This window comes from Crinia signifera, chromosome 3 (genome assembly GCF_055691185.1).
Source record: "Crinia signifera chromosome 3, ASM5569118v1, whole genome shotgun sequence".
In the NCBI taxonomy this organism is placed as follows: Eukaryota; Metazoa; Chordata; class Amphibia; order Anura; family Myobatrachidae; genus Crinia; species Crinia signifera.
Window position 1 is genome coordinate 74,081,686 of NC_139219.1, and position 72,089 is coordinate 74,153,774.

Here is a 72,089-nt window from a genome sequence, read left to right on the forward strand (position 1 = left end):
AGGCTTGTACGAAAATAAAGAAAACACCATTCCCTTCTTATGTTGTAGATGGTAGAATAGGAAGCATGTATTTTTTCTGTGATTCTCTTCATATCACTAAATACAGGTGCACCACATACTCCTGTAATTTATGCAATAAACATTTAGCAGTAGTGATATTGTAAGTATTGAAACAGCTTTAGAATGTGAAAATAGGTACAGAATGCCATGTTTTTTTAGACAAAATTGCAGACAGCTGGTAGTCATTTGATTTGTTTTTAAAACAAAAAAAAAAAATTCCATAAGGCAGAAAAATAAAACTATATTTCATATATCTTTATTATGTAGTGATGACACTTCTACAAAGTTTGGCTGAGTGATAAGATAAAGAAGCAGATCTATGCCCGGCATACAATTATATCCCCCCTCTATGCACACTGGGATGGTAAAGTATAGACAAGTCGGTTGTGAAAAAAAAAATCATGTCAACCTTTTCGCATGTCGACCTTTTGACCTCGTCAACCTTTTTCAAGTATCGACCCTTGACCTGTTAACTGTCGACCTTTACACTCTTGGCCTATCAACCGCATACGATGTGTATTCATCATTCCAAATATGCAGAGTTGTTTTTCAAGATTTACTAAGCTGTGAATATAAAGAATACTGTAGGTGTTCTGGTTCTCTGCTCAGTAGCGAGCATGATACCAATGAATAACATGGATTTTATAGGTACTCCTAGCTTTTGGAATAATGTACCAACTACCAAGCAATACAAAATGGTCAGAGATGCACTGATGTCCATGCAGCACAATCACTTGTCATTCAACACTGAAGTCAAGAAGAATTGTGTGCTTTTGCAACACAATCCCTTTTTCAAATTCAGAAGATGAAGATGAAGAAATGGGGGTACTTATGTAATATCTGGGCTCCCGTTTTTCTTATGAGACCGCGTCCGCTCGCCACGCTTCGGGCACGGTGGCTCGCTGCGCTCGCCACACTATATAAAATCAACTCCATGCGTAGTTGGATAGTAGGGGTATGAAAAAATGGGGGGGAGTATTTAACATGGGAGCCCAGATAATACATAAGTACCGAAATAGGTAATGGTAGACAAGGGCGGATTGGCCATAGACTTTACAGGGAAGATTCCCAGGATACCGAAGCACCTATGAGGCCACCTGTCAAACAGGGATTTATTTATTTTAAGATGTGGCCCTGTCCCCTTCCTGACTCCCACACAAGCAAACTGTGCCTGTTCACAGAACAGGATACCTGACCATCTATATCCATTGTGACTTCTATTAAAGGGACAGGAGTGGGTGCTATCTGGGGGTGTAACAATATCTGTAGTGTTTGGGGGCTCAACTGGGTAAGAGGTGGGGATATTAGTGAAATTTGGGTTAATGTTATTAGATGTTGGCATGATGAAGGGTTAAGGGGCTGTAGTGAGTCTTAGTGGGGGTATTTGGGGTATTATGTTAATTTGGAGATTTGTGGTTTGTGACAGCAGCTTAAAGGTCTGGGGGCCACTAGACTGCTTCTACCCAAGTGTAGTGATGTATGAATCCTGCCTCTTTTAGTGTAGGTCCTTCCTGCATTTGATTTGGTACGCCCAGGGGAAGGCAATTCTAGAAATTTCCTGATGATAGTCAAGGTTGTCAGCGGTGAACTGTTTTAAAATTATTATAAGTGACTAATACTGGTTTCACATTGCAAACCTGCTTTCAACCCATTTTTGTAAACATGTCTTAGAACAGGTCAAAAGCCAGTTAAACCCCTTTCATATTGCATGTAGTAAACGGTATATTGCAGTTTCAATACCGTTTTTGTACCTTTCAGATTCAACCCGTTTCACCCATAGAAAGCCATACAATGTCATTTTAAATGTTTTTTTCCTGCTTGTGGGTGGGGATCATGCAGGGAGATAACCTATCACCCTTGTGTGGCTATCATTTGTAGCAAATACCGCTTCTTAGCTGTTCAGACTGCAGGGAAAATGGCTCAGAACATGTAGGATCCAGCTTTTAACACGTAACCGGTAAAATGACAATGGAGCTTTCACACTGCAGCTGTTCCCGTTTTAAAACTGTAAAAAAACGGCAATATACCGTGTTAAAGCTGCAATGTGAAAGGGGTATAAGAGGTCTACGTAGTAAGTGTTCGAGAGAGGTACAAACCAACAAGCTCCTGTCATTTTTTAAACACAGCCTGTACATGACAGTTAGGAGCTGATTGGCTGGTACTTTATCTCTTTTGACTTTTTTATTTCCAAGCCCTAGGACACAGACCCTTAATTCATCTGTCAGGATTCCATCTTTCACTGTCTCTTACCACTCCAAATATACCACCTCAACAGTAGCTGAAATTGCTACTGCCTTATAGTAGCCAAATTGATTTCCAACACCAATGAATAATGTTCTAATTGTTTGCCGTATTCAATTGTTGCTGCCCATTATGCATGCTTGCTAGCAGTATTTATATGTTTCTGCTGGCGGTAACATCCTTTCAGCTCACTACCCCTGTGGGTGGCATGCTGAAGTGTGCAAAAAAGTCACCTGTTTGAGCGCTCAAACAAGACTTTTCATGCTGCACCCATTATTTTGGTAATAAGCGCTACATGCATGAGTAAAATCATTAATTGAATATTGCCCCGACTGGAGATTGGGTGCGATTAAACAGCTGAATAAGGCCCATAGACTAAAGATTTAGTGGCCCTAGGGACACTTAGTAGCGCTAATCGGGCTAGATCCTAATTCTCCAAATATTCATTACTCATTAAAAAGAATAAATTCATGAACACTTATTTCCCCCACTTTGATCAAACATAAGGGGTAATCCACTAATCTGATGTAATATAGATTTTTAACTGTGCAGGATTTTTGCTGCTTCCTAATTAGGGAGTGTTAATCCCTTAGGGTGCAGAAAATGGAAAGATAGTGTCAGATACCTAAGTATCTGGCACTTTAAGAAGCGCAATCCTGCTCAGAAAAAATTAGAATGTCCTTACAGTTTTATGAATATATAAATCAATTTATTAAAAAAGCATATAAAGTGGAATCAATCCACACAAAAATTCATATGACAATACAATTGTGCACAATTTAACAGACAAACAGGACAGACAACATATAACATATATTTGCAATAAAAAAAGCTGAAGTTTGCTGGGATTGCCGTTTTTCTTGTATATATTACAGTCACTTGAGTCAGGAATGAAATATGAGGCTTAATAAAGGCAGTGATAAATTCTCATAGTTACCAGTCCTGCATGAACTTTCTGTGGTGGATATCAAGGTCAGTCTCTCCAACTGGTATATTACCAGAGATGTACTCCGGAAGAAGCTTTGTTGGTACCTTCTCCTGCTGGACCAGCCAGCTGGGTGATATTTGTAATCCACAGGTTAGAAGTGCGCTTGCAGAATAGATACAGGACCGGCAAAGATAGGGCTCAAAAACGCGTTTCTCCGCCTGCTCGTGAAGTCGGCGGCTTCCTCAGTCATTAAGCCTCATATTTCATTCCTGACTCAAGTGACTGTAATATATACAAGAAAAACGGCAATCCCAGCAAACTTCAGCTTTTTTTATTGCAAATATATGTTATATGTTGTCTGTCCTGTTTGTCTGTTAAATTGTGCACAATTGTATTGTCATATGAATTTTTGTGTGGATTGATTCCACTTTATATGCTTTTTTAATAAATTGATTTATATATTCATAAAACTGTAAGGACATTCTAATTTTTTCTGAGCAGGATTGCGCTTCTTAAAGTGCCAGATACTTAGGTATCTGACACTATCTTTCCATAGACTAAAGGATTGGGGCCATATACTGTATACCTTTAGTTTTATGTGATTTTAAGCAAATCTCCAAACCCAGTAAATTTAGTTACAATGACCCTTTGAAGAGCCAAAAACAATATACTTTATGGAGCCCATATGGTTTGTTTAGAACTTGTACAATAATTCAATCCAAATGGACATATTTGTTTTATGATTTTGTGATATACTGTAATAAGTAGAGACAAGATTATATGCATTTGCGTATTTGCATATGCATTTGCATATTTTGTCCATTCTCACTGGTTATTGCATATTTTACCTAAAATCTAGTGATGGTGCATATTTTAGGCCCTGCCCCCTTTCCACCCGCGAGTCACAGCACTGCTTTGCTCTGCTACTGGCCAGGTAGTGGTAGAGTGTGCAGGCTGGGGCAATATGTGCGCAGTGTGGGGAACCTTGGATGTACGCTATGTCTGACACTCTAGGCTGCCAATCCATGTTGATAAAAGTCAGTCGGGGCGGATGCCATTATGAAGCTCCTGAACCTTTGCCTGCCCCTGGCCTGGGACTTTACACCAAGAGACAGACTTCTGCAGCAGAGGAGGCGGGCAGAAGGGTTGTGACATCACACGGCGTGGAGGAAATGCCGTGTCACAGTGAGTATGCGGCGCAGGGAGTAAGCCTTCCACATGCTATGCTGACATTTGATCCATCAGCGCTGGAGATGAGGGTCCGTGTAGTTGATGCAAGAAGAGCTTTGGACGCTGCAGTCTGCTGTAGCAGCCAGGGAGAAAGCAAATCCTGGGCCTATTTTTGAGGTTTATTTGCAACTAATTGTATGCTGATTTTTAAATAAATAAGTTAAATATTTCTTTTTTATTATTTAATGTAGCATATTTTAACACTTTTCATGCATATTTAAAGATTTTTTCATGCATATTTGCATGCATATTTTAAGCTTTTCTGTTGCATATAATCCTGTCTCTAGTAATAAGGCAATAAAGAGATTATAGGGGTATTTAATCCCAGGTCACGACTGTCGATCTGTCCCGATAGCCGTGACCATGGCCAGTTTTCGTTTTGCTCGACAGCATATCACCAGGCGGAATTCAATGTTCCGCCTGCCATTCAGTGAAAAGGGGGCATGTCCGTGTAACTGGCCGTGGATTGTCGAGTATTGTCCGTGATCGCTACAATTCATGGCCGTTATCAGTAAAAGGGGCCTGACAGCTTTTAAGGTTGGGCCCGTTCAGTCGATCTGCCTCTTCAATGCTGTCGGGAAAGACAGCATCAAATAGGCACCCGCCACTATTTCCCCCCGTCGAAAATAGCGGTGGGGATTGAATACCCCCCTATGAATGAAACAGTGGTTTCTAATTATTTTCATTATGTGACACATCTGCTAGCCCACCTATCACAATATTAATTTTTATAACACGCAGTGTTAAACACTAATAAGGCAAAGTGAAATCATGGAACTATTATTATGTTTAAAGTAATCAGTAATAGTCCTAATTATTTCATGTGAAAATAACAAAAAGCGCTGCAAAAAGTTATATCTACTGTAGATTATGATATGAATTACACTGAATCAAATAGAATTTTTGAATGGTTGACATATATTACTTTATAAATTGGCTGAATTTATCTTCTGCCGTCAACATGACTTGGAAATGACAAAAAATAAAAACATAATAAAACAATGTCTTATCATCAAAAGGGGAAACATTAGTTTTTCTTTAAGAGGTGCTCATAGAACAATTTAGGTTAGGGAAGATTTGCTAGCCTACTGCAATGATTAATTAATTGAATAATTTCTGCATAAGAATAAAATGTTTCCTACTGCTGCAACATGCCACTTACAATCAGTATATGAGATGAAAATGTCCACTAATTAATTAAAATGTCAGCTGCTAACTTTGCCTGTGTCGCATTTTCACAAATCAACAAACATTAATTTTAATCTCTTTCCTTGATGGTAAGCCTTAATTTACCTATGTCACATTTTCACAAATTAACAAATATTACTTTCAATCTCTATACTTGACTGTGAGCCAGATATAAAATCTCGCTGAGACTGGTCCAAAATAAAACTTTTCAATTTAATAGTAACTGCATGTAACTCATTGTAGTCTCTAAGTAATATGAAAGTCCTGTAAAACAGTATGAAAATCATGTTCCATTATTTGTAATTTAGCTCCCTCCATGATATAGTTCCAGGATATATAAAAGATGAATACCATCTAAAGGTCATACATCAATATATCAAAAAACTGTGCTTGATATCTACCATGGATTTAGGCCATTCCACAAACCCCCAGTGTTTGTATACCTAGACTGCACTCCATCTCCATCTGTTTCTTAGGATCCTTGATATTGCCTATGCTTCTATGTCCTCAATGGACAAGATAGCTAAATGGATTGTCTGCAAAGCTGCACTTTAACTCCTATAAAACAACACACACACACACACACACACACACACACACACACACACAAAATTGCCCCATTTGGTACAATGGAAGTTCCCATTACAACTTCTATTAAATAAATTGTTAATAAGTATGTATAAGAGCAAACTCTACACATAATAAAGCACATATCTGACAATGATATCGAGAGGCATGAAGGGTTCACAGTGGACTGTGAAGATATCGACCCATGGAAAAGTGTGTGCACAACGCCACACAGTCAGCCACCGGTGCTGTGGCCAGTTAACAGAATAAAGTTTATCATTATATTTGGGTACTCCGTGTGTGCCAATATATCCGACAGTCAAAAATATTGGCACACACCTATTCAGTGCGGCCGTTGTAGTTCATGCAGATTCAAATTTGCTCTGGACAATGTTCTGCTGGGAAACCTTTGGCCATGCTATTCATGTAGAAGCTACGTTGAAATGTACCACCTACCTAAACATTGTTGCAGACCAAGTACATTCCTTTTATGGTGCCCTTCCCAACTGCAAAATTTGTACAGGAATTATTTGAGGAACATGAAAGAAAGTGCAAGGTGTTGATTTGTCCACCGAAATCTCCAATTTCTACTAAATCGAGCATCTTTGGAATTTGCAGGTTTAACAAGTTTTAGCCATGACAGTCCCACCTCACAACTTACAAAACTTAAAGGATCTGCTGCTTATTCCTCTGAGTCTTGTGGAATGCATGTGTCAATGAGTTAAAGCTGTGGTTACTATGGTGCCCTCAAATTTGTAATTCCATCCCTGTGCAAATGTTATCATCAACTTGACAATTTGTTAGCTGTAATGTGTGCAGTTTCCTTCACTGGAGCATAAACTGAGATGTCGCTTAATGCATGCCCGGGATACAGTGCAATTGTCTTAGTATTAGAAAAGCCACTTAACATGTTCCAAAATAAATTACATAAACTGTTTTTGTCACATCCTAATTATCCTAACCAGTGACAGAAACCTAAAACAAAGCTGTTAGCGCTGTGCAGTGACATTGTGATATGTACAATAGATGCAGAGAGATGCACAAGCAACATCAGCTCAGAGACAGTTTTAATTATTTCCATGTTAAAGTGAAAAAACAAGAAGAGACATTTGGAATTTGCATGTTAAAGTAGCATAGAGACAATTGTTAAAATGCACCATGAAATCAAAGTAAAGTGACCCTATTAAGCAAATCATTCACATATGTTTCTGGTGAATCGAGAAAGCATTCATTTCCGTGAGATAGGTACGGTGATCGGCAGTCGGGGTACTGGCGGTCAGGATACCTTCTATCCCAAATGTCACATTTTAAAGATCTTTTAAGGGATGGGGTTTACGGGAAGTTTGCGCCGTGGACAATTAGGGGTTTCCTTGCTGCAGAAGTGTAAGGTACACTACCAGTACCTATTGTAGTAGAAGGGGGGGGGGGGGTTACACCTTGCGGTGTCACTCTGCGCTGGGAGACCTTTGTGGATGTTACCTGTATTCTTGGGCCGTAATTACAGCCAGCATAAAGGGATATCAGACGTTTGGTTTCAAATTTTATATGACATTTATTTAATGATGTAGAAAAGCACAAACAATACAGTAAAAATAGTAATGATAAAATGCAAATTCATACACTGAGTAACTAAAATAACTATAAAATCTATGTTCAATACGTGCCCTAATACCGGTACACACAAAACATAGGGAGGGTTGGGTAGGGGTAACACACTGGGGGTGGATCTTTAAGTGGGGTGCCTGTGGTCCTCCGACTGTACAGGCTGATGTGGTTAAAGATTTTTAGTGTATGTGGTGCCTCTGTGGGCTACGGTACCTCTTTCAGTTGAAGGAAAAAAGAACAAGGAAATGTCTGCCGGCAGACTCCTGTCGACTACCCTCCTTTTGCTCAGAGGGATGATCAGCGGGTCCAGGTGCTTGCGATGCCTCGACAGTAGGGTGATATACGATTGCAGCAGCAGGGGTAGGACGCCAAACACATCTGACTGTGGCGCCCGGCACCTCCTCACTGCAGCAGACAGCAAGGTAAAGGCGCGCTCGCCGGGGCCCCACCTTTAGTGTCCTGTGCTTCCCACATCTGATGCTCTGCCCGCTTCCAGCTGGAGGCTGTGGGCCTCTTGAAATGACAGCACGGGCCGCAATTGGCCTGACTTTGGACATGCCTGCTTTACGTACAATGATTAGGCTGAGACATGCCCCCAAACGGTTCAACACTTTAGCTTGATTCCCTCATGTATCCTACAGTTGTACACTGATTGTCAATCATTTTGCGATAAATCCTCACTGTTACTGCTGCCACCAATCACTCTCCATGCATGAGCAGTGTGACTGTGATGCATGCACAGTCCACAAAATCCCTGCTCCGTTCTGTAGGTATTGGCATTGGATCTACTTGGGATTCATGCCCTATTTGTGCACTCTATAGGCCCTTATTCTGGTTGACTCGCTAGGCTGCAAATTTTGCAGCCTAGTGAGTTGCCCAGACGCAACTGGGGCTATGTATCACTGAACGTTTGTGGCATAGTCTCAGAAAACAGCTGTGTACAGATACTTGAAAATATTAAGGATTCCCTGAATGTATGAAGAAATGACCACAGCATATCCCTGTATGGTGGAAGGACCACAGCATATCCCTGTATGGAGAAAGGACCACAGCATATCCCTGTATGAAGTAAGGACCACAGCATACAGTATCCCTATATGAAGGAGGGACCGCAGCATATCCCTGTATGAAGGAGGGATCGCAGCATATCCCTGTATGAAAAAGGGACTGCAGCATATCCCTGTATCAGGGCAGGCGACAGGGGGGGTCAAGGGGGACAAGTGTGATGGGCCCCAGCAATCTCAAGGGCCCCAGAGCTTCCATGCCCCATAATAGGCTGCTGGCACTGTAGCCTCAGTCTCTGGCTCCTGTACTTTATAGCACATGCACAGGTCATCTGTTCCGTGCCTGCTTGTAGTGCTCGCGTTCTTTTGTGAAAGTGACAGGCCAGCAGAAGACAGCAGCCAGCAGCCAGGCCAACAGGACTGAGAACGAGAGAAGTCCACACCTGAAAGCAGGTTCTGGAGCAGCGAAAGGTTAAATGAGGCTAGTACAGAAGAGGGTTATGTGGATTTGGGATTAGGTGGGGGCCCCAGAAATATAATTGTACAGGGCCCCAAGATTTCTATTGCCAGCCCTGCCCTGTATACAGGAGGGACCACAGCATATCCCTGTATGATGAAGGGACTGCAGCATATCCATGTATAGGAAGGCCCACAACATATCCCTCTATGTAGAAAGGAACCAGAGGCTCCCTGGCATAAGCTGAGCCACTGTCACCCTTTGGATATACTATACACAGAGCCTTCTGGATGCTGTGTATAGAAAGGGGTGTGCAGGGGCTGAGCTTTTGGCTGTTGTGTATAGAATGGGCATGCAGGGGCTGAACTGAGCCACTGCTGCCCATTGGATATATTATATACACAGCCTATTGGTCACACGCCTAATTGGGCGGATAAAATGTTGTGCTTAGGGGCAGGCTGGCCCCTAAATCCAGTCCTGGAAGGCACATAGCATATCTGTGTATGAAGGAAGGGACACAGCATGTCCCTGTATCAAAGAGGGGCCACAGCATATCCCTGTATGAAGGAAGGGACACAGCATATTTATGTATAAAGGAAGGGACACAGTATATTTGTGTATGAAGGAGGGGCCGCAGCATATCCCTGTATGAAAGAGGGACCACAGCATATCTCTGTATGAAGGAGGGACCACTGATATCTGATGTGTCCCTCCATTTCATACAGCAGCCACAAACCCAATATGTTTCTATGGGTACCAAGAAGCTGTCAGATTCAACAAACTTAGCCCTTTAGCTGGCACTGTGTCACTGTAGCCTGTGAGATAGTCCAGTGGTCCCCAAAAACAGTACTGCACCATCCCAGTGGACCTGGACGGGAAATATAAAAGTGTGCCGAGCGCAGCGAGGCACTGCACCTGACGCATGGGGAGTGCAGCGATATGCGGTACACTTAGTCAGTCGGTCAGTTAAATATGTTGGTATATTGACCGTGTCGGTATTTTGGGTGTTGGCCAATGGGTGTTGGTATAATGATCATCGGTCAAATGTCAGTCTGTAAATCATACTGATCCCTCCCTCCCTACCATTACAGAAAAAGTTGACATAGCCCTGAACATCACGGTGAGTACCATCGGGGCTACTAATATGCTAGGTTGATAAATACTGCAAGAGAGCTATTAATAAAATATACTGTATATGTACTAAAGTTTAAAGCTAATAAGACATGAAGACATTATCCCTGAGGATTGTTCCCATATGTTGTTGCATTTCCTTTTTAAATTTTACTACAGTCAACTACTGTGATACTAAAAATAGACCAATGGCTTATATTTAGCATCTTTAACTATAATGGGAGGTATGCAACAAATAATGCATCCAAAACCCCAAAATGCGATACCTGGAGGTTTGGTTACTTACTGTGAATAAATCAACCCCAAGGATGCAAACCACTGAATTTCAACAAGATATTTATGAGCTATTGGGAGGAATCCCATATTTGGAGTGAACACTGTGCGAATCTCGTAGCTTATTATCGCTATATTGATGAGGTCATTCTGATTTTGAGTGAAACAAAAGAAAGTTAGATGTGTTCTGTAATGGTTTAAATCTAAATGATTTGGGAATTAATCTATCTTTTGATGTTAGTGATTTAGATTTGAATCCATACATAGAAAAAAATGTTTTTCTACACAACAAATTAGTCAAAAACCAACTGATACCAATTCTCTTAAAGAATGGACACCAATTGCCTTCCGAATTCCATACAAGGCAGCCAATTGCAAAGGATCAATAGAAATTGTTCAAAAGAAACTGTATACAATAAGCAAGACGGTACTCTTTACCTAGAAGGGCGCCCACAATTTTGATCTTGGGCATCGCAAGGTAAAAAATCGCGTCGGTCGCATCGCATGCGACCGACGCGATTACCGCGATTTCCCATAGGGAACAATGTTAAATGTCCCAATTGACCCGATTTTCCATAGGGAACAATGTTAAATGGCCCACAGAGGCCAAATAGGCACCCTGAAGTGTAAAATGTCCCCCCCAATTGTTAACACCACCCCACGATCAACGTCAACCCGAAGCGTGGCAAGCGCAGCGAGCCCGCGAGGAGCGGCTGTACGCATCCTACGACCTTTTCATACCCCCACTATCCACGTCGGCGTGGAGTTGAGAATAGAAAGTGTGACGAGCGCAGCGGGCCACCGAGCCCGAAGCGTGGCGAGCGCAGCGAGCCCCGTGAGGGGACGCGGACACCTGTGAAGCCTGCGAGGGGACGCGGATACCTGTGAAGGTATCCGCTGCGCTCGCCACGCTTCGGGCTCAGTGGCTCGCTGCGCTCGCCACACTTTCTATTCTCAACTCCACACCGACGTGGATAGTGGGGGTATGAAAAGGTCGTAGGACGCGTACCACCGCCCCTCGCGGGCTCGCTGCGCTCGCCACGCTTCGGGTTGACGTTTATCGTGGGGTGGCGTTAACAATTGGGGGGGCCATTTCACACTTCAGGGTGCCTATTTGGCCTCTGTGGGCCATTTAACATTGTTCCCTATGGAAAATCGGGTCAATTGGGACATTTAACATTGTTCCCTATGGGAAATCGCGGTAATCGTGTCATTCGCATCGCATGCGATTTTTTGGTCGCATGCGATGCGACCGACGCGATTTACATTTTTACATGTATTTCTATGTAATTATAATGGCATGCGATGTACATGCGATGCCCGCGATAGGCGCCCTTCTAGGTAAAGAGTACCAGCAAGACAAATTCGTTAATGAAGGTTACAAAGAAAAAGATCAATCTACTGTATCTTTTTGGATAAAATAAAAACATAGAGTGAGGTGTGAGGAGCTTTATTAAAAGGCAGGAAAAAAGAGAAAATAGAAAATAAGGATATATCTTGTCCTTTTGTAGTTACTTATAATAATAAATACAAAAGGTATAGACTATAGCATTACAAAACATTGGAAAGTATTGAGAACCGAGCCAGTGTTAAAACAGATATTGCCAGGGACCAGTTGTGATTTATAAAAGTGCTCACAATCTCAGCCAACAGTTAGTTACAGTAGGAGCGCTATACTGTAACTCCAAAATCATTAGAAGGCACCGTAATAACATAAACATTCTGCTGCAGTTTATGCATAGCATGTAGCAAGTGCAAAAGCAAGGAAGGCAACAAAATAGAGACATTCATCCCATGTGTAATGAAAAAAAAAAGAGTATAAAATTTAACATTTCATTACATGCAATAGAAAGAATGTTATCTATATCCTTAAAAGCAAATGCAGTAGGCAGAAGGGCGTTCAAGATCAGGATGTGTGTAGTAGTAAAAAAAATGGTACAGTATGTTAATAATTGCATGTCATCTCTTTTTAAACAACAGTGTTCTACTAGTGATTTGATCAGTTTTAAAAACAATAAAACATGTAAAAGGCAAATTGTGTAAGAAAAATACAGAAACATCCTTAGCCCAGGCAGCAACACAGCGGATATATGAACTAAGGGGGAGATTCTGAATGACTCGCTAAACAGCAAAAATTTGCTACTTAGCAAGCCGTCTAACGCCGCCCGCCCAGATACCCACACCACTGCCCGCCTCTGCGAGCGCCACAGGGACTATGCAAGTCGCTGAACCCATCTGCACAGAAGCCCTGCACATGCGCATATGCTATTATGCACATGCGCAGTACTTAAACATCGGTCCCTGTTGCGAATTCGACGGGGACCGTAAGTATTAGAATCACTCCCTAAAAGCCTTATGTTCCCATGGATTAAATGGCGATTTTGAGTTGCGGTTTGTTTAAAAGGAAACTTTGTTCCCTATGTATAATGCAATATATATTTTATTAGCTGCGCATTTTGAACAGTACCATGTTTTCTGATTCTTTTTTCTGCATGTTTCAATTAAGAGAACCAGGAAATAAGTATTGTTTATATAAGGACAGGAATGAGCGTATCTGAATTAAAGGTGACCAGGTGACCGCCTCCACCTGTGCCTTGATAAAGATCCCGCAGAGGGTTCAAAGCATTGGGTAGAAGCAGGTAGTTGTGGTCACCAGTTCTTTTAAATGAGTGCTACATTTTGGATACTACTTCCTTTCTTGGTGCCCGGACAACCAACAGTGAGAGCTAGACGGAGAAAGACATTAAAACAAGATGGAGGCATAGCGGTGACTTCTACCAATCCCTGCTTCCCAGTGGCAGGAAGTAGCGAGACGAACTAGCGCTGAGCGGAGGTAACTACCATAGAGCCATGCTCTCATGTTATAACACTGCACGATATCCCAGTCTATACGAGTAATCAATAAGCTGCACACGCTGATCCAGCAGACTCCTGTTATTTCCTGATATTACACATTATGATACTGCATTTTCTGGCTGATAAGTTCTATAAGCACTGGGGATATTGTTGTTTTATGATATTGTCAATTTCTATTGTTTTTCATGATATTAGAACAGTAACCATGTTTTATTTAAGTATACAAAACTTTTACTCACTTTTGTATGGAATAATGAAGGGAAATCCTTTATTTTGTATTTTTTTTTTATCTGTGGACTCTATAAATCTCAAACAAATGGGAGAGAGCGAATTGCTGAAAAAATCATATAGAAGAGATAAAACTGGAACATTGATCCCAGTGCTGTGTTTACTCATTCATATTGTTTCTTACTGTCTATTTGGAACTGGAAGTTGGACCATTTGTTTTATGAGTCGCAGCTGCAGGGAGGCAGGAAGCGCATGTAAGAGTTTTTGCACAAAGTGATTTAAAGCCTACAAATCTTTAAAACCTCAGAAAATGCCATTCCTGGTGGATTGTCTGCTTAATTTGTATGCACCAAGCCCCAGAATGCATCAGATTCCAGGTATTTGGTGAGATGGACAACCATCTTCATGGGCTTTTATAGCACCTCCCTGCTGTCAAGGAACCAATCAGATCCCTCCTAACACCCCCTGCAGTGCGCAAGTCATCCAATGCATATACAGATAGGACAGCGGATCATAAAGTCCAATCATCACAAAGTAACTCCCTGAGGCAATGGAGTTGCATGCTTCCAGGCTCCAATACCTGAAAAGGCACCTGAATGTACAGCAGCACCTGTGGGGTTCACTGCAGGATCCAAGTGTGACCAGAGTTCTTCCAACAGAGGTCTATCCCAGAAGCCCTGTTAAAACTCGCAATAGGTAACAGATAGCTCCTGCTTGGAACCACTCAGCCTGTGCTGCAGTAAGGGATGGTGCATCTATAGCTGCTGCTTGACTGTAAAACTGGACCCACGGGTGAATGCAGACCCTGACTCACTGCCTGTTGTCACACAACATAGCTTGAGCCAGTGGCGTAACTACAGTGGGTGCAGGGGATGCAGTTGCTATGGGGCCCGGCAGCTTGGGGGGCCCCAAGGTTCAGCATGCTATCCCCTGCACCCTTCAAGACTGAGCTATTTAAAAATTGCATGCGCTATGCAGCCGCGGGTTCAGGTGAGTGTGGGAGGAAGTGAGGGAGGCGTAGCGCTGCCCGGAAGACGGTTGTGGCGTTAGGGGGAAAGAGGAGACCTCAGGAGCAGCGGCGAAGAGGTTCCGCTGCTGCTGCCAGAAGTCGTTCTGGGGGGTATGTTTAGCTGCTGCTGTATGGAGCTGCGCCGTGCTGGTGGCCGCAGGGAGGGAGGGAGCGAGGATCCGATCCGTGGCAGGAGGGAGGATAGGACCCACTGCTGCCCATAGCCGCTCTGTGGAGGAGGATTAGCGGACCCTCTGTTGATGGCCGGAGCTGGTGGAGGGAGATCAGGGGGAAAGGACCCGCAATGTACCGTGTCCTGCCACATCTCATGCAGCACTGAGTCCCGGTCCCACTGACTCATCTAGGAACACCTGCAGGTATGAGGGGGGGGGGGATCTTTTGTTTATGTGTGCGCCCCTTGTACATGTACCCTATATGTACCAGATCCATGTACAACAAGTGTGTGTCAGCATGCCCTACCCTGGTCCCTGTACTATGTATGTATGTATGTATGTATGTATGTGTTTGTGTATATCAGTGTGACTGCCTGTACAACATGTGTGTGTGTGTGTGTAAGTGTTCCCCCTGGTCCATGTGTAACGTGTGTGTGTTTGCCCGTGTACCCCTGGTTCATGTTTAACATGTATGTGTGTGTGCCCCTGGTCACTCTACAACATTTGTGTGTGACGCAGTGTGGTGTATTCAATGCCTCGGCGAGCAGCCAGCGAGGGGGTTAAACAGCGAGGATTGCAGAAAACCAGCGATCCTCGCTGTTTAACCCCCGCGCCAGCCGCTCGCTCTATTCAATGTTCTGGGGAAATCCTCGCCGTCACAGGACGGCGAGAATTCCCCAAAACAGCGAGACCCGCGGCGAATGCAGAAAACGCGCTGTATTTAGCCGCGAGTCTAGCTGGTTCAGGAGCCGCATACGCCAATTCCCCCTCGCTCAAAAAATGGAGCGAGGGGGGAATTGGCGTATGAGGGCGCTGCGTTGAATACTGTCAGGGTGAGTAGTGACAGCGAGCAGGAAGCTCTGCTCGCTGTCACCACTCGCCCACAGCATTGAATACCCCTATGTGTGGGAGGATGTAGCGGACCCTTCACACTGTGTCAGTTTGCCCCAGCCTGGCCAGCTCCCAGCGGTGACACTATTTACCTGTTTTAGGGAACGGGGCCAAATGAAGTGTCCGCCACATCAGAGATGTAGGTGCTTTAGCCAGGTAGTGCTCCCTCTGCCCCCTCCTCTCTTTGTTTCTCTCTCTTGCATTATTCTCTCTCACTGACACTGTCTCTCTCCCCCGATAACACAATCTCTATCTGTCACTGTCTCTCGCTCCCTCTGACACTTTCTCCCCAAACCCGTTCTACATATCTCTCTCTGTCACAATGGGTGGGGGGCCCTTTCAAGATTTTGCTATGGGGCCCACAAGCCTCTAGTTACGCCTCTGGCTTGAGCCCCACTAATTCTGAGAGGGCTTCAGTAAGTTGTTGTTTTATTGTTTTGCTCATTTGTTTAAGTATTCTTTTAGGCCCTGCAGACTCTTATGGCACTATATAAACAGCAATAAGAATAAAATATATGCAAACACCCATTAACACTGATTTGCTTTTGCTGTATTTGTTTTCCCTTCCTTCTTGAGATGGGGGCAGCAAACTTTAATTTGTAAGGTGTAGGAAAGCTGGTAAGAGCTTTGCCTGTAGTGACTTGTCAGTGTTCCCAGCTTCCTACACAGCCCACAGCAGCCCAATGAGCCGCTGATAGCAGTTCCCACATGCAGCACCTCTAGCAGAACTTAATTTTTTTTTTTTTGTAAGCAAATATAGATTTTGGTGCCCTTTGCTTGGACAAACTGGAAGGGGCATGGCCACACAGGGAGTGGGAGATAGTGGATGACAGGGAGATAGTTAAAGACAAGGAGGGTCAGGGTGCCAAGGTTTTGGATAACAGTAGAACGATGAAAGTGCAATAAGGAAGGAAACAATTTTGCAGTGGGTCAGAGCAGCACAGCACCGATCCCCAATCCCTCAGGCAGAGAGAGGCAACAGTAGCTGCAAACTTCAAAGCAACAAACAGCGAGCAGTCGACCTATGGTACCAGCGAGTCTATGAAGGAGACAGCTGAAATACACAACAGCATAGATTGGTGCCGCCAGACTCAGTGTTGAAGAAGACTGAACACAGCGGATGGCTACAACAGGCTACCCGCAGCTAAAATAATGATCATGCCACACTTCCAGAGCCCCATTTTAATGCCATTGGTGCTGTCTGGCTAACCGTGCCCTCCTCTCTATGGCGCCTCACTCAGTTGTGCACCCGGCATAACGGTTAGGATGGTTCTGCCTTCAATACAGCTATAAGTAGTGCTGGCTGATTTCCTAATATTTCGGCCAAGTACTTTGGTACTTATGTATTATCTGGGCTCCCATGTTAAATTCACCCCATTTTTTCATACCCCTACTATCCAACTACGCATGGAGTTGATTTTATATAGTGTGGCGAGTGCAGCGAGCCACTGTGCCCGAAGCGTGGCGAGGGGACATGGTCTCATAAGAAAAACAGGAGCTCAGATATTACATAAGTACCAGTACTTGTTCCACAATAATCGTTCGTAGACAAATCCCTGTTGCTAAGTTAAACCTTCAACAATGCATCAGAAGATGCACCAGGCAGATGGGTGCGAGGAGGATGGTTGAAAAAGCTTGAAAATGCTCTAAAAAGGTGATAGATTAATGACAACCTGATTATTACTATGGGCAACATCTCTTACTTCTACAAACTCACACTTTATTAAATCTACACTCTGTTTCTTAAATAGCTCTCAGATCTCAAAATGTCAAACCAGCTAAACCATAATCCAGGACATAGAGTAGAGAATATTGTAATATTATGTGTCTTTCACCTCCTTCATGTATATTCATTACTGGCAAGACTGTACAATTCGATGATATGTCGCTGCCTTCTAGAATTATAATGTACATTGGGATAGCACTGAATGTATAAATATGAAAATATTGCATTGTTTTCCAAGAATATCTTGTATAGTGGATTCATTTTTTAATAAAAATAGAATTGTATCCTGACATATACATTATGGAAATATTCACCCAAATGCGTTCCAAGGGATAAAAACACCTATAGTTTTAAAAAAAAACATAGTTTTTAAGTTTCATGAAAATATTGAAATAAAATATACCATTCCGAATTCAGTGAATGAAGATGGAATACATAAAATATACAAATAATGGTCACATTTTCTCTCAACTGTGTTTTTTTTTTAAAGGAAATAAACTTTCACATAGTCAATGCAATGTGAACCTACAGTATCATATTCTTATTAAATAATTATATGTTACTTATTATTTTTATGCGGTCCATAGTTTCCTTTCTGGATTCTTTTTCTCTTCTTTCAATGTGATTGTTTTCCACATCCTTACATCATTCTTCATTTCCTTCTGGCGCTATTCTTAGCTCCATCCTTCTCACACCCTCGCTGTCCAATCCCAATGCACTGATTATGAAATGATCAGGTTAGAGCTGAGCTCACTGGAAGAACAGGATTGGCACACACGATAAACTGTGCAGCTATGTAATGATCACCAGAAGGGATTCATGAATCCTGGCAAAAACTTCTTGGGAAACATCCAGCAAGGAGGAACACTGAGAGGAGAGCGGAGTATCCAAGCAGGATAGGCTGTGTAGAATCCCAGCCGACGGACCTCTGGACATCTTCTGGGTAGCCACCTAGGACCCCCAGACCTAAGCCCACAGAGCACACCAGCGAGCCTTTGTGCCTATAACAGCCCTTTTCCCATAAGACTTTATGAGTCTACCAGTACTAGTATGCCGCCAGGACTTATGTCGACAAGTGGCAGTGTAAACTTAACCCCAAGGGACCCAAGCAACTACCGGTAGGAGAGGGACCTACACTGCCTACAGCAACCTAGCCTTACCCAAAATGACTAACTAAAAGATGGCACAGAAAGCATGCAAGCACAAAACACAGACTCAGGTGGAGATAGATGGATCCTGTTAAGCATAAGCTAAAAGGACCCTAGTGTCTAACTGGGACAGAAAAGACAGGACAAGAGCAGGAAGTTTTTATTAAATGTTTGTCCAACTTTGCCTTGAACGCATTTAATGAGCCAGCCATTACCACCTCTCTGGGAAGAGAGTTCCAGAGTTTGACTGTTCTGACCATAAAGAAATTCTTTCTACTAGCTGAATGAAATTGTTTTTCTTCTAATCTATACTCATGCCCTCGTGTCCTAGATTCCTTTCTAGTAGAAAAGAGGGGGTGTGACAGTTACTTATATTGGCCCTTGATATACTTGTACATGTTGAGCATGTCCCCCCTTAAACGTCTCTTTTCCAATGTAAATAGTCCCAAATTGCTTAATCTCTCATTGTCGCTTAAATTCTCCATTCCCCTAATAAGCTTTGTTGCTCGCCTTTGGATTTTTTCTAATTCTATGATGTCCTTTTTATAGTGTGGGGCCCAGAACTGCACTCCGTACTCGAGGTGAGGTCTCACCAATGCTTTATACAGTGGCATAATTACCCTTGAGTCCCTAGTTTCCATTCCCCTCTTAATACATGCCAGAATTTTGTTGGCCTTTTTTGTAGCTACATTACAATGGGCACTACATCCCAGTTTGCTGTCTATTTGGACTCCTAGATCCTTTTCAAGTATGGAATTACCCAGTTCCTCTCCACTAAGGTTGTAACTTGCACACTGGTTGTGTCTCCCAAGGTGCATAACCTTACATTTATCTACATTGAACCTCATCTTCCATTTTTTTGCCCACTCATCTAGAATTGCAAGATCATTTTGAAGCATGGTGACATCTTCTGATGATTTGATGACTTTGCTAAGTTTACCCTATCCCAATATCATTAATAAAAATGTTAAACAGAATGGGCCCCAAAACCGAACCCTGGGGCACTCCACTTAGTACCGGTATTGTATCTGATAGGGCACCATTCACAACCACTCTTTGTTCTCTATTACATAGCCAATTCCCTACCCATCTGCAGATATTTTCACCCAATCCTAGGTTCTCCATTTTATTAATCAATCTCTTGTGTGGGACAGTATCAAATGCTTTAGCGAAATCTAGGAAAATCACATCTACAGCATTTCCCTTATCGAGGTTTTTGCTAATAGTGTATAGGAAAATATCCTTATTCAGGGGCAAACGCAGGATTTCTGAAGGGGGGTTTCCAGATACAGTATGTGCGTGATCCCCCCCCCCCCCCCAATAACCACCACAGGTGAAAAAACAATGTGCCCCACAGGAAAAAAGCTATAGACTATAATTAGTGTGCGAGGTCACACTTGAACTGAGCGCGAAGGGGAATTGACCCTGTGCAGGGCTGGCAACAGAAATTCTGAGGCCCGGTAACCTAATATATCTGGGGCCCCCCCATCAACCCTTCACATACAGTACATACATACATATATTTTATATATATACACTAGGGATGTTGGTTTGTTACACTTTGATAAAGGGGCCAGAGAGCTCTGAAACGTAAGTGAAAGAAGTGGTCTTCAGTCTCTTCATTTGCGAGTGCCGCCGTCCCCCCACCCGTTATACACTAGGGATGGCCATCGACCATCGATGATTCAAAATCATCGATGGTTTTTGGCCGATGTCTAATACTTTTGCCATCGATGGGGTAGATCTAGATGGTTTCCCTACATCGATGGCATAGTAGAAACAATGTTTCTTTTTTGTTTCAAGCTGCCGGGACACGGTGCAGAGCTCCACCCCCTATAACCGGAAGCCCTGCCCCCCACATTTTGATAGGTCCTTGGGCCATTCAGTCAAAGATAATGGATAACCATCAATAGTTAAAGCTATCGATGGTTATCCAACACATAGTTTAAGACTATCGATGGCTGGGTGCAGAAACACCATTGATGGCAACCATTGATGGCGACTGCACCGATGGCCATCCCTAATATACACAAACACACACATATACACAATGAGGGTGCCAGGATGCAGAAAGGCAGAGAAGGGTTAAACGATGCAGCCCCACCAGTAGTGAATGCAGGGACTTTGTTGAGGCTTATGGTACAATATTCTCCTGTGGTGGCTGAAGGGGGAATCCCTATCTGGACAGGCTTAATTAACAGGGCTGCTCTGGGGAGTGGACTGCAGGCCACATGAAGAGAAAGCCTGCCGGAGAGGGGAACTGCACTGCCTGGGATGGAGAGCCGGGCTATGACATGGGCAGCTGCAATCTGAGCAGTGCTTGCACGGGAGCCGGCACTGGTGGGAACCCTGAGGCTGAAGGAGCGGTGAGGCTCAGTGGGAGATATCGTGAGTACTCACCAGCGTGGGAGCTCATGCCGGGATTCTGCAATCCCTGTATGTAATACCCCTTTCACACCAGAAATGCAGGGAAAAACCCGGGAATTACATTCCCGGGTTGGGACCCTTTCACACCAGAAAAATCCCTGCATTTTCTGGTATGTGAAGGGGGCGGGAAGAAGGCCGTCAGGAGGAGGGGAGGAGGCGCACAGTCGGCGGGATGGCGTCGGCGGGATGGTGGCGGAGTTGGGCTGGAGGTGGTAAGAATACTCACCCCGGTTGCTGGTCCTCCGCGCAGGCCAGGGATCCACACAGGAGGCGGCGCAAATGATGGGACAGGCTGCGGATGATGATGACGCAGCTCTCTGGTGCCCTCACTGCCGCCGGAGAGCTGCGTCATCATCATCCACCACCTGTCTCGTCATTTGCACCCGCTGAGTGCGTGGATTCCCGGCCAAACAGCACACCGAGGACCCGCAACCCGAGTAAGTATACCCTACCCCATTCACACCAGCCAGGTCCCCAGGTTGAACCCAGGAACAACCCTGCTACCAACAGGGTTGGATTGCCGGCAAATTAGCCAGGTAATTTGTCCCGGGTACCTTTCACACCAGCAGTAGTACCGGGTTGTTCCCGGACTCAACCCGGGAATTTAGGCTGGTGTGAAAGGGGTATTAGTCGGGTGACTGCAGAGTGAGCAGTGGTGACTCACTACCTTCAGTAGTCCTCTCCCCTGGCTGGCCTCTAGCCACCCTCCCTATGCCACTGCTCCTATAACATCTGATTTTCGGTCTTCCCCAAGTGCCTGCCACTGCCACAATTGCCGATGTACCGCCGTTGCTGATTCCAAGTGCCGCTGGTCAGTGCCTGAGGCTCCTCTTTGCAGTCTACTTTGCAAAGCACAGAGAGTTCTTCAGCGCTAAGGAGCAGCTGGGCACTTGAAAGCAGCAGCGTTAGGTAGGCAGCCGACGGGAAAAAAACTTGGCCTGTCAGGGGGGTTTCTGTGCAACCAGAACCCCCCTCCCCCCCCCCATCCCCGCCGCGTGCGCCACTGTTATTTGCATTAAGTCTGAAATATTTTCTTTAATACCTGTAAATTAAATGGTTGAAGGCTAAACTCAGCATGTTGTGCCTGGTCGAATAATTGGTCTTCATTTGTCTCATTTTTACGCATGTTAAACTCATCAAATTGATTAAATTAATGATTACATTACAACTGGCGCCACCCACAGAGTGATAATAAATAATAATTTGAAAGGAGTGATCTCTTTTAGCATGTGGCAACAAGAGGTGAGCAAACATTCTGCGGTCTTCCCTGTTTCTTTCTCCTGTGCATAGTTTATGTAACCAGTCTACCATTACCAGTATGCCATATTTAATGGGTCTATGCTTCTTTAATGAGTAGCTGCTTAAATTCAATAGTACTCTAGCGAAAGCAGGCATATTAGCATTTTCAGTGAAGTGTATTTATCTTCTTTATGTGGTTGTTTAGCAAATAATAAATGCAATTAGGGTTTTGATGCTAATGTGAAATGTGCATTAAAGAGATAGCTGTAATATATATAAAACAAGAAATGCAATGTAGACAGGCAAATGAAAATGCACTTAATTATGTGAAACTAGGGATGAAATAATGATATTTTCTGGTCTGGCACAGCAACTTTTTGTACGAGCAGCAATAAAATAAATAAAATAAATTCAAATGAATTCCATAACACTACTAACAATTAGCCGTTTTGATAACTGCAGTACAGAAACATAATATGCATGCTACATATTGAAGGAGAAAATGCAAAGAAAATCAAAATAATTTTTACAAGTATAACTAGAAGTATAGTAGTAACTTTACTAATATATATATGGCTACATTTACATCAACATATTATATTTCAGCTACCTGATGCATTTAATAAACCTGACCATGAGAATAATAATTAGTTCGCTCGTGAATATTACCAATTGATGTGCGTCACATCTTCACAGGATGCAAGTAATGAATGTAGGTGTGTCTAACATGTACAAAATATGAATGAAACAGCAAATAAACCATTGGATTTATATTTGTTTTCGCATACGGTTTGTAGTATTGTTTTTGTTACAAACATTACAACAGTGAGTGATCTGTGTATCAGCCTTGTACTGAAAACAAATAATATATTTCATTGATGAACACATGACATAAAGCCCCTCTTCCTAGGGATGGCCATCATTGCCATTAACATCGATGGTTGCCTTCGATGGAAATTCTGCAACTGGCCATTGATAGTGCTAAACTATGCAATGTATGACCATCGATATTTTTACTTATCGATGGTCATCCATTGTGTTTGATTGATTGTGTCCCGGCACTTTTGCTGTTCCATCGATGGAGGGAAACAATCTGGTTCTCCCCCATCGATGGCAAATGTATTCGACATCGGCCATGAACAATCGATGATTTCGAATCATTGATGATCGATGGCCATCCCTACCTCTTCCCACGTCATTACTAAAATAATTAACTCCACTAGCATAAGTGGTAACAGGCTTTTTGTAGTAAATAATTGCTGTGCATGTTCTTGGATTTTAAGATATTTGAATGTGGGTAATTTACTAAGATGTGAGTTCCATTGAATATGGGATGTTGCCCATAGCAACTAATGAGATTCTGGGTGGGATGTACTAAGGTAAAAATGCGGTAAACCCCCATTTACTTGGGGAGGAGGAGGCGCCAAGGACAGCTGCTGAGCCTTGGATGTGATGGAGACCCTTGCACACCACATCACAGGTATTGCAGGGGGGCCTCCGTCACAGCTTGGCGATGCCAGGTACATATGTTAATACATATGCACTAGCATCGCTGTAGCGGCACGGCGATGTATTTTAATACATCCCGCCCTCTATCTGTTATCTTCTAGAAATAAATAAGAAGCACATTTCTGATTGGTTGCTATGGGCAATAATGGTGTATTTGCAATGGGTGCAGTGTGTGCGGTGCACACGGACCTTGGGGATATAGGGGTGCCAACACACCCTGCAACCCTATTTTTCAATATCTAACCTCTGGAGTCCCACGTTAGCAGCAGCAGCAGCACTGCAAAATATGCAGCCGCCCTTTTCCCAGCATTTCATTCATACGCAGTAATAAAATCACTGGGTAAATATCAGCTGTGCCATTTTTTCGGAGACTTGCTTATGCACAGTAGACTCTGGGAGAGCACTAGGGTCCCCTAGTGACCTTAGTCTACAGTGCTGCCAGCTGGAGAGGAGGGTGCCCAGAGGGAGGCTGTACAAGGGCTCCCTCCACTCTAGAAGAGCCTCTGGCACTGAGAATACCTAAATCCAAATTATGGAAGGAAGATCTGGATAATAACAGTTCAATGCATACAAGAGAAAAGATTGCATGACATTTTACGCCTGTGTATGTGACCCTACGCTTTAAATGGTATTAAGGGGGTGTAAAATTCTGTTTGCTTTTTTACTTGTAAAAGAAATGTAATGTAGTAAGTAAAAAATAGAATGGTGTGAAGCTAGAATCAAATGTTCACATATGAAGTTTTACTTAAGCCTGATTCAGAGCTAGACCAGGGCTGGATTGAGTCTTTGTGGGTCAATTTATACAGGGGGGCCCTCTCCCTTTTGTCATTACTGGCCGCAAACCTGCATGGGAGAATATTACCCTGTCAAAACACAGAGTAAAGGCAGTATAAACATAAAGACCATAGAGTCACTGAAATATCAGATAAAAGCAAGTGGCAATATTAGCAGCAAAGCCTAGCACGTAGATCATACAAATGTATAATGTCACTGACTAGTTAAATAAACTAGGAGACAAGTTTAAATTTAAGGACATGTTATATATATTGCACTAAGAGAGTAAATGTAAACTCCAAAGTTATTGGGAGAGTACATGTAAACTCCGTGGGCAAGCGTGCTCGTCAAAACATCTGGATTATCAGAGAGTTGTAACCATAATATATGTGGTCTTCAACTTGACCCCCTGAGTCCTTAATCTGGATCTGAGCTACAGTAGACACAAGTGCCGCCGTGCCTTCATATGTAGCAGGCTGTATGAAAATATACAAATGCTGCAAGATAATTCTTGTGTAAAAGGACACCCCCTGCTGGCTTCTCTGACCCGCTGCTTGCGCCTAACAACGCAACATGTGATCATCATCGCAATTATAGGGTGCAGCATCGGAATGGGCGACATCAGGGTTACTCAAAATAGGCTACAAAACTAGGCTGCTGAAGTCAGAGCAGCTGTATCAGAACTTGAAGATGCAGCCACTGGCTAAATCACACCCCAAAATTGGAGGCTCCTGCAGCACGTCAATCATGCTGCCGTGGGCAAGTCCAGAAAACATTGATCAATCATAACCGAATCTGGTCTGAATCATGCCCTTACTTATTATGGACCAGATGCACTAAGCTTCAAATGTGATAAAATGGAGAGTGACAAACAGCCAACCAATCAGCTCCTGACTGACATTTTTCAAACACAGCCTGTGACATGGCAGGCAGGAGCTGATTGGCTGGCTGTTTATCACTCTCCATTTTATCACTTTTGAAGATTAGTGCATCTGGCCCTATATCTGGCATTTTGTGCATAGTGGAAATTCATGGCAACTTTTACATATAAAGACATTTTTATTTTAAATATAATATTCCTTCAAGCAGAAAGCTGGTGCAAATAAGGATACACAGGGGGGAAACAGTCGTAATTTCATTTGTTTACTGCTGCCAATTATTTGTTGATGTCTGGCTATGTATTATGCTTATGGAAACCCCTTAAGCACTAAATGTTCAATGCAGCACCAGCTATGTCTAATTCTCTGTTCTAAGCAATTGCAAACTGTGCTTACTCATCTAGACGTTTTCATCTTATTATAAAACTTTTCTGCACAACCTTTAATGACGACCAAGGACACACTGTGGCATACAACCGGAGTGGTAGCATTTTGTTCTTCATGCTGTATGTATAATCCATGACAGAATGATCATTGTATATGGTCAGGAATGGTGTAAGAGAGGAGAGGCGCCATGTGTAGAGCCTGTGCAGGTCCCTTCCTCTTTCCGGTGCATTGGTTTATGGCATTGTACCAAAGTCCACCCTGCATGATTGGCAGGTCTTCAGTAACATGGTGCCTGAGCCATGTTTCCAGTGACTTATCTACTATGCATGTACATTTCAACAGGTAAATGGCCACATTTTGAATGCACTGGGGCTGATATGTGTATGCAAGTAACAACTTTTAGCATACGGTATATGTGTAGATGCAATTTGCAGAGTTTTATGTATCTCAGTCCTGTTCTGATTCTGGGGGAACTTGGCCAGTTCTGTCTTTCCTGTTTTAGACTGAGAACTGATTGGCAACAATGTGATAATAATGAAGTATTAAAGCTGGCCATACATCAGGACAACCTGCATATGACAGGTGGTATGCAGGTGATCCTGCCGTCAAACAAGTGATTGTATGTGCTTAAAAGCACATACGATTGCTTGTTTGACCGTAGTGAGAGCCGGTGGATGAGATGGGAAACACATCTTATCTAAGGGCTGACCACACCACGACCTGCAGGAGTGTGCATCGTGCGATCGTGTGCACACAATGAGCACACAATCCATCGCACGACCAGTGGAGATTGGACGGTTGGGTTCTGGTGTATGGGGCCTTTAGACTTGTGGCAGTGTAGTTACAGTAAAGTTCTGTGGTATTCTGAGTAGTGAGTACAGAGAATGGAAGATGGATGGATCTCTTGCACCTAACATGGGGCTTGTCCAAGGGACAATACTGTTGGTGGTTTTAAGTAAAATCAGTGAGCAGGACACAGCTTCCTACGTGCAGACACACAAATTCTAGAATCAGCTGTATGGATTATTGCATTACCATAGTGTGGGCTTCAGTGCCTACCTGCAAATGTAGACGCTTTAGCTTAGACCTAGAATCAGCACCACTGAGGGCCTGAGTCATAGTTGTGCTGCATCAAAAAACTGCAAGGAAGTGGCTATGTTATACCGAGCAGCTTATGTGTTAACATAGTAGGAGGTGGGACCTTCGGACATCTGGGTCACCTGCAGATCTATCACTCATTGTGCAATGCTTTATGGCAAATGATAAAAAGCAAGATCTAGAAAACAGGCTTCTTTATCCTAACTATTCTGTATTCCACAACACTGCTATACCTCATTTGTGAATAACACTACTACATATGACCTGGAAGCAGTGCTCGAAGTGGGCCGGTATACGCTGGTATGACATACAGTACCGGCACTTCCTTCAATCACTGTTTTTTGTTTTTTTTATTCCAGCTCCTCTGCTCTCTAACCAAGGGGAGCTGTCACTAGCTTGTAATTTATTCAGCCAAGTGTGGCACCCCAGCCTGGGGTAACCCCGTTTGCTCAAAGGCACCCTGAAGGCAGCCAGCATTAGGTGGTTGCTAAGCAACCAACTCAAAAAGAGGAGCACCCGGCAGCCATGGTGGGACACGCAGGAGGCGCAAGATTGGCGCCATTAAGTGCAGCAGTGCACTCCAGCTGACCCCTTGTTGATGGACAGGCGGAGATCTGACGTGAGGCGGGCAGTGGGCGCTGAGAGAGAAAGCCGGTGGGGAGGAAGTGAGGTTGGCCGCGTGGAGCCGGGAAGGTGAGCACGGAGAGAGAGAGGGGCCTGGCAGCGGCGAGGTGTGTGTCGCAAAGGGAGTCCCAAAACCACAGCGCAGGAAGAGACAGCCGGCGGGAGCACAGCCGGCGGCAGGAACCAAACACCCCCCCTTCATCCAGCCAGCGGCAGCAAAGACCCGGGGAGGCCACTGAGTGCGGCAACGCTGAGGCGCCCGCACTAGTGTGCCCCTGGCAGAGAGAGAGGACCAGACAGACGGGCCACGTGGGAAGGCAGCAGTCGTCACGGCAGGGAACAGCAGCCAGCCGCGGGATCCGCAGTAGGAGCACACGACCGGCAGGAGCCTGCAACGTGATCCAGCTTACAGGTACACTGCTCACCTGACACCCCCAGGCCTATACCCTCATTGCCAGATCCCACCCGGGCGCACACTCCCTATCAAGGGTGCAGATACTTGGCCCCTGCGCTGAATGTGAGAGAGCAACCTCCCCAGTTACCCACTATTTCTCCTCTCCAGGCTCCCACTATTCCTCCTCCTCCTCTCCAATCTCCAAATATTCCTCCTCTCTCCCATCTCCGACTATTCTTCCTTCTCTCCCGTCTCCCAATATTCCTCCTCTCTCCCGTCTCTTACTATTCCTCCTCCCATCTCCCATTATTCCTCCTCCTCTCCCACCTCTCCCGTATCCTGCTATTCCTACTCTCTCCTGCTCTCCCGTCTCCCACTATTTTTCCTCTTTCCTGTCTCCCGCTATCCCTCCTATCCTGTCTCCCACTATCCCTCCTATCCTGTCTCCCACTATTCCTCCTCTCCAGTCTCCTGCTATTCCTACTCTCTCCTGCTCTCCCATCTCCCATTATTCCTCCTCTCCTGTCTCCCACTATTCCTCCTCTCTCCCATCTCCCACTATTCCTCCTCCTCTCCCATCTCCCACTATTCCTCCTCCCATTATTCCTCCTCTTCTCCCATCTCCTGCTATTCCTTCTCTCTCCTGCTCTCATGTCTCCCACTATCCCTCCTCTCCAGTCTCCCACTATCCTTCCTCTCCAGTCCCCCACTATTCCTCCTCTTCAGTCTCCTGCTATTCCTCCTCTCTCCTCTCCCATTATTCCTCCTATTCCTCCTCTTCTCCTATCTCCCACTATTCCAGCTCTCCCGTCTCCCTCTATTCCTCCTCTCCCATCTCCCTTTATTCCTCCTCCTCTCCCTTCTCCCGTTATTCCTACTCTCTTTCCTGTACAAGCTGTAATGTAAATGTAGTGTAGTGTAGCATTTAGAGGGACTTAATGTAGTGATGTCTTGCAGTGTATTGTGGTGATCAGGGCTCGAAGTGGGCTGGTATGCAACGATATGACATACCGGCACTTCAAGCATTGAAGGATTTTTCTTTTCTTTTTTTACAGTGCTGGCCTATTATGCCAGCGTCCGAAGTGGCTGGCTTCTCCCACAGATTGCTGCTCATCCCTTGGCTCTGTAATGCCCAGTCTCCAAGAGGATAAATGCTGGGTGCCGTACTCTGGCACACCTTCCCCTATGCAGGCAGGACTGGCAGTTCAGTGCTGCAGCAGCAGTCAGCACAACTGTTGCAGGCCGGGCTATGAGTATGCAAGCTGATGCCGCAAGTGACCCCGCCGCCAGCAGCCCATCACTTGGCGTTATGACAGGAACTGCCTCCAGTTCACTTCATGTCAGGACTTCACTCAGGAGCCTGCGGATTGTAGTGGAGGACACCCGTAAGAGAATGGACTATCCTCCCGCTCCTCCACTCCTCAGTAGCCACCACTCACCCGCACAGACCAGCTCAGCGCAGCAGAGAGAACGGCACACAACAGTGAGTTATTTCCTAGGGCTGGTAGCCCCTTTCTTTTCCTTTATTGCTGCTTCTCTTCCCTCCCTCAGACTGCTCAAAACTACCCCCACAGCTCTGGCCCTTCATTACTCCAAATCCTCTCATCCACAGCCAGTGAGGGCAACCTTTTAAAGATGGAGGGAGGGTGCTATCTCCATCTTTAAATGGCCACCCTCACAGGTCCACCCCCCTCTCTGTGGCCCCATTCAAGAACCCCTCTATTCCTCCTACCCCCCAACACCATCAAAGAAGGTTCCCCCCACAACTCCAACCCTCTCCTCCCCTTAGCACCATCCAAGACCCACTAGTTCTCCTCCAGCAGGTTCCCCATACAACCTCAACACCCCCCGTGTCACCCACCCCCCTCATCCTCAATCCTCAAAGGTTCACCTCACAGCTCCAAAGACCCCCACCCCACACACACACACAAACTCCCGTGGGACCTTTGAGCCCCCACTAATTCCCCACTCCAGCTCACTCCCCACAATCCCCAACCCCCTCCTCCACAGAGCTTCTGCAAACTTTCTCTTCTCTTCACAGTTCAAAACTCCTCAACCATATCTGTGGCACAACCTTCCTCCCTGTAATGGCCAGTGTGTATGCACCTTTAGGGAAGGGATGGCAGATTATTGTCAGGTAATTTCCCCCCCCCCCCCCCTTTGTGAGACCACACCCCCTTTTCTGGGGCGCGCGCCATGATAATACTTAACTTTTCATACCCCCACTTCAAAATTTCCACTTCGAGCACTGCCGGAAGAAACACAACAGAAGAAAATACTCCTTCTGGAGTGGCACAGTCAGTGTGCTGACCTCAACCCAGGTAAGAGGCGATTCACACCAGACATCCCAAGAACAATGCTGAACTGTAACAGTTCCAAAATTCCTCCTGACCATTGTGCAGGTCTAATATGCAACTATAGGAAACGTTTGGTTTGTGTCAACCAGTTATTAAATCCCAGGGTTCACATACTTTGTCCACCCTTCACTGTGAATGTTTACATGGTGTGTTCAATAAAAACATGAGAACATACAGTATAATTGTTTGTGTGGTATTAGTTTAAGCAGACTGTGTTTGTGTATTGTTGTGACTTAGATGAAGACCAGAACACATTTTATGACCAATTTATGCAGAATCTAGGTAATTCCAAAGGGTTCACATACTTTTCCTTGCAACTGTATACACACTGTGACCTGTAAGTGTCCCGTAAACAACCGATAACATGCAAAGTGTGCTAAGATCAATTCCATTGACATTACTCCAAGAATAGACACCCTGGTCATCACTGACAGTGCCTGTGACAGGTCATATCACCAAGTCTCATTTCAGTATACATACAGTATCTCCCCTTCTTACTATCATTGCCTCAATTGTTGATAATATGTAATGCCAAATAACATTTAATAAGTTGAAATGCATATAACTTACGACAATGAACCCTAAATTGATCATTTTCATGCTGCAGTTCATTTATTCAAATAATGGACCATATCACTAATTTTATTCTTAATTTGCACTGTCATATTTAATCAGTTAATTCAGAGGCATAACTCTGGGAGGCAATGGAGTCATCTGCGGCCGGGCTCCTGCTCCCGAGGGGGCGCCTCTCCTCCCCTGTGAGTTTGAATCAGTTAATTAAAAGCTGTTGATATCGCTTCTGTGGCTGTCTTCCACTCCTTATATCATTATTATTATTATCATTTTGGTGTCACACCCTGAATTAGAACCCATGACTTGTATTACTGGAGACAGACACCTTACTGATTGAGCAAGTTGGGGGGCACCAATATTTATCTTGCTTCCGGGCAACTTGGACAAACTTACGCCAATGAATATATTGCTACATGACATTCTGAAAGTGATGAGCTTGCTATAGTCCAGGGGTTCCCAAACTTTTTTGAATCACGGTGCCCTAGAGCATCAAAATATTTTCAAGGCACCCCTAGGCCAAATACTTCTTATCGAGAAATTCAGAAAAAAATATTAAATTAAGTGCATTGTGTTTATATGTCACAGTTATCTGGTGAGGGACAGGATTTGCTTCTGTTTGTCCACATATATTATTATTGGCAGCCACCAGCACTAGTTTTGCCTGTTACATTGACCATAAATAATATGAATTGATCCTGGTCCACCAACCCAAGGCACCCCTGCAAGTGTACGGAGGCACCCCAGGGTGCCTAGGCACACAGTTTGGGAACCACTGCTATAGTCTTTAGCTGGAAGAACCACTAAGCACTTGCTAATGCAGAGGATTCTGCCATGAATTCCTCCTGCAGAAGATACTATTTCCATTTTGGGTTGCAACTATTGCTTTTACCAATTTTACACATTACAGGGATTTGAAAGCAATCAGTGTTTACTGATAGGTTGCTCATGACACTGATTATCCAAGCACATGCAGAGAAACTGCTTGTAATAGACATATCATTACTGTATGTATCTGATTTAAAGACTGGACTTCACCAATATGACTAGCAACTGGAATAATGGCGACTGTACTGCTCTCAATAATGTTTTTTAGGTACTTGTTTCCTAGCACGGCCACAATCGCGTCCATCGTGTACCTTAAAGTTAAGGTACACGATGGATGCGATGGACCCGATTTCCTTTGAAATCAGGTCCATTTTGCCAGCAAAGGCAAAATCGGGGGCATCGCGTCAGTCGCGTGCATTAACATGTCCCCTGACGCGACCGACGCGATGGATGCGATTTTGCCATAGACTTCAATGTTAAAATATTTTTAACATTAAAATCGGGAGCATCGCGTCGGTCTTGTGCCATTATAATGGCACAAGATGAGATGGACTTGATTAAGTCCATTTTACATAGGAAACAATGTGAAATGGGCCAATATGACAAATTTCACATTGTATATGGCCCCATCATGGTGTAAAAGTAACGCAACCCCATCGTGAGCACCACCCCACGATTGACGCCAACCCGAAGCGTGGCGAGCGCAGCGAGCCTGTGAGGGCGGCGGTGCGCGTCCTCCGTCCTCCGACCTTTTCATACCCCTATTATCCACATCGGCGTGGAGTTGAGAATATAAAGTGTGGCGAGCGCAGCGAGCCACCGAGCCCGAAGCGTGGCGAGCGGACGCGTATACCTGTGAAGTTATACGCGTCCGCTCGCCACGCTTCGGGATCGGTGGCTCGCTGCGCTCGCCACACTTTATATTCTCAACTCCACGCCGACGTGCATAGTAAGGGTATGAAAAGGTCGGAGGATGCGCACCGCCGCCCCTCGCGGGCTCGCTGCGCTCGCCACGCTTCGGGTTGGCATCAATCGTGGGGTGACATTGAGGTGGTAAAATTGGGGGTCTGGGGAATACTTTACATTGAATCCAATGTAAAATAGGGTCCCAGGGGCCCTATTCACATTTGATTCAATGTAAAAATTTCAGGCAGGGGCTGGCGAAATTACCAGCACTCACCAGCCGCCAGCTCCCGCCAGGGGGCGCACGCGCACGAGGCGCTTGCGCTCCGAGCCGACGTCCCCCTCGCCGCCCCAATCCCCCCTAACCCTGCCCATCTCTGAAGCGGAGACGGGCAGGATGCCGCTGCCCCACCGCCAAAAGACTGGGACGCGCGTTCAATGGAGTCCCTGTCCGCCGGCGCTCGCCAGAGAGGAGGTTCTGGCGGGCGCCAAGCAAAGTTGACAGGGGCTCCGTCTGTATTTCCAATTCCTATTTCTCAGTTTTATCTGCCAGATTTACCCAATAAATATAATTATTGAATTATAAATATTAAGTATGCGGTTCAAAATAATATTCTGCAGTCATTTCCTTTGTCATTTTATTCTACAGTATTCATGATATTATGTAACCCTATGCATGCATTATGCAATCACCATTTAAATAGCTGCTTTCACATAGTAACTAATTGTACCAAATTAATATTTTCTTCTACGTATTAATGATTTTCCTATGACTTTATAATAAAATATAAAAGATTACAAATTGCATGATTGCTAGAGATACGCGTATTTATTTTAGGTTTGGAAGCCTATGTAAAACAAACACTATCAGACTCTGTAACACCAAGTACACTGATAGCTGTCACAATGACCAAACACAGTAATGTTCCCTTGAGGCCATCCTATCAGAAGAATGTCACTGGCCACTTAGTGATTAATGCAAGTCACACTGAAAGTGAAAGGTTACAGGGAAGATCTTTAGACTTCCAATTGAAATAGCAATCCTAGTTATTGCCAGACAAATTGTTCCAGCTGTAAGAGCTGTTAAATAACAGTTCTGCAAGCCAGACATATTTATATGCACATTATTAGGGAATGCAATGCTACACAGTTACACTGTTGACTTACTAAACATATGGCATGCATACAGGCTTATTTAATATGCATTTTTTAAATCTGGAAAATCTTTGTGAATTTATTTTATTATAAACACGATCACGAATGCAGTTATTGCAGGATTTAGTTCAGGATTTTCATGATACCTAAGGACAAATAAGTCTCCAGCATGTGGTACTGCAATCAAATTTGCTCTTGATTTCACTGTGGAAAGAGACAGAACCAGCATGCAACAAAGGACAGAGGCCCTAATTTAGGGGTCAGACCACCATTGGGACATTATTGGTTGGTCACATCACATCATTGCTTCTTCACCACCTTCATTTTGGTGCTGGCCCGTATGCCTCCAGACTGCCAAAGCAGTCCCAACCTCACCCTCAACCCCCTCTTACACCAACTGTGTAGGGTGCAGCTACACTATGCACTTACTTAGTTGGCTTGGGTGGCCCAGCTTTAGTGCTGCAGGCTGCTGTCCAAACTGTTGGAATTTAACATTTAAAGTGAGGGTTGTATATTTACTGTAGTACTATAATGGAGACAGCTATGTCTTATTAATGACTTTTAGTTTTCACATCTAGGGTTCACAATACTAAAGACACAGTAAAATGTGCCACAAGCTTTCTATCTTTGGGGGGTCCAGATGATTTCTTCTTCTTCACATAATGGCAGAGTTAATGCATATTGAAGTTGTGTTCAATTAAGTAGTAACAGATGTGTTTTTATGGGGGGCACAAATATCCAACCATGTGCTGGATTATTAGCGTGCGACTTCATTATTATTATTATTATTATTATTATTATTATTATTTCATTTATAAGACGCCACAAGTGTTTCGCAGCGCCGTACAAAGGAACAGTACAGGGAGACAAGACTTAGTATTACATTGACTTCATCCCACATAACTTGTATGTAATGATTATATAATGTATAAAATGTTTACAAGGGCAATGTAAAAGGCTCTGCTGTCTGGTGTAATAAGCATAAGGTGACAACTGTGCAGTGTAATGTAAATAATGGACACTACTGTTTGGTGCAATGTGAATAACGGACACTACTGTGTGGTGTAATGTGAATAACAGACACTACTGTGTGGTGCAATGTGAATAACGGACACTACTGTGTGGTGCAATGTGAATAACGGACACTACTGTGTGGTGCAATGTGAATAACGGACACTACTGTGTGGTGTAATGTGAATAATTTACACTACTGTGTGGTGTAATGTGAATAACGGACACTACTGTGTGGTGCAATGTGAATAACGGACACTACTGTGTGGTGCAATGTGAATAACGGACACTACTGTGTGGTGTAATGTGAATAATTTACACTACTGTGTGGTGTAATGTGAATTGATACAATTCCGTAACTATGCTTCTTCCCTAAGAAATTATGCCCCTGTTTTGAATATGGGGGGTCATACTTCTGGCACGGGGCACCAAGTACCTAGTTAGAGTAGTGGGTGGAAGGTAGCAATGCAAGGTTCTAGGACAGCAGTCACAAATGGGAAAACATGCAGGTAAGAGGAGGTCTGTCCTCAACTATGTGGCAAACCTTCTAAACAGTGCAGAAGTGATCATAGCAACCAATCTAGTCTGCCTACCATTTATCGAATGTGCTAAGATAATTCTAAGTATAAGCTGATTGATTACTATGGGAAAATTCTCCACTTTATAAGGTTCGATACATTCCCCCTATTATTTCACTCAGGTCCAGATGTACTATGCATGAAAAGTGATAAAATGAAGAGTGATAAAGCACCGGCCAATGAAACCCTAACTGCCATGCTACCACAGTATTTGAGACAATGACAGTTAGGAGCTGATTGGTTGGTGGATTATAACTTTTCATTTGATCACTTTTCAAGGCTTAATACAGGCTTGGCCAACCTGTGGCTCTACAGCTTTTTGTTAAACTACAAGTCCCAGCATGCCCTGCCACAGTTTTCCTGTTAAAAAATGCTAAAACAGCTGAAGAGCTACAAATTAGGCAGGCCTGGCTTAGTACATCTCGCACTCATTGTGGGGGAGTTGTACTAAGCCTTGAAGAGTAATAAAGTGAAGAGAGATAAGTACCAATATTAGTAACAACCAATCAGTCGGTATCATTTTTCAAACACAGCCTGTAACATAGCAATTAGGAGCTGATTGTCTGGTACTTTATCTCTCTCCACTTTCTCTCTCCATAGTGGACCCCTAGGATGTCCTAATAGTAGATCCTACCCTAACTAGATCACTCTGCTGTTTTGGATGCCGGGTGATGACTTGACTCTCAGGATCTTGACGGTCAGTATACAGACATCGGGATCCTGACTGTTGAAATGTCCAACAGTCGGGATCCCGACTGACCATGGCTATTCTCCCTCATGGGGGATCACGACCCCCATAGAGGTAGAATAGAACCTGTGGATAGTACAGCGAGCTACTGAGCCTACAGCATGGTGAGTGCAGCGGGGCTTATGAGTGCAGCAGGGGCTTATATGTACTCGTTTCCCTGTCGGGGAGTACCGTCCGTCGGGATTCCGATGTCAGTATATATCACATGAGCTGTTTCAAGCACTGTTTCAGTGATCCCTTTACTGTACATAACTTCAGATTCTCTCTACTGATATGGCCCGCTTGCACTTCCCTATACTGTACCTATTCCCTTTTGGACAACTTAGCTACTCGTTTTTGCAGAAGACATAGAATTTTATCTGTCTACACCTGACCGCTCTCCTTCATTTCAATTGCTTATATCTGCTTTCCTCTCAGACATTTCAACATGGATGGCAGAGAGGCAGCTAAAAATAAATATGGACAAAATTGAAAATGATTATATTTCAAAGCAATCTCCACCAATAGACTTTCCAATCATAGCAAATAATAGTCATTCAATCCTGTTCCTCAAACTTCATGTCGTGGAGTAATAATAGATTTCTCTTTTTCATTTTCCTAACACACACAAATAGCTGCCACATCCTGCAAATTTTGTATTCCATACCATTGCTGAAATGCAAACTGTCCTATGATTGCTTAATTGACTTCTTCCTGGTATTCCCAAACTTCAACACTTAAATACATTGTTAATGCTTAGATGTGAGCTCCTTCCTTCCTTCCTCTATTCTGCAGTTGCCTAAATGTCCCCCATCAAATTCTGTATTTAATTCAAGATGCTATCCTTCTAGATTGTTAAAGTTGTTCTAAAGCTGCTCCTCACCTCTATAGGGTTAATTGAAGTGTTTTGCATGGCAGTAGTATTAAGTGTTGCTCCTATTGGGCACACACATCTGCCTGTGCTGACATTCCTTTTACAATGTTATTTTCTTTTTGGCAGACTGATAACTAGGAGATATATACATTGCTTGCATGATATAGCAATAGCTTGTTGATACAGACTAGAGACCACTCCTCCAGGCATAAAGATGACTTACTGTTTATAGGTGTACTATTGAGCACCTATAGAAATTGCCCCATAATTTTACCACTAGAGAAGGTGCCAAAAAAGCCAGTCAATTACCTTTTTCTATGGGACCATATGAGTAGGCCTGGTGCCCTTTCTCCATCCTAGATATTCATGAGGAACCCAGTCTTCATATATCTACATCTATTTGCGGCAATAAATATTGCCCCCCCTTTTTCCATATTATTAAAAAATAACTAAAGGAACTCAACACTGAACTCAGTAAACTTATTGAGACAACCCTGTAGCAACTCGAATATATCAGTTTAAAATTTAGCTATCCTGGACCCACTATCATAGTTTTATCTACTGTATCTCGACAAAATGTTTTAGCTAAAACCCCTGAAGAAGCCCCTTGGTGGGCGAAACGCGTTGAGCGATACAGCACGTTTTTTTACGACTTTACAACAAAAATTTTCCAATGAATACCTTTTATTGAAAAATAGGCTTTTAATAAAGAAAGAAAAATTCAGACATGGACTTTGTGTTTTATAACATAGTTAACACCAGTAGAGGTGCTTATATTGGAGTGTTTTCAATGCTTTCTGCAAGCTGTGACAGTGAGCAGTGCTGCCTGCTTACTGTCACAGCTCGCACGGTCAGTTTTCAACTGACCCCCTGCACACAAGGTTCCCCCCTCGCTAGGTTTTTGGAGCGAGGTGGAAACGGCGTATGCGGGAGCTAAAACAGCGAGGCTCATGACTAAATGCAGCAAGCTCCCTGCTGGGGGAATCCTCGTTGTCCTCTGACAGCAAGGACTTCATCAGCGCATTGAATAGGGTGAGCGGCCGGCGCGGGGTTAAACGGTGAGGATCCCTTGTGTTTGGCGATCCCCATCGTATAACCCCCTCGCTGGCCGCATTGAATACACCCCATTGACAACAATCTAAGGCACCATTCCACAGTTGTTTGTTTATATGTACAGATGTATGTATATACTTTTGGGAGTAATCACAGATTTTTTGTCTCATTCTGCATTCTCTCACAAATATTTTGTACATATTAATTATACAGTACAGTGCATCCATGACTAGATTGCTATAAGAAGATTACAGTGTCCCTGTGGAAAAAAATACAGTGTATAAGAGTATATCAATTACAACATTTAAGGACCCAATATTACGTATTCATTATATTGTATATTGCCGCATTGTGTTTTTGTACTGAGTGCCATATTTCCCGGCATCTAACAATAGATACGTCTTCTTTCTGCACTGTGCTGTGTAGATTCCATAAAATATTTTGTACTTAGTGGCACTATATAAATAGACATACATATATATAATGCATCTGCAGCTATTTATAAGCTTAGTAGACCAATGTGAGCAAGTGAATTAGATGACCTGCATTTTTTTAGGTCACGTATACAGTATGTCAGCTATCACCTAACCAAGGAGCTGAAACAAGCAATATCCTATTTATTTAAGTAACATGGCAACATCAACCAAATTTAGGGGCTAATTTTGAGACAGACGTATCCATGGCGACTTCACTCACAGCTGTCATCATTAGTATTGAGACTTACAAGCTGGCTGCCAAAGATCTGCCATAACATCCCATCCCTGTCTGCACACTGCTCAGACACTCCCACATAAGGATGCCAATCCAGGGTCATTTTTTCAATCCGGGAATTCGGGATTGAAAAATGCACAATCATGGGATTCCCGGAATCCCAGGATTGGCTTCCCTAATAAAAAAACAGTCCCGGTAAGGTGGGCGGTGGAGCTGGGATCCGGGTGGGTGGGCGGTTGATAGAGCCAGGAGTTGGGCAGACTGATGGAGCCAGGAGCCGGTCAGGCCCAGGACAAGGCAGGCCGGGGACAGGAGAAGCCGAGCAGCATTTGAGTACCCACAGCACACGCATGTCTAATCCCGAAATGTCTAGGACAATTGTGTATAATAGTAATATATAAAATGTATAGTTAACATTTACTTTACTACTGAAAGAAAGAAAGAACATTTTATGTACTGTGGCAAGTACTGGAGGATAACACTGCTTCCCAACTGATAGGACAGGGAGCCGAGTGCAGTATCCAGGGGCGGATCCAGGATAAAATGACAGGGGGGGCACCATGATAAAAAAGGGTTTGGGTGGGGGAGGGGCGGTGTTAGTGGTGCCAGTGTACATGCTAAGAGAGCAGCAGGAGAGGGTGGGAATGGAATTAAAAATAGGCCCTGGCATTTAAAGTATGCAGGTCCACCATGGCGACAAAAGTGAAGGATGTAGTTGTGCACACGCCAAAGGCGCGCTCCGGAAAAGGGTGTGTGGCCACTCAACAGGGGGCGTGTCCTGGAGTGTAGTGTACAACACCATATACAACTTCTACACATTATGCAACAAAATACTAGACCCCATTATACTTGCCCCTTACACATGATGCCAAATGGAATGAGCCAAAATTGACATAATGCCACATGGATTGAGCCAAAATTCAAATAATGCCACATGGATTGTGTCAAAATTCACATAATGCCACATGGATTGAGCCAAAATTTACATAATACCACATACGGATTGAGCCAAAATTCACATAATGCCAAATGGATTGTGTCAAAATTCACATAATGCCACACGGATTGAGCCAAATGCATAAAATGCCATACGGATTGAGCCAAAATTCACATAATGCCACATGGATTGAGCTAAAATTCACATAATGCCACACGGATTGAGCCAAAATTCAGATAATGCCACACGGATTGGGAAAAAATTCACATAATGCCACACGGATTAAGCCAAAATTCACATAATGCCACATGGATTGAGCCAACATTCACATAATGCCACACGGATTGAGACAAAATTCACATAATGCCACATGGATTGAGCCAGAATTCACATAATGCCACACAGATTAAGCCAAAATTCACAATACACTTCATAAACAGGGACATTGTCCACCAAAGGCTCGCATTAAACATTTACACCATAATGTCCATTACACATTAAGTTACATGCCATTATGTCCATTATGTGTTATGCCAAACACCATAATGCCTATTAAAAATTATGCTACATAAGTGCTGCTTCTCTACATGCTCATTGCCACGGGTTTCATGCTCATTGTCAGAGGTTCCATGCTCGTTGCCATGTGGGATTACATGCTCATTGCCAAGGGGGAATACATGCTCGTGGTAAATGGGGGACAGCCGCTGCAGGCAGAAGTGATAGCCACTGACAGTGGCAGAGCCTGGCTGTATTCAGAGCACTGCAGGTCCCGGCTATTTGAAATAATACCCCTTTCACACCAGAAAATGCATTCCCAGGTTTGCCCCTTTTACACCAGCCTAGTCCCTGCATTTTCTGGTGTGAGGGGGAGAGAAAACCACCCCTCCCCCTTTAACCAGTTATTTCATTTAACCGGCTATATCTTCGGAACCAACTGACCCATTTACATGAGACAAGTATTATATTGAAGAACTTTTGAGTGGGCTTTGAATGATTTTGGTCCAGTGAAACTGGAACGTTTGGTTCCAGAGTAATCTGCCCTCAAAGAACATGAACAGCCATGAAATTACATTTCAAAAATAAAAAAATTGGTTTACACGCAATATCTCTGGAACCGATTGACCGATTTGGACCAGCCTGGTATCATATTGAAGGCCCAGCGATTTGGAATTGAATGAATCAACCACAAGCTTTTGTGATGCCAGGGCGGGAACTGGCAGCCGTCGGAACCGGGTAGGGGTCGGAATTGACGGGTCCCATATTATCCTATGGGAAAAAAACGTTACAGGTTTGCCAGGCGATATCTCCGGTTCCCGGGGGGCTAGAGACACGGGGCTGGGCTCGTTGGAAAGCCCTGGTCCTCAGCTACAAAATAAATGACAGGGGGGGCACGTGCCCGGGTGCCCCCCCCTGAATCCGCCACTGGCAGCATCCATCATGGATTCCACTTCCTACTGCACCAATTGGTTAGTAATGTATTGTCTGACCTGTTCCACTCCCATTAATGCTCTGCGGGCCCCGGCGGAGCAGTGCAGGGTCACCCAGGGTGGGTGCCGGCGGCTATTAGAGTCCAGTGCGAACAATGGCCCAGGGGTGGAAGGCTAGGGACCTAGGGTTATGGGGGCTTTGGGCAGCTGCCCATCAAGCCCATGCGCTAAGACGGCCCTGCTGCACATGCCACAATGTGTGCTCGGTGGCTCGCTATGCCCACCATGGGTTCTTTTCTCCATCTATGAGGGCTGTGGACACCCACAAGGGTGAATAGCCCCTGTAATTTGGGATCACAACTTTCACGGCATTTAACAGCTGTGATGTCAATGTTGGTATACTGACTGCCGGAATTTCAACTGTCGGGAGGTCATCCGGCACCTCAGAATTAGCCCCTTAATGACACTCATCTAAAGAATTAAGAAGTTGGTCCCAGATTCTTAACACTCAAGTGGTGTACTTACAGCACCAGACTCAGGGTATGAACTGAGAAGTAAGCATATTGGAGAGTCCTCTCAGACACAAAGACCAACCACGTCATGTAAAATATTATTAAGCCTTTTCATGTTTCATCCATTTCCATGGGACATAATCTTTAAATTTAATCTTTAAGCTTTTGCTTCAAGTCTAAGGGAGACAACAACTGAAAGAGTGAGCTTCTTCTCTTCCTTCTGATTGGGGCGACTTGTTATAGTCAAGGCAAGATTAACAATGTGGTGTATGGAGCTGCAGCTCCAGGCCTTCACATATAAATAGGCTAATATGTTCATCACCAGGCCCATTAGGCCCTTAATCCAGCCTGGTTATAGGCCAGTAGTCTGACCAGAATTTCCTGCTCCCTGGGGCCATCAACCTTTCGGAGTGAGACTACTAGCGGAGGTGGAGCTGAGATAGATACACTGTCAAAAGCACACTGGCTAGGGTTCCTTAGATTGGAGAGAGCTGTGCAGCAGTAGCAGCCATGTAATATTGATGAGAGCCGGTGTGGGCCAGCATGGAACTTCCAAGACTGTTAGCAAAAATATCAGATTTATGCCAGGCTTTGTTTATATTTCTTCACTTTAACCTCCCTAATGCCACTGGAACTTTCTATTAAAGTTTGATGAGTTGTCTGCTTGTTTCTGCCTCTGTAAGTTGTGTTACACTAGCTGCTTCCAGTGTTATAATAATTGGAACTGCTAACTACTTATTGATAAACAGGTTCATGCTATCACACTGGGCTTGATGTATGAAGCAATGATAAGGGAGGAGAAGTGAGCAAGAGGAGAAGTGGCCCATGGCAACCAATCAGATGCTCTGTATAATTTATAGAGAAATGGAGAAGAAAGACTCTCTTTTTTGGGGGCACTAACACACACACTAACCCTGAAGAAGCCTTGCCCCAAGGTGAAACGATCGTTGGTGGTGATAGTGGAGTGACGCCTTCACAGTGCGTCCCCCCGCAGCAGCAGCAGCTAGCAGCGCCCTAACCTGGCACAACCCGGCATCAGCGCACATACCCTGAGGGAATCAGCAGCCGGCAGCCGTATAGACGGGACCAGCAGTGACAAGCGCATCAGCACGCTGACAGGCACCCCAGCACCAGCCGCACTGACACGGTTCCGGCAGCGCACAAGCGCGCTGACAGGGACCCCAGCATCAGCCGCCCTGACACGGTCCCGGCAGCACACCAGCACGCTGACAGGTACCTCAACACCAGCCGCTCTGACACGGTCCCGGCAGCGCACCAAAGCGCTAACAGGTACCCCAGTACTAGCCGCCCTGACGAGGCCCCGGCAGCGCACCAGCGCGCTGACAGGTACCCCATACAGATTTAACCATTTTGGTAATAATTTAAAAGGTTTATACTATTAACCCTTACAGCTCCAGTCGAAACTGGGACTTTCTTTTGGGCTAGCATTCTCTGCCTGTCTCTTATTACTATTACTCGCCTAACCGGCAATGATTTAAAAGGTTAATACTATTAACCCCTACAGCCCCAGTCAAGACTGGGACCTCTATTTGGGCCAGAATTCTCTGTCTCTCTCTTTCATTACTATTACTCATTCTGCTGGAGTAATCCTCTGAGTACCGCTCATCCCCCACCACTGTACCCAGTTACAAGTAGGGGGACAGCAGCATACTACCCGGCACTACCACCCAGGCCTTCTTGGCCACTATACCATTTCAGGGGCCACTCACCCATAATCTATTCCTGTAGTACCACCCTGCACTGGAGATATTCTAAACAGGGGGACACAGGAATAATACTGGGCAGCAGTACCCCAATTTATTGGCTTCCAAATTAGGAACCCCCTTTTTGTGCACACAGGCCCGCTCACCCGCAATACCCACAGGGCCCACCTAATTTAATCTGGTGGCAGCCTGTCAGAGGCGTTGAAAACATCTTCTGAAGAAGGGTGACCTCCTCAGAAACAAATGTACTAATTCCACCCTGACCAGTAGGTATACAAAGCTGGGCAGCAGCCGCCTGTCACTTAAGGGCCCCCAGAAGCCAACTTCACCTCTTCTGACACTCCTAGGGGAGGTGCTCCCCCACAATACCCATAGAAGCCCACCCAGGTGGCAGCTGACCATTGGATTCGAGGGATCTGCCAGACGGGAAGGGGGACCTTCCCTGTCTTAACCAGACCCCACTACCTTTTTGTCTGGGTATATAAAGTCGGGTTGGGAACACCTCATTTAAACCCCTAGGAGCAATCAGACTACCCTATCTCTCTCTGCTTTATCTCGGTCCCAACACTGACACCAACACTAGTACAGGGACAGGAGACAGAGGAAGAGAGCCGGGAATATTAATGTGAATATCCAACCCATACCCCTTGGGTATTCACAACTGCTCTAAATATTTATTCATGCTCTGCTGTACTTACTCTTGAATGTGTTAGAACACTGGTAACAGTGATGGGGTGTCATTAACACAGTACAAATACCCCAATACTTTGTTAACACATTCAATCAACTCCACTATGCGATTTGTGACAAATGTAAATGTACTGGGACAGTGTAATTATAACATGTATATGCCCTCCGTGGCAGATATAGGACTGTAAATGTGTAAGATGATTTCAGTGTACACATAAGACCAGCATACTCTGTGTATTTAAGAAGTACTGTAGCAGAAACAATGTTGCAAGATTTTGGCAACAAAAAATTGCAAGTGTAATGGGGCCTACACACATGCCGATTTTGTGCCATTTTCTATGCGATTTAGCAAGGTCACTTAGAAACTAAGCATACATCGGTGTGTGTGTGGGGGCTAAACCGATATAGATGCGCGGCCCCGCGCGTCTAAATCGCATTAAAATGAAGAATGAGCATGTCCCATCAATCTAGCAAAATCGTTTAGCAAGACCCTGCATATCGGGCGCCTTTTGTGTGGTGTCAATCTGGCATGCTTAAATCGCTAAGCAGAATAGCTGATTCATATCGTTGACACATTTTGCACGTTCTAAGCAATATAGATGATTTTGTGCTCAAAGGAAATCTGCTATGCTAAATCTGGCATGCTATATCTCTGGCCAAAATCGGGATGTGTGTAGGCCCTATAACCCTGAATAGCCTAAGCACACTTTTTCTACAGGTATCCAGGATTGCTATATTCCTTTGGCAGACTAGGGGCCCAATTTATTCATAAAGGGGTCTGACCTTATTGGGAGGAGTCAGATCAAGCTAATAGACTGCTTCCCCCTTACTCTGCCTCTGGGACTGGTCAGGATCTCTCCCTTTTCTCCTTTCTGTTAAATCAGAAGGAGTATAAGCACCAGAATATTTGCCTGAGTCCATTGGGACCTATAATAGGTAGAGATCAATACAGGCCGACATAGACAATTTCCTCGAAATCAATAGAGGATTGTCAAAAATCTGCCGTACAACGTCTGAATTACCGTATATATACATTTGTCTATATGTATGTGTGTAAATATTTTGTTTAAATATCTGTCTAGTTCATTTTTTTAACATGTATTGATTAAAAGCTATATTTTACTATCAAAACCATACCTCAACTGGGGATTATGGGAACTCGTTTGTAGGCTCCCCTTTTTTCCCCTTGCATTGTTTACTACCAATCAACCAGCAGTTTAACATTAGCGTGCTTCTCATCCATGAGGAGTACCAATCAGCCAATTTGGCATCATATAAACAAGTGAAATGTGTGGTCACCTCAATTGACACCTCCATGTAACTACAATCAATATATTACTTTTTGAACACACAGATTACCTTGCGTAATCTGAGATAAAGAGTGCCCCAAAAAAAGAGAGTCTTTCTTCTCCATTTCTCTATAAACTTCAATTACTCTCCTGGGTGCACCTCCACATCTTAAACTTTAGGAGAAGGGCTAACCCCCTTACTATCAACTGCTATAGTGGAATCTAACATTTCTATACTTTATTTATTTTTCTACTCAACCTAACCTGTGCACCGGTCACCATCCCCTTTCCCCTGCCCCTTGACAATTGCTCTGTATAATTTATATTATGCAAATTATAGATGTTACTTGAGCGCTGATTGGTTGGCTCACTTCTCCTCCCTTATCACTGCTTCATACATCTGCCCCAGAGACTGCTACTGTGTCACCTGAAGTGCTTTTTGGAACAGTACTTGTGTAGTTTCACGGCACCCGATATATCGGATGCGATATCGGCTGATATATCGATGCAATCCGATGCGATTTTTTACCTGGTACAGGTAAAAAATTGCCGTGAAGCGACACAAGTACCTTTGGAACTGCTGACTGTTTATCAATAAAGAGATGAATGCTATTACACAGAGCTACTAGTGCACTGAACAAGAAAATGTGGAGAAAGTTTTATTCTCATTTAGGCCCCTAGGGGCTAGGGTGTCCAATCGGTAGATCCACCGGCATTTGGCCTTTTGTAGCATTAAACCCCAGTCTCCACCTCTTTTTGGTTGGGGTACCCATTCAATTAGCCTACAATGGAGGCTTGGGATCTTGTGTCCCATCTGTAGGAAATGACAGGGCACAGGTTGGTCAGTTTTGTCAGTGTCCAGTGCTGCACGTATACTGTGGTCATCCCCAAGTATGCGAGCGAGCACGGGCAAGTGAGCACTTGCAGCTCTATGTTGACTGGACCTAGTTTCCCACACCCACAACCGGGTAGACCTATCTCTATCAAATATCGTCTCCACTGTCGTATGGATCACGTAATATACATGCTCACTTGCCTGTGCAGGCTGGCATATGTGGGGATGACCACAAGATGCTTTAGCGACCGTATGACCAACCATAGGAGCAGTATACATGCAGCGGCAATCTGATCTACTACAGAGGTAAATGATACTTGATTCTGCTGGATGATTATCTTTATACGCGTGATAAGTTGGGGACCAATTCTGGATCACTCATAGTGATCCAAGTTAGGCCCCTGCCCCGATGGTCAGCGGGGAGGGGCGGTGGTCCTTTGGGACGCACAGCATTTATGGGTGTCCCCATAAAAACACTGGGTGTTCCCATGGGTACGCAGGCTGGCCGATGCCTGCCAGGGGTTGGCAGATGACTTCACATGATGTCATCCGCCCGCCCTGTCTTCATCTCGGTGCCCACAAATAAAAGTCAGTTGAGACAAACTTTTATTTGCGAGGGTAGGAGAAATCATTGGATGGTCGCTGACCACTGAATGCTTTCTCCTGTCTTCGTTACACATCCCCTCGCATGTTACTGTGGGGATCCAATGGCGGGAGGGGAGGGGATTGGCAGGTCGGCAACACAGGGGTTGGTAAGCTGCGAGATTCAGGGTTTACCAAGCTAACCAGAATCACCCCCATAATCCTGTCAGTGCTGCATGGGGACTTGACCTATTCATCCACAGGAGATGTAAAAGTCAAACAACAGATGGAGCGCCTGTCAGCCAGCCTGAAGAATCGCCAGATCTCCTGAGCTGGCGCAGGCTGGTAGTCAGTCCAGTCAGCGTGGCGGTGGGGAGTGGATTCCCTGCCCGTCTCCACTTCAGGGAGATGGGCAGGGTGAGTGGGAGGGCTATGGGGGAGACATGGGAGCTGGCAGAGGGCGGCGGCGGGCTCAGACAGAATGGGGCATGCGAGCATCTCGTGTGCGTGTGCCCCTTCTATCAGATGGCGCACAACAGTGATTGGCGATTCAATTGCCAGGAGCTGCTCCATCTGTATGTTCATTTGTAACACAAGTGGACAGAACTAGCATACTCTAGGACGGTCACCTACTGTTGTCAATACAGAGAAAAGACTGAGTACACTGCTGGTGGATTTGAGCCATCCCAGTAATGGTCCCTAACATGAGATCATAACTTACAATTCAGGGCAGTAGTCAATAGAACTCAAAATTCAATTCCTACAGTGCACAACATTGTAAGCAAAGCAAGAACTTAGGCACATAAGGCTTTCTCAAAGCTATTCCAATTCATTCTGAAATTGCAATTTTGCAAATAATCGCCAGTTGGTTAACCTTACTTGACCTACTGAAAATCTCCACAAAAGCAGCTTCCTGCAGCTTATACAGAAGTATAGTCACTGCAATAACTGTGCAATAATGGAATATGTGCATGGTAATTGAATAATACTTTAAAGGTATTGCCTATCTGTATTTAAATTATTTCAATATTTAACTTTCTACTTACAATGATAAGCTTATTTTAGTCTGGTACTTTCTTGCACAATTAAATATAAAGTTGTTCTGAAAGTATTCAATCCAAATTGACCTGAGCTTGCTGTCTGACAGTACTTGGGCCCCAGTAACCACATTTTAGAACTTTATAAGCACATGCTGAATAGTCTGGCTGAGAAGAGGATAATGATAAAATAGGTGATAGGCTAAAACACTTTTGTAATGAGAAGTCAGGAACAAAGTCATTTACATTATTAGAATAAAAATAAAGTTTTATTTTCTGGTTCATTTTTACATACCTCCCAACTTTTGGTCCCATACGATCGAGACACACGTGCGAAAAGGGGACGTGGCCTATGGAAAGGGGGCGTGGTCTCACGGGATGACGTGTCCTAAGGCCGTGCCCCTGTTTTCTTCACCACTATGCGTCCCTGAATAGATGCACGTCTATTCTCTTCAGGCTGGGGGGGACTCCCAACTGCCCCCCCCCCCACACTGCGGGACAATGGCGGCCCCGTGCGGGACGCAGGAACGTCCCCAAAAACTGGGTCGTTCCCGCAGCTAGCGGGACAGTTGAGAGGTATATTTTCATAGCATTTATGGAAGATATCTGTTACAATGGGCCTGCTTCTGTAATGGTAGAAAAAATTCAACACAGCTGCGATTTTTCATGCTGCGGACTAACTAAACATCACACGTGAATCAGCCCCCTAGAAATGAACTGGAGCCATTGCAAAGTCCCCAGCAACTGAGTGCACATATTGGGCCTAATTCAGCATGGATTCTAGACTGAGAATTCACAATGGACAGCAGGCAAAAAGCCGCTGCCCAGACAGAAAGAAAAGATGCCTCTTGCAAGTTGTAAATGCATCGCATCAATATATTTGCAATTTTTGTAGATCCATTCGCAAAAAACAAAGTTATTGAACAGTCTTTTCTCATCTGCCACAGTCTAGTGTTTCCACTAACCTGCTAAAAAATCATTCTGGAAGTAGCCACTGCTGGCATCAGATACCCACCCAAAAAATGCTTTGTCACTTCGGTGGTTTCACAAACACACCCAGAAAACACCATATATGAATTCTCTGATTAGCAATCCATGGTGAATTAGGCCCACTGTACTCATCATTAATATCCTATGAGTCTATGATCACAGACTTGCCGTGGTAAGTGAAAGGCTAGTGCATGTTTTCTGCGTATGGGATCCCAGATCTAGACATGAACACCAGTGCTTTTTTGCTGCCACTCTCCGTTTCCAGGGCTGAAACGGATTTTTGTCACCAGGGGCAAGGCAGTAATTTGGCTTAACTCCGTCTCCCCCTCATAGATGTACATATGGATATCACATCCAGCATCCGGGGATGCACCTCCCCGCTGTCATTTCCCCAAATGGTCCCTTCCTGTCAACCACTTATTTTCCTCATTGCGAATGGGATTGCAAAGGAACCTTGGTGCTTGCACAGTGCGATACCGGAGCATGCGCAGATGGCCAACAATCGCTCGTTGCTTATGAGTTACTCACCAGTATTGTCTACAAATGGGAAACATAGAGTTTCTTGTTGCTTAATGTAAAATGTAATTAAAGTAAAGATATATATATATATATATATATATATATGTATGTATGTATGTATGTATGTATGTATGTATATCTATATTTTTCAACATACATAGTATGTATTTATTCGCCTTGAGTTTGTCTAATGAAAATACTAGATGAATACTGTTTTTACAAATGTATTATTTGAAATATAAGAAGGCTTTAGATGGCTTTGCAAACCTCACCATCTAGGTAAATTATATTTTCTTCTAGTTTTCTACTCTTTCATATGAATACTTTTAATTTCTACTAAAGCTCTACAATCAGCATAATAACCATCTTAGAGTGCATGAGGTGTTGTCCACTGCCAAGCGATACATGTGACACCAGCATAGCTGCCTACCCCACTGCATTCTGCAGGAGACTCCCTGAAATAACAGCAATCTCTGTCTCTCCCTCATTAGTCTATCAATCTTCCTAATATCACCTAGCCCATATTACACTGTTTTTGGGGAAAAAAGGAATGAGAGATACAGTAGATACATTTACATTGAATCATCACCACTATTTCCCAGCACTTTAGCAAGTATAATAGCTCTTACTAACTGCTTTGGGGCTCATCTATACTTGTATATAAGTCATTTTAAAAGATTCCACTCAGATATAGCAGTACACACCCACGCTTCTACAAATGTATCCCATGTCATCTTTGCTTGGAGTCCGCCAGAGCCTCTGTCCGCCAGTGCCAGCAGACAGGGACTACACTGAATCCTTCGGCGGCGGGGCAGCGGCACCCTGCCCATCTCCGCTTCAGGGAGATGGGCAGGGTTAGGGGGGTTGGGTCGGCGAGGGGGACCGGCGGCGATGTGGACCGGCGGCGGTGGGGAAGACGGCGGGGACTCAGGGGGAGCTTCGTTGCCACGGGGCGCGCGAGCGTCTCGTGTGCGCGCACCCCCTGGCAGGAGCTGGTGGGGGCTGGCCAGCATTGGGCATTCACTGGACCTGCAGGAGTTAAAATATGTGGGTGGTTAAGCTCAATACCTCCCTTCCTACTTCGATGACCAATGCCCTTACAAGACCATCCTGGCCAGCTAATCATTACAGCCTTGTTAGGTGACTAAAGAGAAAGGCTATTAGGGAACTGTACATGTTATTACAGCCTGCACTGGTGGTTTTGTCTGGTTCAGTAATACTGGTATTTTTGTAAAATATATAGTTATATTAAATATGGAAAGCCTGTGTAATGTCCCAGGGGGCGATGTGGTTTCTGTGTGACTGGCAGAGGAGGGCTGGTAATTTTTGGCCTAGATATAAAACAAAAAAGTACCCCAGAAAACAGGCTATGGGCATGATGAAACCACACTGATGTGGTTCGTGGGTATAATTTATATAGCCAAGAAAATCAATAAAAAATAATTATGGGTACTCTTTACCTAGCACGGCGCCCGCGATTACAATCGCGGGCGTCGGGGGTAAAAAATTGCGGGCATCGCGGGCATCGCGGGTAAATCAAAAACGGGTGCGACGCGATGCCCGCGATGCCCGCGATTTTCCCATAGGGATCAATGTTAAAAGTCAGATTGGTCGCGATTTTAGCGTTAATTGGCTCAATGCCCGCGATTTTTACATAGGAAACAATGTTAAATGGGCCACAGAGCCCTAATAGTCCCCCTGAAGTGTGAAATGGCCCCCACAATTTTTAACGCCACCCCACGATCAACGTGAACCCGAAGCGTGGCGAGCGCAGCGAGCCCGCGAGGGGCGGCGGTACGCGTCCTCCGACCTTTTCATACCCCCACTATCCACGTCGGCGTGGAGTTGAGAATAGAATAGTGTGGCGAGCGCAGCGAGCCACCGAGCCCGAAGCGTGGCGAGCGCAGCGAGCCCCGCGAGGGGACACGGATACCTTCACAGTTATACGCGTCCCCTCACGGGCTTCACAGGTGTCCGTGGCGACGCGGACACCTGTGAAGCCCGCGAGGGGACGCGTTTACCTGTGAAGGTATCCGCGTCCCCTCGCGGGGCTCGCTGCGCTCGCCTCGCTGCGCTCGCCACACTATTCTATTCTCAACTCCACGCCGACGTGGATAGTGGGGGTATGAAAAGGTCGGAGGACGCGTACCGCCGCCCCTCGTGGGCTCGCTGCGCTCGCCACGCTTCGGGTTCACGTTGATCGTGGGGTGGCGTTAAAAATTGTGGGGGCCATTTCACACTTCAGGGGGACTATTAGGGCTCTGTGGCCCATTTAACATTGATTCCTATGTAAAAATCGCGACCAATCTGACTTTTAACACTAAAATCGCGACCAATCTGATTTTTAACATTGGTCCCTATGGGAAATCGCGGCCATCGCGGGCATCGCATCGCACCCGTTTTTTAGTGCATGCGATGGTCGCGATGGTCGCGATGGGCGCCGTGCTAGGTAAAGAGTACCTAATTATGTACAAGAGCCATTCTAGTGAACTGTGTAGCATGCAAAAAGCACCGTAGTGCCCTACATACAATTACAGCATGCATGTGCCTAATCCATGAGACAATTATTAAGAGGTTTTCTTGGAAGTTAGGGTACAAGTTCATTTGTGCAGTTATAACAATACATTATTGCCACAGAAGCAAGCATCGTCATTACAATTAGACACACCATTTTAAGAAATGATAATAAAGCAAGAAATATGTGTACACACACACACTCATATACTCATATACAATTAATGGTACTTGTTTCCTAGCACGGCCACACCGATTAAGATCGGGGTGGTCGTGCTGAAAAAAATCGGTCGGTCGCATCGCATGCGATTTGGTCGCATGCGATGCGATCGACCGATCCGACCGATTTTTGACCCGATTTTTTCATTAAATCCAATGTAAATTGGGTCCCTGGGACCCAATTTTACATTGGATTGAATGAAAAAAATTCCAAACCCCCCCAAATTGAAGCGTGTACACAGCGCCCCACGATAGACGGCAACCCGAAGCGTGGCGAGCGCAGCGAGCCCGCGAGGGGCGGCGGTACGCGTCCTCCGACCTTTTCATGCCCTACTATCCACTAGGGCGTGGAGTGAGAATAGAATAGTGTGGCGAGCGCAGCGAGCCACCGAGCCCGAAGCGTGGCGAGCGCAGCGAGCCCCGCGAGGGGACGCGGATACCTTCACAGGTAATCGCGTCCCTTCGCGGGCTTCACAGTTGTCGGCGTCGCCACGGACACCTGTGAAGCCCGCGAAGGGACGCGTTTACCTGTGAAGGTATCCGCGTCCCCTCGCGGGGCTCGCTGCGCTCGCCACGCTTCGGGCTCGGTGGCTCGCTGCGCTCGCCACACTATTCTATTCTCACTCCACGCCCTAGTGGATAGTAGGGCATGAAAAGGTCGGAGGACGCGTACCGCCGCCCCTCGCGGGCTCGCTGCGCTCGCCACGCTTCGGGTTGCCGTCTATCGTGGGGCGACGACGGGGACATTTTTAATGTGAAATGGGTCATATTGACCCATTTCACATTTTTTAACATTTTTACACCATTTCAATGTTAAAATTTTTTTTAACATTGAATCCTATGTAAAAATCGGGTGCATCGCGTCGCATCGCGTCGGGACCAATGTTAATGGTCCCGACCGACGCGATGCCCCCGATATTTTACAGTTCCCGACAAGATTTCAATGTTAAAATTTTTTTTAACATTGAAGTCAATGCAAATATCGGGGGCATCGCGTCGGTCGCGTCGGGACCAATGTTAATGGTCCCGACCGACGCGATGCCCCCGATTTTTGTTTCCTAGCCGGCAAAATGGACCTGATTTCAAAGGAAATCGGGTCCATCGGGCTAATCGTGACCCTTAATTAAGGGACACGATTAGTTACGATTGTGGCCGTGCTAGGAAACAAGTACCCAATTAATAATCACAATAAAGAAAACAACAACAAATAATGCCAATAAAGCAATAAATACCCCCCCACCAAGTGTAAAACTAAGTTCTACGTTAAAAATAAGAGAACCACACAAAGGCAATACAGCCTGAAATACAAGTGTAAATTACCTCGTAGAATGTCAATAATTTAATACGGCAAAGCAGGACTCCACATTTTAAATTCTATCTTGTTCACATTTTGTTCACCACCATGTATGTTGTCAGTGATTGTTTGTATTTTTAACCCCTATTTCACCGTGTCTAAAAACGCTTATGACCATAAGTTTCCACTAATAAAAGAAAAACGTAAGGGCCATTTTTAGAAAAATTCTTTACTTATAGAAAAATTATTTTGGTACAGTCTCTGTACCATTTGGTGTGCATCTGCCTTCGCAACCGCTCCTTCTCTTTCCTACAAAATTTCCTGACATATAGGTTGTCCAAAGATAGCACCCCACCAATTTAAAACAAATTAGGTGGATTCAGGTTTCCAGGAATACAAAGGAAACTAAAAAGCTGTGTGCAGACTCATTCCCCTCTCTTGTAATTGTATACCCACCCTGATGGGTAACTACTATGCCAACTGCCCCCCCATTGTTAACGCCACGCCACGATCAACGCCAACCCGAAGCGTGGCGAGCACAGCGAGCCTGCGAGGGGCGGCGGTACGCGTCCTCCGACCTTTTCATACCCCCACTATCCACGTCGGCGCGGAGTTGATTATATATAGTGTGGCGAGCACAGCGAGCCACCAAGCCCAAAGCGTGGCGAGCGGACGCGCATTACTTCACAAGTATTACGCGCCCCCTCGCTGGGCACGCTGCGCTCGCCACGCTTCGGGCTCGGTGGCTCGCTGCGCTCGCCACACTATATAAAATCAACTCCATGCTGACATGGATAGTGGGGGGATGAAAAGGTCGGAGGGCGCGCAACGCCGCCCCTCACGGGCTCGCTGCGCTCACCACGCTTCGGGTTGACGTTGACCGTGGCGTTCAGGGGCAAACGCTGGACTTTCAGAAGGGGGTTTCCAGAGGGGCGGAGCAAAGCACGAAGATGGACACTTAGGTGACCCAGTATATGCCGGGTCAGTTAAAGTATTATAGTTAAACCAAATGTATATAAATAATAATAATACCAAATATATATATATATATATATATATATATATATATATACACATACATATATACATACAGGGGCATCAACAGCAGTGTATACCCCTGGGCATAGCAATGTATTGGGGCCCCTACCGATCCTCCAGCGGTAGGGGTGGGGGAAGCTTTGATGTCCCGCGGGTGGTAGGGGGTATTATATCAACCATTCAGCATGTAGGGCCTGGATCAGTAATTTCCACTAATTACCCCCTTACAGCACAGATGGTGGGAGATGGGGTGGGAGAAAGGGCATTGGGCTGAATGAAGGGGCCCTGATACATAACTTCCAGGGTGGTATAGGATGTTTAATATGCAGAGGAGAGGTGTATAGTGGAGTGGGCTTATTATTCAGAATTTTCTGGTGGTAGGACAGCTTGCTTGACTGCAGATATATCCAGTTCCCGGAAATAGATTTCTTATATTTTAATGGAATTAAAAACTAGAAAATCCCACCTACCAAATGCTATTGGGGACTAGGGGATCAGATTTCAGAAGGCAGAGCAATCTGCCAACGAGTATATCAAACTACATACCAGGTGTGTGGAGCTGGAGCAGTAACCAGCTACTGGAAGGCTGATATCTCTGGTTCCTGGAACAGTAGAGACAAGCTGCTCGTGTCCATCAAATGGAGAGAGTCCCAGCTTTTGGAATATACCCTCAGAAAAACTCTAAGTCAGACAGAAACTGAAATATCTGACTGGAAATAGCAATTAACAGGCTTGGATGGGGACCACTGCTTTGAAGTCAGATATCTCCGGTTCCCAAGGGCTGATTTTTAAAATTCTTATACCAATGGAAAGAGGGGACCCTCAGCTTTCAGACTTTGGCCCTTAGACTCCTGGGGGGGTTTCTGGGTACTCAGAAACCCCCCCTGCGTGCGCTACTGGCGTAAAATCGGGTCTCAGGGAGCATTTTTACATTGGGTCGAATGTAAAAATCGGGTCGGTCACGTCGCATCGCATGCCATTATAATGGCATGCGATGCAACCGTTTTTGTAATTGTACGGGAAACTTCTTTAAAGCTCGAAAATCGTGTCGGTCGGGTCCCATCGCATACCTTAAGTTATGGTATGCGATGGGACCCGACGGGTGCCCTGCTAGGAAACAAGTACCATTTATTTTTATTGTATGTTTTGTCCATGGTGTTTTAATAAAGAAAAATATGGAAAAAGACAACAACTGCTATCACATCAGGTAGGTGCTAACCTAAGGTAATTATTGATGAAAAAAAGGGGAAAAAAACTGCGCTAGACAGATTTAAACATTCATTATGTTCATTTATTAAATACAAGTCACTGGCCAGTGTAGCATAAAAAGATTTTTTCAATAAAAGCAATATATGGTTTGTTTAGACGGTGCCTTTGGCACTAGACATAGACAAACAGCATTTAACATAGAAGTCCCAAGATCGTTATTATGGGAAGATTAGAAACCTCAGGGTCTGTTTGTGTTAGTTAGTCTTTGTTAGTATTTTTAGAAAACAGGTTGCTGTCAATAATAATCCTTTCGATGTTATTTGGAATATATCAGTCCATGTCTGGCCAGACTGGTTAAAGAAAGTACCTGCATAAATTTGCTTCTCTTCCGTCTCCCCGCTGCTGGTGCTTACCCAGTAAATGCAGCTATTTCTGGAGCACTTGTGAAGTCCTTGCAGGTATGGATCCGGATGGTTTAGCAGAGATATTCTCCTTTGGTTGACGCGTTTCCCCACCTCTTGGTTGCCCTCGGCGGCTTCCTCAGATACACTATTGGTTCTGAGGAAACCGCCGAGGGCAACCAAGAGGCGGGGAAACGCGTCAACCAAAGGAGAATATCTCTGCTAAACCATCTGGATCCATACCTGCAAGGACTTCACAAGTGCTCCAGAAATAGCTGCATTTACTGGGTAAGCACCAGCAGCTGGGAGACGGAAGAGAAGCAAATTTATGCAGGTACTTTATTTAACCAGTCTGGCCAGACATGGACTGATATATTCCAAATAACATCGAAAGGATTATTATTGACAGCAACCTGTTTTCTAAAAATACTAACAAAGACTAACTAACACAAACAGACCCTGAGGTTTCTAATCTTCCCCTAATAACGATATTGGGACTTCTATGTTAAATGTTGTTTGTCTATGTCTAGTGCCAAAGGCACCGTCTAAACAAACCATATATTGCTTTTATTGAAAAAATCTTTTTATCCTACACTGGCCAGTGACTTGTATTTAATAAATGAACATAATGAATGTTTAAATCTGTCTAGCGCAGTTTTTTTCCACTTTTTTTCTTCTTTGTACAATCCAAAGGGTCAAGCAACCCTTAGAAACTGCAGCTGGAAAAATATATTTTATATATTTTTTATTGATTAGAACCGAGCACTTTACCTTCTTTCCCTTTAATTATTGATGAAGCCCACATTGTTATTTGAGGTACCTGGAGCACAAATATGGATGTTTCAGAGGAATGTGGAATGTTATTGTTGTGCAGGGTTAATTAATATCCCAATATCAGGACAATAATTAAAACTGGTCATCGGCTAACCTGCCATTTTCATTTTATCATTTACATTCCTACAGCCTTATATATGTTGGTAAAATGATATGTTGCATCTATTACATTGTTATTATTTAGCATTATTTTTTAATACAATTCATTTTACGACAATTTTGATGTGAGTTGAATAATAAATACATTCTTATTGCCCCTTGCTGGTTATCACATGGCTCATTGTTGCGTAGTTATAGTTTATTTTGGTTAGCTACTTCCATATTTTCCCTCCATCTTGGAATTTTGTTTTCTCTTGATATGGATACATTTATCATGCACAATTAATATCTGGCCTACTAGCTGGAAGTGAGGCAAATAGAAAAGGGTATTGAGTATAGATTTATGGGAATACAGTATGTCACACAGTCTTTACACGGAGATGACACATCAGGAGACAAGGATTGAAGTTTGTGGGTTGAGTTTATCTCTTTTACTTTTCAGTGGTTTTCCATTAGCTATTTGTAGGTAGGAATGAATAGCAGGCTATCTGTTTCTGGGGCAGAAAGCGGTTGGAATTATATTGCTTTGGTGTTTTAGGTGCACTCACCTTCATTGACTGTTGTTATCTGCTGGACCACCGTACCAGGGCAGCCTCATACCCATTCAAATGGATACCTTCGTGGTTTTAGTTGAATTAATTTATGGTTACTGACAGTGATGTTAGTTTAGGGGTTGTTTAGTGGTTTTTAGCTGTTCCTAATTTGCCACCATGGTTTAACCTTTGCACTTTAATCTTTATTTTTACAGGTTTAAAGTTATAGCTCATTTTAATAAATAAGTAGCAGTTTCTGCCGAATAGACATCTCTGTTTCATTATTCTTATTTATAGTGTATGTTAGATATCTCTGATGCACACACAGGACAATCCTTAGCCAATAGGAGGGGTATGCAAATACATTTAAATTGACATAAGGACATGCTATGTAGTTTGCATTGTCCTTGGTAAATACCCCTATAGCTATTTAATCTCCCTCTTCAATAACAAAAAAGCATGGAGTGCTGTTTAACAAAATATTCCATTATAGTATATATTACATTTAATTTATTTCATTTGTTATTAAATTGAATTTATATCAAAATAATAAAAAATTATCATAAAGTTAATGTAAAATGCACTGAAGTAAAAAGTGCATTAATATCTTCCCTTGCAAGAATTCACATCTTCAAGTATTCCAATCTTCTAATAACTTTCATGACCTCAGCATTTAATGTAATATATGATACTGTAGCGCAGCCAAGGAGAAATGAATTATGAGTTTCAATTATGGAGAAATATTTCCATTTTGTCAGTCACTGTTATCATTCCAAGGTTCCTTACTTATATTCCTTAATGTGCCATATATAAAATGTGACAACCCACTCTGCACTGCGACCCCTCCACTGTGACTTATACTTCCCCTCGGATAGGATAGCTGCCAGTCATTGGGGCTCCCTGCTGCTGTGACCTCTGATGCTGTAAAGTGAGCTGCCGCTTTGCAGCATCACTTTAGTGCACCAGAGGCCACAGGAGCAGCAGGGAGCGCCAATGACTGTCAGCCCTCAATGGAAAACCAAACGTTGTCCCTGAGTAGATCGAACACACATAGCTGATCACACTAGCATGGTTCCAGTGGGATGCAGTTTAAATCCCGGCGGTCGGGATCCCGGCGTTCAAAATCCCGACGCCAGAATCCCGACCGCCGAAATCCCGACACTTTCTCCCCCCGTGGGTGTCCACGACACCCTCGGAGGGAGAATAAATTAGCGTGCTGAGCGTAACGAGGCACCGGGCCCGCTGCGTGGCGAGCGCAGCGTGCCCGCAAGGGGGGGCGATCCACGTCCCCCCCTTATCGGGATTTCGGCGTTCGGGATTCCGGCGTCGGGATTTTGAACGCCGGGATCCCGACCGCCGGCTTTTCATCCCGAATCCGGTTCCAGCACTACTTTCTCTTCCTAGGGTCAGAGAATGCTGTACTGGGGTAAGGGATTTGCATGTGCCCTGTGATTATGCACGCTGAAGCTACTGACATTATCACAGGGCTCACTGCATATTTTTTTTCACTTTTTGGTACTTGTTTCCTAGCACGGCCACAATCGGGATTGGTCGCGGCTCTTATTTAGTGCACTTTAAGGGCCGCGATCACCCCCGACGGACGCGATTCTCTTGATTTTTGCCAATCTTGTGTATCGTGTACCATGCTTCAATTACCGCGACACGACCGACGCGATAATTGAAGATTTTCCTGAAATCGGGTGGATTACCAGATATCGGTCCCATCGGGAGCACTAAATGACAGGATTTATTGTCCCCGACGCGACCGACGCGATAATTGAAGCATTCACCGATATCGGGTGTTTTAACATATATCGGTCCCATCGGGAGCACTAAATGTCAGTATTCAATGCCCCCGACGCGACCGACGCGATTTTTTTATCAAAAGCAGCCATTTTATGGTTTTACATGGCTGATTCCAATACAACCCCACATTTACACCCACATTTACAAGTTGCACCCTATCTTTAACTCCACCTCAACTATCGGTCCCATCGGGAGCACTGAATGTCAGTATTCAATGCCCCTGACGCGAGCGACAAAATGTTTTTTATTGCAAGCACCCATTTTCAATTTACACACTATTTAAAACTACACCTGAACTATCGGTCCCATCGGGAGCACTGAATGTCATTATTCAATGGCCCTGATGCGAGCGACGCAATGTTTTTTATTGCAAGCACCCATTTACAATTTACACACTATTTAAAACTACACCGGAACTATCGTTCCCATCGGGAGCACTGAATGTCATTATTCAATGGCCCTGATGCGAGCGACGCAATATTTTCTATTGCAAGCACCCATCTCATGGTTTCACATGGCTGCTTCAAATTTAAACACACATTTACACCCTAAATAATAAATGACACGACACATGATAATAGATTTCAACACTTTTATTTAAAAGTTGATTTTTTTTTACGTTTTCTTTTTTGTAACGTATTGAACTAAATTTTTTTTTTTTTCCTTTATTTTGTTTTTTACGGTAAAAAATTTGAAGAACATAACATACAAAAAAATAAATAAATAAAAATATTATGTTTTTTTTCTTTTTTTTGTCTTTTTTTTTGTCTTTTTTGTATTTTTTAACAATATAACTGTCATTTTATTTATATTTTTTGTCATTTTTCTTTTTGATATTTTTTTTTTCTTTTTTAACAATATGAATGTCTTTCAGACACAAAATACAAACTCAGAAGAAGTTGATCGATCAGTACAAAGAGAATAGATGCCTGGCTATCACAACCAGGCAAATTGAAATGAGGCGTGGGAAGATCACGGCACACTCCAAAACAGTGCCCACTAATGCAAACAATCACATGAATCCAAAAGAAGTTACAAATATGCAGAACAGTGGTTAGTGAAGGAGCAAAACTAGTACAGCCATCGCAAAATTCAGGAAGACCGCACTGCAACGTTCACCAACCAAAATTGTAGTACATGACTAAAAACTTATTATTGTAGAGTACTCAGAAAGGAAGAGAAACAAGAACATTGCTGCCAAATTATAAATTAAAAGTCAAATTAGCCGAATTAATAATTTGAATAACGCTCTTCGCCTGGGGTGGGGGGCTGCACATTCCGCAATGCGGAGTACACAGCACCAGGCAAAGTCGAGGGATCAGTGGGAGGTGGCATAGGGGGTCCCGGCGCATAGTAAGGGGCAGGCGGAGGAGCAACCGGCGCACTGAACATGGGGGGGTGATGTGGGTGTGGGCGTGGTGGCTGTCTGTGCGCATTGCGGCATGACGTTCCGTTGCAGTCAGCACAGATATCATCCTCTGCTGCCTGCAACATCAGGCCATACAGCACACGCTTAAAGTGGTGTTGTGTTGACCCCTTCCACTTTCGCATTTCTGCGCAGACATGATTCGTGAACATTTTGCAGTCATCTGAGGGATTGTTTACTGCTTCCTCCTTGTATGGGCAGCAATATTCCTGGCCGGTAGCAGCAGGTCTTGTCGCCCGTCTCCTTCTACGCCTCCTGGGGGGAGCTGATGAGGTGCTCGCCACCACAGGAGGCGCCACCTCCGACAACGACTCACCCTGCTGCGATGACTCAGAGGGAACTGCTACGTCAGCACTCTCCTGTGCAGTGGATGAAGAGTCTTCATCCGTAGCAGTTCCCTCTGCTTCCCTCCTTCCTTGCTCCTCCACAATAAAGAGCATACGGTCGTAGTACCACAACTTCGGCTGGTACACATCTGCAGGGTCAGTTCCTGAAGATCGCGACTGCTGGACCCGATTGTGCTCCTTCACCAGCACTGTCCGCATATTAGTGAACTTCTTTCGGACCCACGTGACGTCTGCATTAGGGACACGTCTCAAAGCGTAGGCCGAGATCTTCCCAAAGGCCTCATTCCTCTTTGCCTGGTTGTGAAAATCCATGTGATCTTTTCGCCACAGACATCTATTCTCTTTGTAGAGATCGATCAACTTCTTCATGATGTTTCTATCAACCTCACGGGCCATTCTGTAAAAAAAAAAAAAAAAAATTAGGTTTACACTATTAAAATGAACGCACTGCACTGTTATTCATTAACACACTACAAAAAAAAAAAACAAATATTTACCTCAGTCAGTAGCAGGTGTAAAAAAAAAAGAGTTTTAAACTAATTCCCTTAAACGGCCAAAAAAACACAATCAAACTGAAATACAATCCGCAAAAAAAAAAAAATTTTTATCTGAGATATTGATAGCATATGATGTAATAAATGCAATTTACACCACATTTGACAACAGAAGTAATTATATATTTGTGTCCCTCCACCATACACACGCACCCGAAGCGTGGCGAGCGCAGCGAGCCCCGCGAGGGGACGCGGATACCTTCACAGGTAAGCGCGTCCCCTGGCGGGCTTCACAGGTGTCCACATCACCACGGACACCTGTGAAGCCCGCGAGAGGACGCGCTTACCTGTGAAGGTATCCGCGTCCCCTCGCGGGGCTCGCTGCGCTCGCCACGCTTCGGGCTCGGTGGCTCGCTGCGCTCGCCACACTATTATATTCTCAACTCCACGCCGACGTGGATAGTAGGGCATGAAAAGGTCGGAGGACGCGTACCGCCACCCCTCGCGGGGCTCGCTGCGCTCGCCACGCTTCGGGTTCACGTGGATAGTGTGGCTGGTACACTGTGAAAAAAAGTCATTTTAGGTACATTAACAAATTATTTAGAAGCACAATTTAAGCACAACTTACATTATTCTGTTCAAAGATGGAATTTTCTTCCAAAATATTCAAAAATATTCTTTCAAATTCACCGATAACCGCAACTGCAATTCCACAAAACAGATAAAAAAAACATCAATAATCAAAATGGAATGACATACAAATCCACCCCCACTATCCACGTGAACCCGAAGCGTGGCGAGCGCAGCGAGCCCCGCGAGGGGCGGCGGTACGCGTCCTCCGACCTTTTCATGCCCTACTATCCACGTCGGCGTGGAGTTGAGAATATAATAGTGTGGCGAGCGCAGCGAGCCACCGAGCCCGAAGCGTGGCGAGCGCAGCGAGCCCCGCGAGGGGACGCGGATACCTTCACAGGTAAGCGCGTCCCCTGGCGGGCTTCACAGGTGTCCACATCACCACGGACACCTGTGAAGCCCGCGAGAGGACGCGCTTACCTGTGAAGGTATCCGCGTCCCCTCGCGGGGCTCGCTGCGCTCGCCACGCTTCGGGCTCGGTGGCTCGCTGCGCTCGCCACACTATTATATTCTCAACTCCACGCCGACGTGGATAGTAGGGCATGAAAAGGTCGGAGGACGCGTACCGCCGCCCCTCGCGGGGCGCGCTGCGCTCGCCACGCTTCGGGTTCACGTGGATAGTGTGGCTGGTACACTGTGAAAAAAAGTCATTTTAGGTACATTAACAAATTATTTAGAAGCACAATTTAAGCACAACTTACATTATTCTGTTCAAAGATGGAATTGGCTTCCAAAATATTCAAAAATATTCTTTCAAATTCACCGATAACCGCAACTGCAATTCCACAAAACAGATAAAAAAAACATCAATAATCAAAATGGAATGACATACAAATCCACCCCCACTATCCACGTGAACCCGAAGCGTGGCGAGCCCCGCGAGGGGCGGCGGTACGCGTCCTCCGACCTTTTCATGCCCTACTATCCACGTCGGCGTGGAGTTGAGAATATAATAGTGTGGCGAGCGCAGCGAGCCACCGAGCCCGAAGCGTGGCGAGCGCAGCGAGCCCCGCGAGGGGACGCGGATACCTTCACAGGTAAGCGCGTCCCCTGGCGGGCTTCACAGGTGTCCACATCACCACGGACACCTGTGAAGCCCGCGAGAGGACGCGCTTACCTGTGAAGGTATCCGCGTCCCCTCGCGGGGCTCGCTGCGCTCGCCACGCTTCGGGCTCGGTGGCTCGCTGCGCTCGCCACACTATTATATTCTCAACTCCACGCCGACGTGGATAGTAGGGCATGAAAAGGTCGGAGGACGCGTACCGCCGCCCCTCGCGGGGCGCGCTGCGCTCGCCACGCTTCGGGTTCACGTGGATAGTGTGGCTGGTACACTGTGAAAAAAAGTCATTTTAGGTACATTAACAAATTATTTAGAAGCACAATTTAAGCACAACTTACATTATTCTGTTCAAAGATGGAATTGGCTTCCAAAATATTCAAAAATATTCTTTCAAATTCACCGATAACCGCAACTGCAATTCCACAAAACAGATAAAAAAAACATCAATAATCAAAATGGAATGACATACAAATCCACCCCCACTATCCACGTGAACCCGAAGCGTGGCGAGCCCCGCGAGGGGCGGCGGTACGCGTCCTCCGACCTTTTCATGCCCTACTATCCACGTCGGCGTGGAGTTGAGAATATAATAGTGTGGCGAGCGCAGCGAGCCACCGAGCCCGAAGCGTGGCGAGCGCAGCGAGCCCCGCGAGGGGACGCGGATACCTTCACAGGTAAGCGCGTCCCCTGGCGGGCTTCACAGGTGTCCACATCACCACGGACACCTGTGAAGCCCGCGAGAGGACGCGCTTACCTGTGAAGGTATCCGCGTCCCCTCGCGGGGCTCGCTGCGCTCGCCACGCTTCGGGCTCGGTGGCTCGCTGCGCTCGCCACACTATTATATTCTCAACTCCACGCCGACGTGGATAGTAGGGCATGAAAAGGTCGGAGGACGCGTACCGCCGCCCCTCGCGGGGCTCGCTGCGCTCGCCACGCTTCGGGTTCACGTGGATAGTGGGGGTGGTGTTAACAATTGTGGGGGCCATTTCACACTTCAATTACCAACCACTTTACATGCAAATTACTATAAAGTAGACACAGCATACTGCCTGCTGCACCATTTCAATAACAAGCACAACACACCTCAAACTGCTCTATTTAACAAATATGTACCAAGAAATCATTACAGTCTATGTCACCATGCATTACTATCAGAAACAACAGACTATTTTGTATGTATTATAACACACAGTACATCATTTCCAGGCACATGATATACATAAACCTGTGTAATCCATATTATCATTATTGCCTTGACACTAAAGTCATACACTTCATAAACTACTGCACATAAACACTTTATAGCTATTTAGATAAGCACTACCCCTTGAACATAAGCATTATCCACTCTATACAGCCAATGATAAACCTCTAATCCTCAAACAAATGATATATGAAGGACACATGTATAACCACAGTAAGCACCCCTACCCCTCCAAATCCCCCCCCCCCCCACCCCCACCCTCCTAAGCCTGTATATATTGTTCACAAACCCAAAGGCCCACCTATGCTCAGTAAGTCTGTAAATCTACTTACTGTTTTGTGCAGGGGCAGGGAGACAGACACAGCTGCTGCGTAGTGCTCACTGATTACCATCAAAATGGCTGCTGATGTCCTTCCCCAGAGTGCTTTTGGCGCGTTTTTTCCGGCAGGCAGAAAAATCGCGTCGGTCGGGCGGTGATGTTACGCTCACGACAATGCATAAGACCGACCGACGCGATATTTCTTTGTATATTGACGGTGTAGCGCGTTATACAGGGAGTTACTTCAAAAATGATCGGTCGCGTCGGTCGGAGCCATTGTAAAATGCTCCCGACGCGACGGACATGTTAAGAACAGTATTAAGCACTGTATAGTGCTTATACTGATCGGTCGCGTCGGTCGGAGCCATTGTAAAATGCTCACGACGCGACGGACATGTTAAGAACAGTATTAAGCACTGTATAGTGCTTATACTGATCGGTCGCGTCGGTCGGAGCCGTTGTAAAACGGCCCCGACGCGACGGACATGTTAAGATCTTGATTAAGCACTATACAGTGCTTAATCAAGTACATGTCACGTCGGTCGGCAGCATTGAGCTGTTAACCTCACAGTACATTGCGGCCGACGCGATATGCTTTTAAACATGTCAACATGTGTATCATGTCGACATGTCGATTAAACATGTCAACTTCAAGTTGATCATGCTTAGTATGCTTAAAAAAAGTGGTTCTCTGTGTCCAAACCATGGTGAGGGCCCCAAGCCCCAGAAGCCTATGAAAATTATAATGTTAATAACCCACACACGCTTCTTGGGGTTTGCTGCGCTTACCACGATTTTGACTTAGTGCTCCACTACACTCACCGCGCTCCAAAAATTATTTGGATAGTGGTGGTGTGACTCCATAGCATTCATCCATCACAAATCATTCACCTGAGACAAGAAACACAAGTGTTTTAAAAGCATTTTTGAAAATTTACTTTTGAAATGAAAATATAAAAACTGTATATAATCAATGGCAAACAAAACATATGACATGAGCATTAATGGGGGAAACAGAAATGGGGGTAAATCTCAAGAGTCCTTGGGCAATAAAGTCAGGGCAATTAGTATGCGGGCAAAAGGATTCTCTTGTCCCAGGCTCTTCCGCCACATGAATTCTTCAAGATAACTCTGGAGCATATGCCTGGCGGTGCCCCTGTGGCGTTTATTCCGCCACTTACATGCCCCCCACATCCGTTCAACATTCTGGGTATGTACCCCTGTTGTAGGGTCTACAAAGTTATAACGGTGATTGACCTGGGCATGTTCATATCCTGCAGCATTCAGCTGGGCTGTACTGTAGGCTCTCCAGCAATCAGTGTACACATGAGAGCCCGGCTCCACAAACTGCAGGATAGCTTGCATGAGGGTGTTGGCGTCCCGAGTGGCAACCTTGGTGGCGAAACATTGGCCAGTTTCTCTGCATATGCCACCAAATACCCATTGCTGAGGCAGTACTCGGCCAACATTGGCTTGCCTTTTGACGAAGAGGGTCTCATCCACCTCGACAATCATGCCGGGACCTCCGATCCGGCGCTGCGGCTGCGCCATGAGGTCCAGCAGGCAGGCCTCCCTCATATACTTGTTGTACAGGACAGCCGTCTTCTTAGAGAGGGACAAATTCTTCTCGCAGTAGTCAATGCTGGTATATTCCTGCACCCAGGAAAATATGAAGCGGACCAGCGTTGCGAAAGGCAAACGACAGCCAGGAAAGAACAGTCCTGCTCTCAGACTCCTCTTCAAACGGCAGTCCCTCACGTTACAGCGCCACATGGTCTCCTTCAAATTCAGCCGCATCGGATGACCATTGTCGCATGTAGCCTCTGATGGCAGCAGATGATGGCGCTGCAGAAACGCCACTGCCTCCTCCTCACTTGTAGGCAGTGAGAACATATTCACCTCAGCCATCTCAGAGGTCTTGAAATCACCCACAGAGCACTCCACAGCAGACCAATCCACAGCTCAGGACTAACGATCAGCACGGCTCAGGGTCAGGATCAGCAGAAATCAATCGCAGAATAATCAGGATCAGCAATAATCCACTGGAACAGCAGCAATCCGCAGCACAAGGCTCACGAACAACAGCAAATAGTATTCAAAGCACAAGATCAATCAGGGAGATATCACCAGCAAAGGATCAATCAGCCAAGAAATCACCAGCAACTGAATACACGTCTCACTCCTACCGAGACAAACCCACAAAGGCAGTAGGGGAAAAAAGAACAGAAGGGGCTGTCAAAGTAAGGGGCCGGACTATCACAATAAATATTGACATTGATGCTGTAACTGAGCAGATTACAGAGGGAAGATTTCATATTGACATAGAAACACACACTCCAACACATTAAAACATATGTTACTAGGTAGATTTTATAGGGGGTCGGACTATATAGATTAATTGGGCCTATTAAAAAGGGCCTAAACAGCGGGAAAATCGTTGGGCCAATGGGACAGATGAAAATCGTGTGCATCGTGAGCATCGGGGGGTTTTACTTAAACATGCGACGCGACCGACGCGATTTAATAGAGAGATCGTGAGAAAAGAAGTAAATCGGTAGTATCGCGTCGGTCGGGGGTACACAATTAAAAGGGCCACGACTCAATCAACAAGATGCCGATATGAAAACCGACGCGAAAAAAACACATCGTGAGTACATAACTATATCGGGGGTATCTTATCGGTCGGGAGCATCGTTACCATACAAAAAAACCACCGATGCGACGCGATGCTCAAGACTCTCAAGATTGATATCGGTGTGGCCGTGCTAGGAAACAAGTACCCACTTTTTTACTTTTTTTAATATGCTTGGCCAGATCGCATTTCCCATTATTAGTATGGAAAATGCGGTCTGGTTACATCTCAAATGAGAATTAAAGAGTTTGGAGCAGTTTTTCACAACAGCTGCACCAATAACCCTTGGGTATGGGTCATTGGGTCGACACGATTAAAGTCGACATCGACATACATTGGGTTGACCACCTGGATTTAGGTCGACACCTGAAAAGGGTCAACATGCCTAAGGACGACAGGATCAAAAGGTCAACATAAGCATTAGGGCGACATTGGGAACGTCGACTGTCAAAAGGTCGACATTGGTTTTTCACATTTGTTTTGTCCCTAATGTCAACACTGTCGACATGGACACAGGAAAAGTGCACTGTGTCTCCTTGTAAGGCTCACTGAGCTCGCCATGCTTCGAACAGGGTGCCTCGATATGCTCAGCCAGTATTCTATTCTCCCTCCACGCCCTACACCTACAGGATGGTAGGGCTGCCTGTCAGCACATGTCGGCTCAAAAAATGTATGTCAACTTTAATAATGTCAACATAACAATCAGATACCTAACCCTTTAATGCATTTAGGTGATAGTAATATAATTTGAAAAGGGTGTGAAAACAGCCCTAACTCTATTGTGTAAGTGTGTGCATGTGGTAAGGAATATAGATTGTAAACTCCAATTAGGCAGGAACTGATGTCAATGGCCAAATATTACTGTGGCATCAGAGTAACAGAGGGTACCATTACAGGAGTGATTGCAGGGGGTTATGTAGACCTAAGAATCTTGCAATATTTCACCAAAAAGCTAAAAATGGCTTGAAATAGTTTGGGATTTAATTTTTTAACCATTAAGCAATCTACAGTTCTTTTAGATCAGAAATATACCACAGCATTAGATACTCATTATATACCTTTATAAATAAGAGGAGATATGCTATCATCCAATACAGTTAGGCCATATAATGGGATTCACTATGGGCCATATTCAATGAGAAAAATTTGCCGTGCATGGCGAGAGATTTTTTCTCTCGCCATGCACTCGCCCTGTTCCGAAGGGCTCGCTGCCACTCCTGCTCCCACTATTCAATGTGGTTAAGACTCGCCGCCACTCGCGGCGAGTCTTAACCCCTGCAGCGGACGAGCGTCCGCGGCAGGGAGCTGGCAGGGAGCCGGGGGACGGTGGCAGCCAGGGAGATTAAAGTCTCCCTGGCTGCCCCAGAACATATGTGGAGGGGAGGAGGGCTCCCCGGGACCCAGGCAGCACAAGCTGCCCCCCCCCCCCTATAGCCAGCTGGGGACCCAGTATTCACTGCACCCGATCGTGCATATGTAATGATCGGGTGCAGTGAGTACATGAATATCTAATGAGCAGCTTGAGAGCACCGGCCCCCTGCTGGCTGCTGTGTAAAAAAAAAATATATATATATTTTAAATTAAATATATATTCATGTGCTATTAGCACATGAATAAAAATAACATGCCCCTTCACAGAAAAAAATTCCTGATTTTTTTACACCAAAATGAAAAAAAAAACCTTTTAGTTTAAAAGTTCACATTCCAGTTCTCCATGAAAAGATGGAGAATTGCTACACGGAGAGACACGGCGAAAATCACTTAGAAAGACGGCGAAAATATCACATTGAATAGGGTGGTTCACTTTTGGAGAGCAAAATGCTCCTTTCAACGCGAAAATAGCACAAACTCGCCATAAAACACGGCAAATTTTTCACATTGAATATGGCCCTACCAGTATCGAAGTGAGACTGGCACCAGAATCCCAACATCAAATGGGATGTTGGAATCCCAACTGTTGCAATGCCAAACGTAAGTATGCCGGGTTGGGTTAGAGTCAAGCTGAGGAAGGGAGAGGGAGTGTAAGTTTAGACACTACTGGGGAGAGTTAAGGTTAGGCTGTAGGTGGGAGCTTAGGGTTAGGCTGTAGGTGGGAGGTTAGGGTTAGGCTGCAGGGGGAGGTTAGGGTTAGGCTGCAGAAAGGGATGGTTAGAGTTATGCACTTAGAAAGTAGGGTTATGTTAAACTGTGGGGGTTACGTTTAGTTGGCGAGGTGCAGGAGTTAGGGTTAGGCAATAACGGGGACGTTTAGGGTCATACTGCGGGTGGGGGGTTAGCGTTAGGCTGCAGGAAGGTAGAGGAGGGGGCAGGGGATGATAAGTATACTTACCTGACCTCTGTCAAGATTTTCTTCGGGATACAGGCATCTGCTTTCAGACCACCAGTCATCCATATGTAACCCCATAAAACAGCTACAGTAGTAGCAGCTCTATGCAAAATATAACATATTTATTTTTGGGTCAGAAGAAAGCATTCGTTAGTGGTAAGGGATAGGTTAATGGGGGAGAGTGGCAGTATTTTTTATGAGATCAAAAGTAGGCAGACCGATGTCCCTGGGATTACACAGATGCAGGTGTTTTTAACTGATTAGCATCCATTTAAAGCTGATGCGCCCATCTCCTACTACATCCAGTTCTTTACAGACTGATAAATGCTGTGGTCCTGCGAATAAATACATTTATTCATTAAAACCACAAAGCCATAGTAAAAGATATCAAAAGTATTTCAAGCAGTTCAAATTCGATACAGTATAACACGCCCTACTCAGGGGTCTGCTCAGTGAATACTGACAGCTTTCAGTTTATATCTGCTACAAACTGCATCCAAACGAATCAAATCTAACACATCACACCTGTGCAACTGCATCTCCTCAGTCACAGCCAGCGTCAGAGCAAACCTGTGCACTATCAGGTGCAGAGGAGAAGTAGGTCAGTAGTTTTAGAAAGAAAAAAAACTAACACACGGAAAAAATCTATAATTACAAATAAATAACATTTAAACAAGAAAAACAATATTTGCACAAAGCAGCCTATGGTTGTATTCTATATAGCACTGTATAAAAGAAAGGGCCTGGTTCATTTTTTATTTATTTATTTACAGTTTCATATACAGCGCAGCAGATTCCGTTGCGCTTTACAATGGTAGACAGTGATAAAACAAACTGGGTAACGACAGACAGACTTAGAGGTTAGAGGGCCCTGCTGCAAGCTTACAATCTATAGGGAGATAGGAGGGAAACACAAGGACAGGCACCAGTAATAGCATAGCAGTCCCACCAAGTTACAAGTCCAGAAGGGAAGCTATATAATACATAAGTGCCTCAGAGGGTTATGCGTGTAGAACTTAAATATGATAGGCTTGCCTGAAGAGGTGAGTTTTCAGGGAACACTTGAAAGTTTGGAGGCTAGTGGAGAGTCTTATTGTGCGTGGAAGGGCATTCCATAGGGTGGGAGCATGTTTGTTAGGTGCACAGGGATTGCAGCAACCTTCACAAACAAAACCTGTGAGATCCATGGAGGTAAAAAATCTAGGCAAAAAATCTAGGCAGAAACACATGGAAAGGTGTGCTTCATGGTGCATTAAAAACGATTTTAATGAGATAAAAGAATGAAGCCAAAGTACCATTGGTATTTGCTTGTACCAGAATAACAACTGTGTGGGCTGGTTAACACATGGCATAGCATATATCACCAAAGGTAATGGCAGCTGGGAAAACCTGGTCCCGTTGTCCCAGATACCTCATTGTTTCCATCTGCTGGATTGGGAGCAATATATATATATATATATATATATATATATATATATATATATATTTATAAGTATAGAAGAAAGGAAGAGCAAGATGCCCCTGCCCAAAACCAAAAGACATCTATGAGTAAAAGCAGGTGTTGATAAGGGGAGGGGTTACACCTTGCAGTGTCACTTCGCGCTAGAAGACACCTATAGATAATTGTTGGCGGTGCTAAACTTTTGCAATATCATATGACAAACGAAAATGAGCACGCTTAGGTAAAAATAAATAAATGTTGTATTTCTTTTATTTTTGCATGTGAATAAAACAATTAGTGGAATAATCTTTCAAAGATACTAGTAGTATACCTTAACACTTTGCAGCAGGAAGACCCTCCCACTGTCCACAGCGCAACTTCCCATAACCCCACCCCCAAAGAATTCAGGTGTTGATAAGGAGCTTCATTAAGCTGGCACATGTACCATTGGATCTTCTAGAAAAAATACTTCAAGCACTGGGCACCCGCAACCCTGCATCGGCTCCCTTGTAAACATATACAAAGTAATTAGTGGTGCAGGCCAATTCAGTGCTATACACACAGTTTATGCCGCAGCCAGTTTCCAGTTCAAGGTCTAATGAAATCTGAATAAAAGAGAGATGGGAGTAGGGACTTAACGGCCAGAGGCAATGGAATCACCTGCCTCCAGGCTCCAAGCCCTGAAGGGCACCTGCATATACAGCAGCACCTGTGAGGTTTACAGCAAGATCCAAGTGTGCCTTTGCTCTACAGTACCGCACAGTACCACACAGCCTGCGCTGCAGCAAGCAATGATGCACCCTTTGCTGCTGGGCAGTGTGATGGGATGATGTTTCACAATGCAGAGCACTGAATCTTGTGAGTCTGATGCGGGACCACCGTCATTTGTATACCTTTTTTGATTCC